Genomic DNA, 72,089 nt, shown 5'->3' with positions numbered 1-72,089 from the left:
TCTACGCTTAGCATTTTAATCTCAAACTCAGGATTCTGAACCTACTCATTTTTCTATGATTTATCATATTTTTTTATTATTTTTCGCAGCACATTTTCGGTACGCGCTTTTACATAGCCAATATCAGTTCTGGCACAAGTTCTCATTATTTTAACTTGAAACTTGAAATCACAGTCCTATATATTATTCTAGTAATATATACTCACTTTTCATAATTTTCTGGGATACTTCATCGGTACACACTTATACCGTGGAGTATAACCGGTATATGTACTTTTCGTGTGAAAGGCGACTTTCAACATTATTATTTACTTTCTATAATTATACAAGCCTTATCATAATTATTAGGGTCAATTATGAAATTATCTCATAATTATCTAATTAATTTCTTTAATTAGCGGTGCGGGTTCTTACAGAACCCAATTTCGAGCAGTCTACTTACCAAAAGAAGAAGAAAACACTGCAATAGAAGAATCGCAAGAAATCCTAGGGGTTGGGTGAGATTGTGAGAGAGGCATCCTATTTATATTTTTCACTAAAAAGTCTCGCGAAATCTATAACAATAGAAAATCCATTAAAATCGTCGGATTTTTGAATACCACGAGATTGTGATTCCATTGTTTAAAATCCTGATTGAATACCAACGGATTTGGACAGGTTCTAAAATAATCCTTTAAAATCCTAATCGAATACCATATGACTTTTTTTCAATCCATTAAAATCCTAATCGAATACCAACGGATTTTTTTGTCCAAAAAAAATCCATTAAAATCCTTTGAAATCTCAATCCAATACACCCCCTAATACAAATGGGGCTCAAAAAGCAAATAATGAAGCTAAATAGTTCCAATGAAAAAGACACCTAATTCGAATGGCTGATTATCGTAAGAACCCGCACCGTTAATTAAGGAAATTAAGTAATTAATTATGTTAAATTAGGAAATAATTCCATAATTGACCCTAATAATTATTAAGAGGCTTTAATAATTATGATAAGTGATTAAGAATACTGAAAGTCGCTTTTCGGAAGAAAAGTTCAGATATCGGTTCTGCTAGTCGGTATAAATGCGTACCGAAAAAGTATCCCGAAAAATTATAATAAGGGCATGATAATTACTAGACTAATATATAGGACTTGTAAAACGAGTTTCAAGTCAAAATAATGAGAACTGGTGCCAGAAACTGATACTGGCTATGAAAAGCGTGTACCGAAAAGGTGCTCCGAAAAATATAATAAAAATATGATAATTCTTGTAAAATTGAGTAGGTTAAGAATCCTGAGTTTGAGGTTAAAATGCTAAGCGTAGCAATTAAAGTTAATACTGTGTGTTTTAAGCTTAAGTGGCTATTTATATGATTGGCACATGATCCTAGGGCAATTCCTTTTGTCTTGAGCGTGAGTTTCTGGTCCTCCAGCAGCTGAGAGCTTCTCCTCTTGTCACCTTCACCTTCCCTCACTCTCTTGAACCAAAGGAGCCATTTTTACTCTTGGTTTCTCTAACTAAACACCTTGTGGTTTTGGGGAGTAGCCTTGTGAGTGAGTGAGACTCCTTTTTCTGAGTATCCAGCTGCTGTGAGGGAGTGTGGTTAGGCTGTGTTCCTTGTTGGTGAGGTAGGGGCCTTTACCTTGGCTTTGTGGAGCTTCGTGGAGCTTTCTTTGTGAAGAAAGAAACCACCTTGCTGTGCATTTTTGTGCACCCTTCCAAGTCAGAATCTTGGGAACTAGTTGTGAGCTCCAAGAGCCTTCCTTTGCTGAGTTTGAAGCCTTGAGTAAGTGTTGAACCTTTGGTCATGTGTTTTGATGATTAAAAGAGGTGACTTGGTATGTTTAATGAGTTAAACAAGTAACAACAGTTGTATGAACCTTAATGTGCCTAAAAATGCATGATTTAACGTGTGTAAGTGTTAAAAATGGAACCTTGGAAGGATATCTTCGCGAAATGCAGAAACTGCATTCTGTTGCGAAATATCCGGATATTCGCTCGTGAAATATCCGGATATTGATATCCGGATATGTGTATCCGGATATGGGAATCTGGATATCCGGATATTGATATCCAGATATTGATATCCAGATATTGCCAGATGGATATCCGGATATTGGATATCCGGATATGTCCCCGAGGAATATCCGTATATTCTGGGTTTTCGTAGAATAGTAGTTGTGTTGTGTGTATAGTAGGCTACTGGGGGTTTGTGGACCCTAAATTGATGAAGTTGAACTTCTGTAATTAATGAACTAAGTCAGAATCATGTGATTAAGGGCTTGTGGCTTTGTTAGGAGCCTTAAGACGTAAAACATAAAGGAAAGACGTTGTCCTTAAGTGTATGCATGTAGAGTTTGATTACTGATGTATTATTGGTCCATAACAGATTGTGATACTGCTGTGTTTGGGCTTTGAGATTGTGGACTCTTGGCTGGGATAGCTAGCTTGCAAGGTAAGCTTTTGTGTCCTCGGTTTAGCCATATTGTGGTTCCACCATATATCATGGGGGTATGGTTATATGCATGCTGTGTTACATGCTTTTGATGTTTTGGAAATGCTATTGAGCTGTTATATGCTAGTTCCTTTATGATATGCATGTGGTGTTCCACCTATACGGTAAGCCTGAGTATGTGGTACATACAACATGGTGAGGCTGTGGGTGAGGTGCAAGCGGTGTTCCTTGTACTACATGTGGTGATAGACGTATTCCTGCATTTCTCTGGCTAGTAGATTAGTTTAAACACACATGGCATGAATATCTGTTGCACTGCATAGTTTTGGAACTTATATTGATATAAATGCTTTTAGAACTTATATTGCACATGTAAGTGAGCTTGGGGTGGAAGATCCTTGAGTACCCCTTGTCTTACTGAGATTTCTAGTTTAGAGATCTCACCCCACGTTTGAGGAATGCTTATTTCAGGATCAGGTATTGTGGGGGTTGAGGCCCCAGGCGGCAGGAGGCCGGAGCTGAGTTAGATATTGATAATATTATATGCTGACATGTTGGATGTTGGATATACTTGCTGCTTTTATGCTTTCAGCTTCATGTTATGATTTTGGATTATCTTGTTGAGACTCTGTCGTTTATGCTGTTGATTTGGTGAGCATGGGGATTGTCCATGCCACGTAGACTTGTTATGTCTTGTTTTATTTAGAGTTGCATTAATGTATCAGGATATTGTCCGGATTACGTGATGTAATGCCGTGACTTAGATACTCACTTTATATTTTATATTGAGGTATTTCAATTAGTTGTCTTGCAATTTACATACAGGCATTGTTTTTATGAAATTGATTAAGTAATCAACTTGGCTAAGTATACTGACGTCATAATTGGAAAAGAAAAAGATATTTCACAATTTTTAATTAAGCGCAGCTTAATACGATAGTATGATAACATTACCGGGTATACACGAGGAGTTACAATTATCATGTTTACTTTCTAAACAAAAAGTTACTTTAATTAAAATTAATATTCAAATAAGCAAGTCGTGGGAAAACTTGTCGTATAAAATATTTTTCTTGTAGACGATGTTATAAATTAGCTATTTGTTGCCAAAAATAGTTTGATCTAGTCCCTTCAAAAATGCACCATGTACTTTGCATAGGAGAGTTAGGTGCACTTTTGTAGCAACTGATATAGACATCAAAGGTGGTAGTTTCCAAATGTTTGAATGGTCATTCACAGTAATAAGTCAAATTTGTAAAAGTTGAACATTTCATATGCTAGTCTGCAAGAAACAAAACCCAGTCATGTTTATATTCTTACCTTTGCTGAGGACAAAATTTAGTGAAACTTTAGTGTTGATTTTTGTTTAGGTTAAGCTTAAAATAATGAGGTATCTATCTTAGGAACATAATCCAACTTCAATGTTGCTTTGGCTTGTTGTTCTTAATATTTTTGAGTGTTGGAGCTTGTGTGTAAAGATGATAAGGAGATGCTTTAGTTGTGAGGCAAAGAAAGGTGGCATAAAAATATCTAGAGAGAATAGCCATGGAAGCGATCGTTGCAATGAAATGGTAAAATGTTTTCTGTTAGGGTTGAATGATCCGTTTTTGGGATTTAGAACACTCTGTAGGATTTTCTGCGGCAAAGCATCCTTCCTATCTAAAATATTTTTACATTGCTTAAGTTTTGTGATTTTCATATACCTTTGTAATTATTATTTTTTATATTTATTTTTTAATTACTATTTTATTCAATTAATTAATTGAATATTAATTTTTTAATTTAGTTATAAAATTTAATGTCAAAATGAGAAAAAAGATAAGAGAAAAAAAATAAAATTTAGGACTAAAATATGGTATTTTGGTAGTTTTCAATATCTGGCGCAATTAATTCTCAAATTTCAATTTTAAAGATAATTTAGTTTTTAATATTTTTTTATGTAATATTTTTAACCTGATAAAAAAACTAATAACAATGATATTCTTAAAAAAAATAAAAAATCAAGCATCCATTCGCTACAAGCATCTTGAAAGTTCTCTTTTTATTCCTTATTTTTCTACTTGATTCAGAAGCCTACGTGTTTCGCAAGCTAAATGGTAATTTAAATTTTTAGTCACTCGTATTTGTTAAGCCGTGAATTAAACGCACCGGTTTAACACAGTCTCTCTCTCTCTCTCTCTCTCTATATATATATATATATATATATATATATATATATTTATATAACAGTCTCTATATTCTCCAATACAAATGAAAGGTGAATTGTGGGGCTTTTTGACCCTTTTGTCCCTTATTAATTAATTAATAATCAATTGTCCTCTTACTCAGAACTATTTAACAATCTGTCCCTGTTTAATTGATTAATTTGAAGATTTAATCGATTAAATCTTCAAACATAATTATTCCAAACTGAAATCCATAGACCCGAGATTCAGTTCAGAGATAACGAATGGAAAGGAGAGAAATAACACTTGTATTTAAATGAAAATAAATTGATTACAACAAAATAAAAAGTGGAGAATATGGTTGTTGCTCGTGAGGAGTCTCAAGTGGGTGATACAAAATGAAGAAGAAGTGTTGTCACTTACCTAAAGTTAAAACTATACAACTTAAAATTACAAAATAAACTAAGTGATCTCTTCTTAAGGAATTCGATCATTGTCTTCGTGCTGGGACGTCCTATTTATAGCAGAAGAGTGGATGGCAAAGTCTGTAATTCTCTTGGATTTGTTTTCTTGACTGTGTGATAGAGGCGGTGTGAACAGTGCTTCGAAGGGTGCAAGTGGCTGGATGTGACAGTTATTGTTGAGATTTGTCTTTCCATCTGACCATCCCATGCCTTGCTTTCCTCTTTAGCCAATAGAAACCCTTTATTCTCTGCTGCGCACGTTTCCTCTTGCTTGATGGTTGCACCGCTTATGCTTTATGGAAACTTCTTTTCAACGTTTCCTGAAAAGTGGTCAGAGAGATTGAGTGAGTGAAGCAGGTGTATTTAATGTTCTCAATCCGTTCCCCTTTTTATGTATTTTCCAAAGGATTACGTCATCATCTGTTCTCCACTGTGTTTTTGTCATAAAGATATTAAACATGTGCTTTTAGTGCTAAAGTTGCTCATCAGTTGAGGGAACGGATGGCATTTTGCCATCAAAATGGGCTTAGATGGGAACGAATTTTCGTCCCATCACCATCCATGGCAATTTTCTAAACTTCCTACTTTGTACTCTCTATACATCATGATATCCCCACTTATGTCCACTCAGTATCAAATCATCATGGACTAAAATTCCATATTCCAACAATGAAGTACCTAACACATCATTATCATAGTCTTTCCAAGGTACTCACATTCCTCAACTCAGATTTCAAAGATTCAAATTATTTCTACATCCAAACATCTTAATTCATTCAAGTGTATGCCCTTCACAAGGGACTTATAACCTTCTTATCTAAGCTTAATGTATCTAAGCTTACATATAAGCATACCTATTCAAATTTTCAAGAATTCATCGGGGTTCCAAGTCACCCACCATGTCAAAGTTATACCACTAAATCCATATATACTCAATTATTTTAACTACTCCATACATATAGGGAATATTCACCAATAGTATCATCATAATATCAACTCATTTCAATCATACTTACTAACCATAAGACCACACATTCAACTATGGTAGCATTCTACCTAAAAGGGTTAGACATACCTGCAATTTGTTCTCACTAAGTCCTCAACTACATATCATTTACTTACAAACATCTCTATCCGTGGAGCAATGAACACTGCAGCCACAAAATCAGGCTAAGGACAGGCATTAGGTGCTCCAGGGTTGCCATGCAGGATTTTTATGATAACCACACATATAACACAAAGGAATGGGCTGATAAGACCCACACTAAGGAATCACATATGCAGCAATCAATAAGAGTCTATATAAAACTATACAACACTTAATCCAATCATACAATAATAAGAGTTCCCTAAGAAACTGTTCTGATACCATAAAAGGTAACAACCCGTTACGTACCGGTAATGTTATCATTGCATATGATATTAAGCGCAGTTACAATCACAGTAATTGAGTTAATTAAATTACAGGTAAACTTTTTCTTTTATTAAATCCTCATTGTTCAACAATTAACCATTTCCGTAACTAATTAAAACAACGCCGTAATTGTAAATGCAAAACTCGCGGAAGCATAAAGCATATTAATTTTCATCTCTCTAAGCAATACCATTGATTTTAGATTTCATAAAACACATTTTCAAAATTTTACACAGTAGTAATCGATTACCCAACAATGGTAATCGATTACCAAAGGCTCCAGAATGAGACATTAGCCAAATTTGGGCTCCCCTGTTTTGGGTAATCGATTACCTAGACATAGGTAATAGATTACTGAACTAGGTAATCGATTACCTATGTCAAGGTAATCGATTTCTTTGAACACAGTGGCTCAATTTTGCGTCCCCTGTTTCAGGTAATCGATTACCAAAGCAAGGTAATCGATTACCCTACTGTAAAAATGACAGATATCAGCATTTAAAACACAAAAAAGGTGATGTAACTTACTCCTAACACTCCATTACCCAAAATACAGTTCATACAAGATCTAATGTAGGCTCTAGGCCCTTCCATCATACATATTCCTTACCAGTGTATCATTTTACATCCTTCACCATATCCTTTGTCATTTACACATCATATGGCTCATATTACATCACAAGTAACCAAATACCTCTAAATGCAAAATATGTGGCCATGGACAACTCCCAAGCTCACCAATAAGTCATTGTAAACAATAGGCATGAAATGTAAAGCAATTACAAAAGACTTAGAATCTAATCATGAACACCACAAAAGCATGGAATCTCAACATGCAATATGTTCATGATCTAAGTGCAGAATGCTAAATATAATACTATGTGCATCAAATATGCTCCTCCAAAATGCCATGCTCTCGATATGCACATTATGCTAGAATCCTCCACTATGCGGGCTTCTTGCCCTAAGCTCCTCCATGCTCACTATAGCCTGAAATGATGTCCCCAAACGTGGGGTGAGATATACAAATATATCTCAGTAAACCAAGGGTACTAGAGGATCATTCCACCCCATGGCTCACTCAATGTGCAACAATAACATCATGTAAAATGCATAACATACAAAATCACAAACAACTGGGCACAAATCCTAGAACATCCATATAAGGATTCCGTTCAAGGACCCCATCATATAACTCTCGGGAATCTTCCTGGTGCCTCTCCCATGGATGAGACGACCCCATGGAAAAATCCAACAGGAACTCCTCATGAGCCTTATCCAACGGAAGTCCCACGTTTAGATCATCCTGGTACCGCTCCCAGAGTCGGCCCCACGGCAAAACCCGACCGAAATCCCCAAAGGATATCTCCAGCGGAAGTCCAAACCACACACATCTACTGGCCAGAGATCACAAAATTTCACACACAACATGCTCTAAGCATGTCACACAATCAAGCAATAATGCATGAACATACATATTCACACAATGTCAAAAGCACAAAATCCAACCACAACCTTCCACTAGGTGTGATGGAGCACACAAGGGATTAAAACCCAAGTTCCAAAGGTTTACCTCAACTCCGAAGACAATGCTCTACACGTAAGCTCCAAGCTTATTCCACTTCTCTAGGTCCCGTGAGAGGAAACCACCAATAGCTTCCAATGGTCCAAGGGAATGATCTCCAACCAATGTTTCAACACAAAAATCCCCAAAATTTCACCAAAATGTCATAAATTTCGTGGCTGATTTATGGACATATCTCCTCACACAATGATCCCCACAAGGTGCACTCTACCTGAAAGTCACTCACAATCTCAAGGGAACAACTTTGTAGTTGGGAGTTTCTCCTAAAAGTGTCTACAAAAAAAGTTAGAAATCAAAAGCTTCAATGGCCCTAACCATGGAGAAAGCTCACGGGAGAAGAAGGAGAAGAGGAGAGAGAAATTCAGAAATTTGTGACCTTTTGACACTTTAGTCACTTAAATCACTTAAGTGGGTCCCACACGTCACTTAACTTTCTTAAATTACCCAATTTAACCCACAAATTCATATCCTACGTATTTTTTTCGTTCACGTCATATTTTTACTTCCTAAAAATACTGATCATATTTTTACGCTTATCGGTACAATTATACCGCAGTATTTTACATCGGTAAAATCACTATTCATGAAATTTTCCGAAACTTGAATATATACTCGATTTTTCGTCCTGAATCCATTTCCGACATTATTTTTGCCATTTGAGACCTTCTACTCAATTTTTCTTGCCTAGGGTCACGTGTTTGGTAAATTACCATTTAGCCATTTTTACATATTTTGGCCTTAATTTCAGGATTTTCACTAATCCTACCCTTTTAATCAACATTATCATATATAATTACACATTTAGAAATATGAGGTGTTATACTGACCATTGAAATTCCTCTCACTCATAATAAGAAAAAGTTTAAAAAATGAGGAATAAAAAAAAATGGTAACCAGAAAAATCCTCAGCAAGTAATACAATGCATATCAGAATATAGCAAATAACAGGTGACTGGAAGAAAAGGACACAAGCTATGCGACAATACCAGAAGCATGCATGTTCACAACGAAAAATGAGAAGAGAAATTAAGAAAATGTGAAGAAGAAGAAGGGCAAATTAGAAAGAAAAGCACACTCAGGATTGTGATAAAAAACAGAGGCAAATCAAAATCTATAAAATATACCTGAAGTAAGTAAGCTTTGGAAGAATTGCAAAAGTAGAGCTTCGAAAATGGCAAGTGAAAAAGGAAGAACATGGAATTCATAAGAACGAGGTAAAGGCAAATGAAGAGATACGAAAGAAGTGTTGAAATGTGAAAATAAAAGAAGGAAAGTAAAGTTAAACGGACAAAGCCCACGAAATGAAAGGGCATGGGCATTAAAGTAAATTCATTAGCAGACAAGACAGTTGAAAGACGTTCAGACAGTTGCAAATTAATGTGAGGCGGCGTGGAGGGAGTAATGGCACACGTCCCACCTATCAGGAAAAGCCACGTAGAAAGCAGTTATCATTGCTTGGGAGAAGAAACATTTCTTGGAGCATGAAGGGTTGAGCAGGAATAACTCGTGCCGACCTATGTTATAAAGCACTTTGAGCGTATATGAAGAACTAGAAGAAGGCCAACGAAAAGGATCTCAGCTATTGATAAGCTATAACACCTTTATCATGGACCAGCTAGAGTATCCCGGCTATAACCTTTTTGGTCAGATAAAAGGAAGAACTTGGGGTAAGATCCGGGGTAAAGGTGAATTCGAGATATAACACTCGCATTGAAGCACAGAACTCAAACATCTCGGCACCCTGAGCTATCAGCCTATCAGGCTAGGGGGCAACTGTTATGGACTTGAGTAAGGCCCATATCCTTAGAAGGCCCAAATGACTTAAACCCTAAGGTAAACTCTATAAATAGGAGCTAAAGGCCATAGGTATGACTAATCTCTCTTTATTCTATTTTCTGCAATCACAGTGCACACACACCACCCCTCTCTGGCTAAGGTCCCAACATTGTGTGTCGTGATTTGCTACCCTCAAGATACTTAACTCATAGGTATCTAGAGAGAGTACTAGATCCAACATAAGTTCACTAGCCAACGGCTAAACATCTCTGCTACACAGGCAGAACACTAGGGTACCCTAAATAATATTTAATATTTAATTCAAAATATTAACTTTATACTAATTATAATTACTATTTCATAATTTCATTACTATTTAATTATTTTGCTAAATAGGTTTTGATCTTAGGGTTTAATATATTGTAATTACTATTTAATTAAAATACTAATTCTACATTAGGATTTTATTACATAGTTTTTAATTAAATAGTATTTTATTAAATAGTTTTTAAGTAAAATAGTTTTGTTATTCTACTAATTCTTGGTTTTATTAAATCTATAATAAGGTTTTTTATCCTAGGGTTTTTATATCTAAAAAAAATAACTAACTTAAATTAATAACAAAATATAAAACATAACTAAAGTAAGAACAATTAATATGGAGACGTAAAATCTTTATATTTATTGGTTGTTCTCAATCTTAAATATAATTGATCAACCTTTACACTTAAGCACATAAATCATTCCCAATCTCTACCTATTAATTGGTTGTTCTCAATCATGACGTAATTGATCTTTTTTTAAAAATCTTAAACCTCGTCAAGCAATAAAGTTTTAACATTTTTTAATAAAAACTTTATAGTTTCTGGACATTGTAAAATCTAAGACATAAAATGTATGCAATTTGTTTTTAATTTATTTAAAAATAATCTAATTAAACATAATGCATACATTAACAAACACATTGCATACATTTTATTAGGTCTTAGACCACTATTTGTAAGGTATGAGACTTGAAGTCCCACATTGGTTGTATGGGTAACTAATGTGAGATTTATAAGATTTTGGACACTCCTATTCTTTGAGCTAGCTTTCGGGATAATATATCTCAAGGTTCTTATCAAATAGTATCATAGTCTTCCACTATATCTCTAGCTCGCAATCGAGCGGCGCGGGTGGTGATGTCAGCATTGAAGTGTTCGCGCGAGTCTAGTAAAAGACTAGCTCAAAGTTAGCCTGTGTGGGCGCTGGGGCTGCAGAGCGTGGTGGAATGTTACGATCCCATTTGCAAGACATGGGACTTGAAGCCATACATTGGTTGTATAGGCAACTAATGTGAGATTTATAAAGTCTTGAACATTTCCAGAGCTATCTTTTGGGATGATGCATTCTAACGTTCTATCACAGAAACTATCAAAGTTTTTATAAAAAATGTTAAAACTTTATAGGTAGATGCGATTTAACATTTTTAATAAAAATTCAATTAACTACACTAATTAAGAAAAGCTACACCTTCACATGTACGGTACATATACATTTTGATTATTTATATACTTTTTTTCTTCTTAAACGTATGACACCAAAAAGGAGAATAAGAAATCATATAAGATCAAGCAATCTAGCTATTCTAAACAATTCTCTTAGTTGATTCCCACCCCCCCTCCTCCTCAGATCTAACATTTTCCCCTTCTGATGATCTTGTCCCTCCACGACTGAAATGCATGTGAGACACCCCATTTGCAGGAAAATCTAATGGTCGGTCTCTATTGGCAGCATGCATGTGAATACAAGCGGCTTTCGAGGAAGACCCCATGGCACTTTAATTTGCTTCGAATCTATATAAGTTGGATATCTTCGTTTTCCAGAAACAATTTAAGTAATCGTTAATTAAAGGTAGCCTTTGCTGGTCAAAATGTTAACTTTAATTATAAGTTTTTTGAATTGTAGATGTCAGTTTTTTACCAAATTTACCCATAAGTCTTGGAGGCTTTACGATGTCATATTAAAGTTGACCACATATTAACTACCAAAAATAAAAAAAATCGAGAACATATTTAGTCTAACTTAAGTGTAAAAGACCATCAAGCACGTCGATTAACTTGTATTGGGTTGTTCTAACTTTTTATTAAGAGGGTTATTCTAACTTCATTAGTGGTGTCGCGCGAGTTCGAATCCATTTGAACACAACTGCATTACAAACTTGATAGGTAGAGTTTCCACCTACCAAGCTCGAATCTAAATAATCCATGAACCAATAGATAACATAAAAAAAACCCGTAAAAATTAACTCTTGGGGTCATTTGCTTATTGCTCAATCTGTTGGATTTTATCATATGCAAAAGCAGTTTTTTTTATTTTATTTTATATAACTTACACAAAAAATGTTATTCTTAATTTTTTTAATTAATTTCTCCAAAGAAAAATTAACTAATTTTATCATTAATAAGAAAATTTATTATACATAAAATCGATTAGTGAATAATTTCAAACATACTCTTAATATATAAACTGTTTGAAATTGAGTTACAAAATCACCGACAATTGCGCTGCGTAGGCATCGTGCTTCCAACCAGTAACCACATTTGAGCAATTAATATATATTACGAATGAACATGAAGCATTTATTTTTCAAAGAGAAGAATAAACATGAGACTTGAGAAAAAAAACTGGTTAAATTGATTTGTTTCATTGAAATTTCATGTGCATGAGAGCAAGTTTTCTACTACACAATTGCAGAACAAAAAAATTTTACTTATATTTTTTATTTTTTTTTCATTCTCGGAATTAAAACTAGCACTAACCAATACATATACAAAGAGGAAAATGAGAAAAAGAATTACAAAACATCTCATAATTTGTGACCGATAATAGACACATATATATTTCACTTATTTTCTTAGAGTTAAGAATAGCATTATGCTTTATGAAACACTTGAAGACTGCAACTTTAATTACATTATAGACTATATAAGCTATAACTATACGTATTTTGTTTGAGGAACCACCACAAATGTGGTTTATACTTTATTGTATATATTTAATAAAATCACAAACCTCATATAATATAAGACACTGCTACAATTGGAGACTCAATCTTAGGCGTAATCGCACATTCCAAAGACACAATATTGACCAAGTTCACACCTATGATTGCACTCCCCACAATGCCTCTTGTCAAAGTTTGTATCAACGCATTGCCCTCTACAACATGTCTCAGTGTACTTGCATTTCTTCTTGCACGCACCACAGTTATGCATATCATAGCCCAAATCCATGCACTTGTTGTTGCAGCATGTGGAGTTATTATTGGCACCAATCAAGTTACAAACCTCGTTGTCCTTGTTACAATGATCAGCAGCATTAGGGTTTTGAGCTAGGAAGCGACTCACCCTCTTTGAAGGAAGAACTATTTTGTTCTTACGGATCAATGGTTGCTCTGATGATGGCAGATCATTGTGCACAAAAGCCGGTTTCACGGTTTCCTCTTTGTTGAGGCTTTTCATTGTGAGTGTGATTGACAAAGCCATGGTTATTGCTATGATGAATATCACTTTTAGGAACCCCATGGCTTTGCCAGTAGCAAGAGATAGTTGAAGGGACTCAGGAGAGTATATTTTTTCTTTGTTTGCTTCTTGGGAAAGTGGGAGGATGGTAGAAAATGAAGGGGGACCTAGGGTTTATAATAACACGACTACAGCGGGAGAAGTTAACGCCGCAAAAGTGGTTAAAGGTGAAGAGGTTGCATGCTGCATGAGGAAGAGTATTGTGGAATTCTAATATATTCTATTATTTGACCTTAAAAAGCTTCAGCTACTTATATAACTTGAGCACTCCAATATCTCTCCATTCAAACTTCAATTTTCTCCATATGGTCCGTTATACCCCTCGCTTCATGAGTTATATGATTCATACGTCAAGGATTTATAGAAACAAATAATAATGAAAAAAATACAAATTCACTTATTTGAATAAATTTATAAATCATTCTAAGTATAAACGTTATTAGGTTTTGTTTAGAATACTACGGCCTTAAGAGCAATGGAGCCTTCCATGGTAAAGGATGACTACGATGTCCAAGGAGAGAGCATGTTAATAATATATAATGGTAAATCAAGTCTAACACTATTTATAAATATTGGTACGAGTTTTATTAAAATTAAGTTAATAATATATAAATTTAGGGTATGTTATTCTTATATCAATATAAGAAAAATTCTTCTTACATTTATTGTTAGCTATTGATTCATTTGTATCTATGACTCACACAATTAAAAAAACTAGAAACTCTACGTATGAATAAGATTAATTATCAAAATTGAGAGTGTAACTTATAATTTGTGAAATGATCTGACTCTATAAATTAATTTATATAAAATAAAATTCTAACAATATTGGAAGCTCACATACTTGTGGAAGTCAAAGGGTACTAATGACATTCTAGCATTGCCAGACATCTGATGAAATTGCAGTGGATGGCCTGAGGAAATTTAGGCATGCTGCTAGGATAAGCAAAGGGCTTTGCCGTATATGTTGAACTTTGAACAAAGGCAGAATTCATAAATGCAGCTGCTACGCTTCGTGTTTAATTTGCAAAACATATTGAAACTTGGGTTCAAAGGCTGGTTTCCAAGGGATTAATCTGACCATTTTTGTTGGCCAATTAAGGGATGCATTGTGCAAGTTAACTAAGCTTGAAGAATTTAATCTACATGAATACACGTGGACTATGTAAACCGTACACAAATCTGTGCAATTAAGAATGAATGGGGTTTGCAACTACGAGCTCCAGATGTCGCCTTACAATACGTCGTTGATATTTGATAAGTTAAAATTCTATATTGCTCCAAATATTTTTTATTTTGACACTTGCGATTTCTTAGGTTTTTGCGCTTTAATTATTGCGATAGTTTGTACTATCAGTAAAGAAAAACGTAATATGTAAACAAGAATACAAGCATGAATCTGCGGACACGATACTCCTAATTTCCTTACATATATAAGAAATATTGTAATGCTAAACGCGTTTATTAGTTTATCACGGAAATCGATCATAACCCATATGTTTCATGTTATTATAAAAGTAAAAAGTTGTATTTATAAATTTTTTATTTATAAACTCTTATACATTTAATTATGCATTTTTCAAAATAAACTCGGGTAGGAATGCATTTTCAGGAATGTATAGAGTAATTTGTAAATAAAAAATTTGTAAATATAAATAAAATTCGTAATTCTAACATTTTTAAGTCTTTTTGAGGCTTCAATAAGCAAACGACAATAATCCTATTTGAATATGTTAGGAAATTATATTTCCTAATATGTTTGTGGGCTACATATTGTATTAATAATTATATTATGCTATTTCATATAAATATTGAGTAAATTAAAGTGATCAGATAAAGATGCCTAAATAGATTCCTAAGCAAGTGTGGGAGAAATGAGTGGAGATTAGAGTTGGGTCAACTAGGTATAATGTGAGCTTACTGGTCCAACAATAAAGAAAACACTATAAAGGATTATGGTCCCCAATATATCAAATAACAACCCTCTTTTCTTTTTCCCATCAAGAGAGACAACACACTAAAGAATAAGGATTAAGGCTATTTGCCTGAGGAAGACCTCATACCCTAAAGGAGAAGATCAAAGTTATTCTGCTGCTATAGAGACATATATTCCTCCATATTTCTGTTAATATTTCTTTGTGATTTAGTATAATGGATCTTGATTTGTAGGTGATGGTTATCACCATAAGTTTTGGAGGAATTAATATTCCAAAAATTGGTATCAGAGCAATCGTCATCTTAAATCATGAGGGAATTAAGTTTTGTGATTTTTTTTTATATATGATGAATCATGAAAAGTTTTGCTTTATTGTCTTTTGGCATAAATTTTGATTTTTTTGGGGTTTAATTTTTTTTCTTTATATAAAGTCTTATCTCTGGGTCTTTGGTTCAATCCTTATACATGACTTTGAATAGAGATAATGGTTGTGCATCAAGCCTCTTCTATGTAGTATTATTTTTGTTCCCTGATGGTGATTTTTGGTTTTGGGACAAAAGTTACAATCTTTAATTGGTTTTAAAGTAGTTGCATTATAATAGCTTTCTGAGCCTCGGTCGTATTGAATCATTGGGGTTTATTATTTAAACTTTTGAATTTGCATAAAGGTGGAATCTTTGGAAGAATTTGACTTCGTAATTGTAAGAATCTGCACTGTTAAATTAGGAAATTAATTAATTAAATATGATATTTGGAAATTATTCCATAATTGACCTAGAATAATTATGAGAGAGCTTAAATAATTATGGTAAGTGATTAATAATGTTGAAAGTCATTTTTCTGACGAAAAGTGCGGATACCGGCTCTGCCTCACGATATAAATGCGTACCGATGAAGTATCCCGAAAAATTATGAAAAGTGTGTATATATTACTAGAATAATATATAGGACTAGTATGTCAAGTTTCAAGTCAAAATAATGAGAATTGGTGTCAGAACTAATACTGGCTACGTAAAAGCACGTATCGACAAAGTGTTGCGAAAAATAAAATAAAAATATGAAAAATCTTAGAAAAATGGCTAGGTTCAGAATCCAAAGTTTGAGATTAAAATGCTAAGCGTAGATATTAGTGCTAATATAGTGCGATTAAAACTTAAATGACTATAAATAACGAAATGACACATAACCCTAGGCCATATTGTGCCTTCTACGTGGGAAAATTCTGAAGCTTGGAGTCAACCACCTTGCCACCCTTCCTTCCCCTCCATTGAAGCTCCAAGAGAGCACCTTTCCTCCTACTTTCTTCACCAAAGTTCCTTGTATGAGTGTGCTCTAGCCTTGGGTGGGTGAAAGTCTTGAAATTTATGAGTTTGGTAGCCTCTTTTCTTGAGTGTATGAGGGTTGTATTCTGAGTTGCAGGAGAGGAGACCTTTTACTTGGTATTTGAAGCTTCAAGGTGCCATTTTGGTTGAGAAAGGACCGAGCTTTGGTCACCATTTCGTGGCTTGTGTAATCTGACTTCTTGGGACAGATTGGTGAGCTCCAAGAGCACCCTTTTTTGAGTTTGAACCTTTGGGTAAGCTTCACCACCTTTGATCACGAGTTTTATTGGTTAAAAGTGAAGTCTTGGCATGTAAAATGAGTTGAATAGGTAACCAACAAGAACATGAACCTAATAGTGTATAAAATTGCATGCTTGGACGTATTAATGGGTTAAAAATCCAACCTTGAAGTGATATCTTCGCGAAATGCAGAAACTGCATTATATCGCGAAATATCTGAATATGATATACAGATATTGATATCTGGATATTGATATCCGGATATAGGGTTGGAGATATCCGGATATGGATATCCAGATATGGCCCCGACAAATATCCGGATATTCTGGGAATTTCGAGACAGTGACGGTTCTATTCAGACAAAACTATATTATGGGTTTATGGACCCATGATTGGTTAAGTTGAACCTCTGTAATAATTAACTAAGTCAGAATCAAAGTGATTAAGGGCTTATGGATTTGTGAGAAGCCTAAAGACATGAAACGAAGAAGAAAACGTTGTTGTTGTGTCTTGAATTATTAGATGATGAATGTTGATATGATTGCTGGTCTAAAATAGATTGTGATTCTGCTATTTGTGGACTTTGAGCTTGGTTGGACTCTTGGTTGGATAGTTAGCTTGCGAGGTAAGCTTTCGTGTCCTCGCTTTAGCCAGTCTTGGTTCCACCATACCCCATGGGGGAATGGTTTATATGCATGATGTGTTTTCATGTATTGATTTTGAAATGTTGTTGAGCTGTTATGTGCAAGTGCCTTATGATATACATGTGTTGTTCCACCTAGACGGTAAGCCTGTGTATGTAGGAGATATACCATAGGGTGATTCTGTGGGTGGGTGCAAGTGGTGTCTTGCACTGATGTAGGTAATTGACGTATGTAAATCCTGCATTTCTCTGACCAGTAGAATAGTTGAGACACATGACATGATTATTCTGCTGCATTGCACTGATTTTGGAACTTATACTGTTTTACCGCTTTTAGAACTTATATTGCACATGTAAGTGAGTTTGGGGTGGAAAAATCCTTGAGGACCCCTTGTCTTACTGAGATTTCTGTTTAGATATCTCACCCTATGTGTGGGGCACATTTTCAGGTTCAGGTAACTCGGGGGGTTGATACCTCAGGCGGCAGGAGGCCGAAGCTTAGTTGACTGATGCATGATGATGATTATACTGTTATGATTGGATGCCGCTTTACTTTTATTATCTTGTTATTTGATTTGAGACTCTGTTGGGCTTTGTTGCCTTATTTGGTGAGCATGGGGGTTGTCCATGCCACATTAATTGACTATGTTCTATTTTAACATTGAGTTTTATAATTGTATCAGGATTATGGTCCGGACTATGTGTTGTAGTTCCGTGATTTAGATACTCACAGTTATTTATATATTGAGATATTCCAATTAGTTGTTTTATTGCAATTTACATACAGGCAATGTTTTATGAAAAAGGATTAAGTAATCAACTTGGTTAATGTTAATGACATCATAATTGAAAAGAAAAAGTTAATTCCGCATTTCAATTAAGCGTAGCTTAATACGATGATATGATAACAAACCGGGTATACATGGGGTGTTACATTTTACGGTATCAGAGAACTTTATAGGGGAAAAGCTTGTATGTATTGCAATAACTTAGGATGTATTGCAGTGTGTCTTATCTTGTGTGTTTTTTCTGTTGGGTTTTGCTATGATGATGCATGTATGACCACATTGCGTGGGCCTGATCAACTCATTCTTTGTGTAACTTGTGCAGAGTCATGGTAATGCAAAGGAGAAACCGTGAGACGAATGGGGGTCAACCCGACCTGGTCCTGACTGCATTAGCTGAGATGCAGGCTGCTAGATTAGCCGATCAGGAGGCCGCTAGATTGCCAACCTGGCGATGATGGACGTCGTTCGAGAGGCGAACCAGAAGGCCATCAAAGATGTTCTTGAGGCAAACCGGCTGGCGAACATGACCATGATGAGGGTCATGTTGGAGGAGATGAGGGCTGGCCGCAATGCGGGTCAGTTCCCTCCGCCACCACCTCCACCCAGTCTTCAGGACGATAGTCAGAGTCACACTGAGGGTGTCAGTCATCTTACTGGGATGATGCAGATCTACCACGAGCCTGTTGAGAACCGTGACGCAATTGACCGCTGGCTGAATGCTTTCTGCAAGCATAAGCCACCTACTTTTAATGGGTCTTATGACCCTATTGCTGCGGCTAGATGGCTTCAGGCGCTGGATAAGATTTTCAGAGTTATGCAGTGCACGGATCCGCAGAAGCTGATGTTTGCCACCTACATGCTGGAGGGTGATGCACATGAGTGGTGGACGAACACCTCTCACGCCTATGAGATGCAGGGTCATGTCATGACATGGTCATTCTTTGAGGATTGTTTCCTAGGGAGGTATTTCCCATACGATGCCAGTTGACGAGTACTTGGCCAAGTTCAATGAACTGGTCAAGTTTGCACATTTTCGGATTGCTATGTCGACCCCTACATTCTTGGCCTCTAAGTTCCGCAGGGGACTTAATGAGGAGATAGTTGATCGTATTGCTGGTCCTGCATCTAAAGATTTTGGTACGTTGGTGCAGCAGTGTAGGGACATTAAGGATGTCTGTATTGTGAGCAAGGCCAAGAGGGCCAAAGTTGCTGAGGTCAAGGGAATCAGCAGTTCCACTTCTTGGAAGGACAGGAAGTTTGCGGGAAAAGGTAAAGGGAAGCAGTTGGCCGCTAGGCAGGCGCCTAGTCAGTTCAAGAGGACTTCTACTCAGGGGAGTTCAGTTAGACCTCGTACTCCCAGATGCTCGGGATGTGGGAAATTCCATGTGGGGCCGTGTGCTACCGGCCAGTTGATCTGTTTTTAGTGTGGCCAAGCGGGCCACTACTCCAGAGATTGTCCGTCGTCGACCGCGAGAGCTGCGACGGTTCAGGAAGTTCCACTTCAGATGCTTCCCCTTCCACCTACAGCGGAACCTGCGGTGCCACCTGCCACCGATCGTGTTTACACCTTGGATAGGCAGCAGTCGAATAGAGCTCTGAACCTTGTCAGAGGTACTGTTTCCGTTGGTGGATCTAATGTTGATGTATTATTTGGCTCCGGGGCTACGCATTCTTTTATTGCAACCTTGATTGCTGCGGGGCTTGAGTTGCCCAGTGATGTGCTTTCTCCACCGTTGCGGGTGACTACTGCCACCGGACAAAAGTGTGATACCTCCACTGTACATCGAGATGTCGTGTTTCAGTGGGATGGCCGTGAGTTCTTGGTGGATCTGACAGGATTGCCGATGGCTAATTTGGAGATCATCCTTGGCATGGATTGGTTGTCCAAGAATTGTGTGATGATTGATTGTTGTGCCAAGCGAGTGGTGATGTCTCCGTGTGATTCCACAACCAGTTCCTCGCCTTATATTTCAGTGCTGCAGGCTAGAGAGCCTTGAGAGCAGGGGCATTCAGATATGTCATGTTGGGAGGTTTGGTAAGTGGGACACAAGAGGACATTACCAGCATTTCTGTGGTGAAAGAATTCCTCGAGGTGTTTCCTGAGGACATTCCTGAGTTCCCGCCACAGCGGGAGATAGAGTTCTCAATTGATTTATTGCCTGGTGTGGGGCCTATTTCACTAGTGCCTTATTGGATGTCGCCACCAGAGTTGGCAGAGCTGAAGAAGCATATTGAGGATCTTTCAGCGAAAGATTTCATTCGACCGAGTGTGTCTCCATGGGGAGCATCAATCATTTTTGTGAAAAAGAAAGATGGGACTATACGGTTGTGCACCGACTACAGGTAGCTGAACAAGGTGACAATCAAGAACAAGTACCCCCTTCCTCGTATTGATGATTTGTTGGATCAACTGAAGGGTGCTTGCGTGTACTCGAAGATTGATCTCTGGTCCGGATACTATCAGATTCGGGTTAAGCCGGAGGATGTCCCTGAGACCGCGTTTCGCTTGAGATACGGTCATTATGAGTATTTGGTGATCCCGTTTGGACTCACCAATACACCCGCAGTCTTCATGGATTACATGAACCAGATTTTCCAGCTATATTTAGATCAGTTTGTGATCGTCTTCATTGACGATATTTTGATTTACTCCAAGACAGAGGAGAAGTATGCGGAGCACTTGAGGATTGTGTTGCAAGTGCTGAAGGAGAAAAAGCTTTATGTTAAGCCTTCGAAATGTGGGTTTTGGCTCAAGTCAGTGAAGTTCCTTGGGCATGTGATTTCTGCAGAAGGAGTTGCAGTTTACCCTAACAAGTTTGAGGCCGTGTTAGATTGGGAGAGGCCCAAGACGGTTATAGAAGTTAGGAGTTTCTTGGGTTTGGTTGGTTACTACAGGAGGTTCATCAAGGGATTCTCCATGTTAGTTCTACCATTGACTCGCCTTACCCGAAAGGAGACTCCGTTTGTGTGGACTCATGAGTGTGAGTAGTGCTTTCAGGAGTTAAAGGAGAGACTGATGACTGCACCTGTGTTGGTCCTTCCTGATCCTGCTGAGGAGGTCGGGTTATATTGTGACGCCTCCAGAAAAGGGGCTGGGTTGTGTGTTGATGCAGTTGGGAAAATTGATTGCTTATGCTTCGAGGCAATTGAAGCCTCATGAGGAGAACTACCCGACTCATGATTTGGAGTTGGCTGCTATTGTTTTTGCTTTCAAGATTTGGAGGCATTATCTCTATGGCATGAAGTTTGCCGTGTTTAGTGACCACAAGAGTCTGAAGTATCTATTTAATCAGAAGGAGTTGAACGTGAGACAAAGGAGATGGATGGAATTCCTGAAGGATTACGACTTTGAGTTGAAGTACCATCCTGGAAAGGCCAATGTGGTAGCTGATGCTTTGAGTCAGAAATCTGTGAGTCTATCCAGTTTGACGATGGGAGACTATGAGATAATTGAAAAGTTTTGAGATCTGACGGTGACCTCTTTGTTTGGGGGTGCACTTCTCAAAATGGAAACTGTGCAAGTTGAAAATGAGCTAATGGAAAAGATTAAAGAGGCGCAGGTGCAAAGAGAGTTCCTTGACTATGTGTCTTGGAACGAGGATGGTTTGTTGACTTTCCAGAAAAGGATTGTGGTTCCTCGAGGTCCTTTGACTGAGGAGGTGATGACAGAGGCTCATAAGGGCCAGTTTACTGTCCACCCTGGTGCTACAAAGATGTACCAGGACTTGAAAAGAAATTACTGGTGGCCAGGAATGAAGAAGGACATAGTTGTTTTTGTGTCCAAGTGTTTGATTTTCCAAAAGGTGAAGATTGAACACCAGAAGCCGTTTGGTAAGCTTTAACCCCTTGAGATACCACAATGGAAGTGGAAGAACATTTCCATGGACTTCGTGGTGGGATTGCCTAAGACTTAGGCTGGTTGTGACTCTATCTGGGTCATTGTGGACAGATTGACAAAGTCTGCCCATTTTCTTCCGGTGAAGGTGAGCTTCACTACAGAGCAGTTGGCCAAGCTTTATGTTCGCGAGATCGTGATGCTTCACGGGGTGCCCGAGAGTATCATCAGTGATAGGGACCCAAAGTTCACATCTTGGTTCTAGGAGGCACTGCAAGGAGCTTTTGGTACTCAGTTGAGATTAAGTACAACCTATCACCCTCAGACTGACGGACAGACTGAGCGGACCATCCAGACCTTGGAGGACATGTTGAGGGATTGCACTTTGGAGCAGGGTTCAACATAGGATAGGTACCTGCCATTGGTTGAGTTTTCTTACAACAACAGTTTTCATGCTAGCCTGGGCATAGCACCCTACGAGGCGTTGTATGGTAGGGGGTGTCGGACTCCTACCTGTTGGTCTCAGGTTAGAGATCGCGAGTTGTTTGGCTTGGACTTTGTCCAAGATACCATCCTGCAGATCCAGTTGATCAGAGAAAAGCTGAAGCAGGCGCAGAATCGCCAGTAGAGTTACTATGATGTTAAGCAACGACCACTAGAGTTCAGTGAGGGTGAGCTCGTGTTTGTGAGACTCTCACCTGTCATCGGTGTTGGTTGGGCCCTCGGAGTGAGGAAGCTTAGCCTGCGATTCATTGGGCCATACCAGATCCTTGGTAGAGTAGGACCTGTTGCCTACCGGCTTGCCTTGCCTCTAAACTTGGCCAACATCAACGACGTGTTTCACGTGTCTCAACTTCGGAAGTACATTGCGGATCCTTCGCACGTGGTGCAACCGGATGATGTGGAGGTTCGGGAGAACCTAAAGACTCCTGTCGGACCACTCAAGATTCTCGATCGTGGCGAGAAGAAGCTAAGGAGCAAGATCATCCCGATGGTCAAAGTGCAATGGGCAGGAAGAACTGCTGAGGAGTGTACTTGGAAGCGAGAAGACGAGCTTCTCCGGAAATACCCCGAGTTTCGGGACAGGACATAATTCTTTAAAGGTAGGGTGAATGTAAGAACCCGCACCGTTAAATTAGAAAATTAATTAATTAAATATGATATTAGGAAATTATTCCATAATTGACCTAGAATAATTATGAGAGAGCTTAAACAATTATAGTAAGTGATTAATAATGTTGAAAGTCGTTTTTCTGACGAAAAGTGCGAATACCGGTTCTGCCTCACGGTATCAATGCGTACCGATGAAGTATCCCGAAAAATTATGAAAAGTGTGTATATATTACTAAAATAATATATAGGACTAGTATGTCAAGTTTCAAGTCAAAATAATGAGAATTGGTGTCAGAACTGATACTGGCTACATAAAAGCGCGTACCGGCAAAGTGCTGCGAAAAATAAAATAAAAATATGACAAATCTTAGAAAAATGGCTAGGTTCAGAATCCAAAGTTTGGGATTAAAATACTAAGCGTAGCTATTAGTGCTAATACAGTGCGATTAAAACTTAAACGGTTATAAATAGTGAAATGGCACATAACCCTAGGCCATATTGTTGTGACTCGTCAAGTGCACCGGTCGTAAAGTAATAAAGTGTACCGGAGTACGAGATCGTTTCCACGAGGATCGGATTTTCAAGCACTAGTTCGCTAATCGCGTTTTAGTTGGACAATCAAGAATTGGATGAAGAGAATTGTATGTGGAGAAATTGAAAAGTAAAAACAAGTAATAACATGCAATTAAAGGAAATTCAGAATTAAAAAAAAAAACAATTGGAAAAGATGATGATTGATTACGAATTAAAACAAGTGTAGTTAGGGTTTCGACTTCCCACAATCTCCTCAATATGTTATGAATTAAATAGTTAAGAACCTTTTCTTAATATATTGTCAATCAATTCTATCTAAGTTAATTAGGGCTCAATTCCTTGTTACCCTAAATCTATGTGATCTTGAAAGAACTCTAGTCTCCTGATTATTCCCCAAGAAAACATGCATTAAGATCAAGAATTTCAAGATTGCATAATTACCCTATGTCTATCCCTAGATAACAAGGATTATGATAAATTTATCAAGTAAGGGTTCATGCACCAACATCCCTATTGTCATACAATTCCCCAAAATCATTCTATAAGGAGCAAACTCATAGAAAGCATTAAAAACAGATAAATTTATTCAATTATAAAAAGAAAAGAATTCGGAGACAATTTAATTCATAAACATAAATATTCAATTGGGTTCCATCTACCCCTAACTACATAAAAATCTAGCCTAGCATACTGAATTCAAAAATAATAGTAAAGAAAAGAGAACCCCAAGCCTCCATTGGTGTGATGTTGACTTGGTTCGTCAGTGTTCCAGCACTCCGCAACAGGATTCCTCCTTTAAGTCTCTATGTAATTCTCTGGACTTGTGAATTGGTGTATTGGTCTGACCCTCAGCTCCCTATTTATAATCTTCAAAGCCACATCCTTCATTGCATCTCCCACTGTATCCGTATCAGATTTGTAATTGATTTCATAATTGTTTCCTTTTGTGTTTAAGATCTTGTAGATTGGTGACAGATTTAAGACTTTGAATCCTGCTTCAATCTTCCATGAATCTCTTTAAATCAGGTTTGATACGCTTCCGCTTTAATTCCGAATATCAAAATCTGATATCCATTGGAAAATTTCAGCAAATCTTGGTAAATCTTTGTTGTCTGGAACGTGCTTGGGCGCTCAAGCGCGTTGTTGGCCGCTTGAGCGTGCTTTAGTGCCTGTAATTTGCAATTCTGCCTGCTCTCAAGCGCTCGAGCGTGCTCCTCGTGATAAATTCTTGTCATCTTGGGTGCTTGAGCGTGCATATGTGCGCTTGAGCGTCCTAACTTGCCCAGTTTGGCTGTTTTTCCTGCCATGAAGCGCTCGAGCGTCCTCTTGTGCACTTGAGCGTGCTCTTCTAGCTCTTAACTTGTAAGATTTTGGCTTCCCTTGGTCCATATTAAGTTGCTACTTCTTCATCATGATTTCTTTAGCACTTTTTAGCACCAATATTTGTGGTTTTACCTTCAAAATGCAAATAACATCAAAACGTCAGCTCAATTTCCTATCTTATGACTTATATGTTGTAGATCCTTGAATTCCATGCATTCTACTACATAACTCTTGTATAATTTAGCCTCAAAACATGGCAAACCAAAGGTTTATCAAACATTCCCAGATTTGAATATTGTTGTCCTCAGCAATCAATCAGAATAAACTAAGGGAATAGGGAGTAGGAATCCTCAAAAGCATGGAATTTGATAGAAATAATTCAACAGAGATATGATGACAGAGCATTCAGACTCAAAAGATTAATGCATCAATCAAATAAATTCACAATTCATCAGAAAAGAAATTCTTAAGATCAAGAACAAGAGAGATTTCCCTTAGCACCCTCTCACTAGGATTTCAATTCACTCACGCTCCATTATTTAGAGGGTTGGTGTTTCACTCGAATCCCACTGAATCAGACTACCATAGGCTTGCTCATATTCTAGCTCTCCACAGTAATAGTAAAGTATTCAACAGATCAAGAGGTCTTTATTCAGGTTGTAACTTGGCCTGGCTGAAGGGGAAGGAAAATTTGGAGAAAGGCTTCCAAGATTAAAATCCAGATTTTGAAGAGGAATGGATGTAATTTTTTCCAGTCGGTCAACAACTTTCTTTTTCTTGTCGTTCGTTCTTCTTCACCTCTTTCTTCCTTCGGACTTTTTCTCTTATTTGTCTTTCTCTTTTCTTAGAATACTTTTCTTTTATCATACTTATTTTATTTTTCTAAGATTTATCATATTTTTATTTGGTCAACAAACTTAGGATTCTGAACCTACTCATTTTTCTAAGATTTATCATATTTTTATTTTATTTTTCGCAGCACCTTTCCGGTACGCGCTTTTCCATAGCCAGTATCAGTTCTGGCACCAGTTCTCATTATTTTAACTTGAAACTTGAAATCAAAGTCCTACATATTATTCTAGGAATATTCATGCATTTATTTTAATTTTCCGGGATACTTCGTCGGTACGCATTTATACCGAGTAGTAGAACCGGTATCTGCACTTTTCGTCAGAAAAGCGACTTTCAACATTATTACTCACTTACCATAATTATTTAAGCCTCATAATAATTACTAGGGTCAATTATGGAATTATTTCCTAATTTCACATAATTAATTAATTAACTTCCTTAATTAACGGTGCGGGTTTTTACACCTTGCCCCCACAGTTGTCGAATCTGCACGACGTTTTTCATGTATCGCAGCTGCGGCGTTATATTCCGGATGAATCACATGTGGTGATACCAGATGATATTGAGATTCGGGAGAATTTGAAGACTCCTGTAGGGCCTATTGATGTCCTCGACCGCAGTGAAAGAGGCTAAGAAGCAAAAATATTCCGATGCTAAAGATTCAATGGGAAGGACGTACACTTGAGGAGGCTACTTGGGAGCGGGAGGATGAGATTCTCCGGCTGTATCCTGAGTTAGCAGACATGTATGATTTAATTTTGCGGACAAAATTTCAAAAGGAGGGGTGAATATAACACCTCGCATTTCTAAATTATATATTAATATATTAAACATGGATTAAAGGGAAGGATTAGTGAAAATCTTGAAAATCAGGTCAAAATACAAAGGAAGGGTAAAACGGTAATTAACCAAACACGCAACCCTAGGAAGGTAAAATTGAGTAGGAAGTCTCAAATGATAAAAATAACCCTGGAAATGGATTCAGAACAAAAAATTGAGTGGTTAGGCAAGTTTCAGAAAATTTAGTGAATAATGCTTTTACTCGGGTAAAAGTACCGCAGTACAGTTGAACCGTAAAGCGTGTCGATTGAGTTTTGAGCTCTAGGTTTTGAATACAAGTTATAAATGGTATATAGGATTAGTAAATATGATTTTTGATGGAAATTAGTAAGTTTGGGGAAACGTGCCCACGACGCGTGTAACAGCTTAAAACAGCAATTTCTCCGAACGACCGGAAAACTCCGGATTCATCTGATCAAGGGTAATTAAAGGACAATGGTTAATGTTAGAAGTTAGAGTTTCTAAATAGGTTATGAAATTACGGATGTTTAGTGGAATCAGAGGAAAATTCGAATTAGTTTGAAATCGCGTGAGGTGGCGGTGGGCCCCACCTCACTTAAGTCACCTAAGCTAAGTCACTATTCATCATCCCTCGCACTCACACCCTTTCTCTAAACCCGCGGCCCTTCCCCTCTCCCACCCCTATTTTCATTTCAATTTTCTTTCTCTTCTAACTTCATCAAATCATCATCAAATCAAGTGAAATTTGTCATGAAATTTATTGGAAATCACCTTCCAAACACATTGGTGGTAGTCTTGAGCCTTGAAACCAACTAAATTTTGAGAAATCCCTCCCCCAAAACTGCGACCTAGGTGTGAAGATTTGCACTCATGGAAGAGCCCTAGACCAACCTTTTGAGTAAGTTTCATCACATTTTATTGGTTGGATTAATTGATTTGATTTCATGAACCCTAGAGTGATTTTGCACGAATTGATTTAGTTAGAGAGCTCAAATTGAAAATGCGTATTAGATAAATATGTCTTAGAATGATGTTTTGGAGTGTTGTATGTCATAAAATTTATTGGCGAAAATTTATGATAACTTCAGAAAATTTGGATGAAATGCCATGACTTTGTGTTGGGGATTGTTGTTAGGATTGTGTAATTGAATTGTTGGATGTGTATATGAGTTAATAGTGGGATGATAGAATGTATTGCATTCCTAAATTGAATTGAATGGTCAATGGTATTGGCCAATGTGGTTTTTGGCCTTGAGAGGGAAAAATGGAATTGGAGGTTGTGAAATCGTGTAATCGATATGTTGTGTTGTTAATGGTAATTAGAAGGGTTGTATGATGGTTGAATGTTTGGAAATCAAAGGAAAAAGTAGTTGGTTGGGTGAAATTGAAAATTGAACTAGAGTGAAAATTAATGAAAAAAAGAGGTTGTGGTGATGTAGGATTCAAATTGGCACTCAAAATGACATTGGGGTAGCCTTAGAATGCTTAAGAAAAATAGAAAAAAAATAAAGAAAAATAATTGGCATTTTTACACTAATATGGCCGAACCTCACTTGTGGGGGGAGGAAAAATTGTCATTTTGTGACTTTGGTGGATTCACCGTATATTAATGATCCGTATATGATCAATGTAGGTTGCCTCCCGCAGATTTGAACCTTGAACCGTGAGCTCGGTTGGTTGCCCTTGGTTTCGGACCAAAAGGGATTGAGGTAAGTCTTTTGGAACCATGCATATGTACTTGATGATTGCATGTGTGGTGAATGGAAAATTAATTGGAAATGTCCTCTGTGTAGGCATTTCTATTTGTGTACCTAGCTCGAGAAATATATTACGTTGGAGCTGTGGGAGAGGATTACACAGGTAACCTCTTGGTACTGGGGTTTGATCCCCGTGTGTGTTCCACCAGGCCCGTTGAGGGTGATGGTAGGAAATGTATGTAAATAATATAGGATAACATGTTCATGCATATTGTATGTGTGTTAGTACATAGGATGTACTGTGTCTCTGGCCAGTAGACTGTTTGCCTTCGGGCGTTACGGACTTCCACTGGATAGGTCTCCGTGAGGGAGTTCCAGTTGACCTGGGGTGGTGGTGTATGATCTGGATAGGACCACACTAGAAAGTCTCGGGTGGATATGGATGAAGGGTGTAACACCCCGTATATATCCGATAATGTTATCATAATATCGTATTAAGCTGCGCTTAATTAAAAATGCGGAATATCTTTTTCTTTTCAATTATGATGTCATTATGATGTACATTGCAATAAACAGCTAACTGAAATACCTCATTAATTAATTAACATAAGTATGTCTCTAGACACGGATCTACAACACGTAGACCGGTCGAACTAGCAGTTTATACAATTCAACTCAAAAGTACTAACAACATAGTGGCATGGACAACCCCCATGCTCACCCAAATAAGGCAACAAAGCCCAACATAAGTCTCAACTCAATAATCATAAATGACAGAAAATATAAACAACATCCAATCTAGTCATGCCAGCATAATATGAACAGCACTAAACATCAACTAAGCTCGGCCTCCTGCCGCCAGAGACATCAGTCCCCATACTACCTGAACCTGAACTAAGCATTCCCCAAACGTGGGGTGAGATCTCTAAACAAAAAATCTCAGTAAGGCAAGGGGTCCTTAAGGATCTTCATCCCCAAGCTCACTTACATGTGCAATATAAGTTCAAAAGCAGTTTATCATCATCAGTTCTAAATAGTGCAATGCAACAGATAATCATGTCATGTGTGTCAATAGTATTCTACTGGCCAGAGAAATGCAGGATTTATATACGCCAAATACCCATACATAGTGCAAGACGCTACTTGCATCCACCCCGGATCACTGTCTTGTATGACGCCAAATACTCAGGCTTACCGTCAAGATGGAACAACACATGCATATTAAAAGGCATTACACATAAAGCTCAACAGCATTTCAAATATCCAAAGCATGTAACACAGCATGCATATAACCACACCCCAATGGGACATGGTGGAACCACAACATGGCTAAACCGATGACACGAAAGCTTACCTCTTAAGCAGTCAATCCAAGTCAAGTCCACACAAGCTCAATGTCTAAACACAGCAGATCACAATCTGATTTAGGACCAGCAAGCATATCAACATTCATAGCTCCAAAACATAAACATAAAGACTACGTTTTCCTTTTACGTTTTACGTCTTAAGGTTTCCCACAAAGCCATAAGCCCTTAATCCCTTGATTCTGACTTAGTTAAGTATTTACAGAAGTTCAATCCCATCACAATAGGGTCCACAAACCCATAGCTCATTTCTGTATGAACAGTACCTTACTGTTCCTCGAAATCCCAGAATATCCGAATATATGTCGGGGGCATATCCGGATATCAATATCCGGATATCTCACAGGCAATATCCGAATATCAGTATCCGGATATCCAGATCCCCATATTCGGATATCCATATCCGGATATCAATATCCGGATATTTCGCGACAGAATGCAGTTTCTGCATTTCGCGAAGATATCCACCAAAGGTCCAACTTTTACCAAATAAAAGCGTTCAAGACTCCATTTTTAGGTCTATACAGGTTCATACACATGTTAGTTACTTGCTTAACCCATTTACATGCAAAGACACCACCTTTAAATCATTTACACTCAAGATCAAGGTTAGGCAACTCACCAAAGCTTCAAACTCCGAAATGGAAGGCTCTTGGAGCTCAACACCAACTCCAAAGGTTCTGACTTGGTCCCAAAACGAAAATGCTCCACCAAAGGTTGGTTCTTTCAACTCAAAGGTCACTACTTGGACCTCCAAATGCCATGACCAAGGCTTCTCAACACCCAAACCTCACAAGGTCAGCACCCTCACCAACACACAGTGGCTGGAACTCAGAATGTACACTCACACTCCCCCACCATGCAAGCTCTCACAAGCCCAAGGTATTTTGGAGAAGAAACCAAGAAGAAAGGAAGCTCCTTGTCTCACAACAATGGAGGAGAAGGTGGCAAAGGGTGACTGGAGGTGTTTCAGCAAAAAGAGGCACGTAGGGTGGCAATTCAGACCTAGGATCATGTGCCTTTTAAGTATATATAGCCACTTAAGAATAAAATACACAGTATTAACTTTAATTGTTACGCTTAGTATTTTAATCCCAAACTCAGGATTCTTAACCTACTCAACTTTACAAGAATTATTTTATTTTTCTTATATTTTTCGGAGCACCTTTCCGGTACGCACTTTTCATAGCCAGTACCAGTTTCTGGCACCAGTTCTCATTATTTTAACTTTAAAATCGTTCTACAAGTCCTACATATTATTCTAGTAATTATCATGTACTTATTATAATTTTTCGGGATACTTTTTCGGTATGCATTTATACCGACTAGCAGAACCGATATTTGCACTTTTCGTCAGAAAAGCGACTTTCAGCATTATTACTCACGTACTATAATTATTAGATTCTCAATATAATTATTGGGGTCAATTATGGAATTATTTCCTAGTTTCACATAATTAAATAATAACTTCCTTAATTAACGGTGCGGGTTCTTACATTCACCCCACCTTTTTAGGATTTTGTCCTCAAAATCAGAATATACATGTCTCGGAAATTGGTATACTGCTGGAGAAGCTCTTCCTCTCGCTCCCAGGTACACTCCTCAGGAGTCCTCCCTGACCATTGCACTTTGACCGTCGGAATGATCTTGCTCCTCAGCTGCTTCTCGCCACGATCGAGAAACTTGAGTGGTCCGACGGGAATTTTCATGTTCTCCCGAACCTCCACATCATCAGGTTGCACCACGTGCGAAGGATCCGCTACATACTTGCGAAGCTGAGAGACGTGAAACACGTCGTGGATGTTGGCTAGGTTCGGAGGTAAGGCAAGCTGATAGGCAACAGGTCCTACTCTACTAAGAATCTGGTATGACCCAATAAATCGCGGGCTCAGCTTCCTCACTCTGAGTGCCCGTCCAACACCGGTGACAGGTGAAAGTCTCACAAACACGTGCTCACCCTCACTGAACTCCAGTGGACGATGCTTGACATTGTAGTAACTTTTCTGGCGATTCTGCGCTTGCTTCAGCTTTTTCCTAATCATCTGGATTTGCAGGGTGGTATCTTGGACAAAGTCCAAGCCAAAAACTTCACGATCTCCAACCTTAGACCAGCAGGTAGGTGTACGTCACCTCCTACCGTAGAGCGCCTCGTAGGGTGCCATGCCCAGGCTAGCATGGAAACTGTTGTTATACGAAAACTCAACCAACGGAAGGTACCTATCCCATGCCGAGCCCTGCTCCAACGTGCAAGCCCGCAACATGTCCTCCAAGGTCTGGATAGTTCGCTCAGTCTGTCCATCAGTCTGAGGGTGATAGGCTGTACTTAGTACCAAAAGCTCCCTGCAGCGCCTCCCAGAACCGAGATGTGAACTTCGGGTCCCTATCACTGATGATACTCTCGGGCACCTCGTGAAGCCTCACGATCTCGCGAACATACAGTTTGGGCAACTGCTCAGTAGTGAAGCTCACCTTCACTGGAAGAAAATGGGCAGACTTCGTCAGTCTGTCCATAATGACCCATATCGAGTCATGGCCAACCTGAGTCTTCGGCAAACCCACAACGAAGTCCGTGGAATTGCTCTCCCATTTCCATTCTGGAATCTCAACAGGTTGAAGTTTACCATACGGCTTCTGATGTTCAATTTTCACCTTATGGCAGATCAAACACTTGGACACATACATAGCTATGTCCTTCTTTATTCCTGGCCACCAGAAATTCCTCTTCAGGTCTTGGTATATCTTTGTAGCACCAGGGTGAAAAGTAAACTGTCCCTTATGGGCCTCCGACATAACCTCTTCGGTCAAAGGACCTTGAGGAATCACAACACGCTTTTGAAACAACAGAAGTTCATCCTCACTCCAAGACACACTGTCTTGGTTCTTCACGAAGTCGAGACACTCTCTCTGCACTTGCACCTCATGGATCTTCTCCATAAGCTCATTCCTGACTTTCACAGTCTTCATCTCGAGAAGTGCACCCCCAAACAAGGAAGTCACCTTCAAGTCTCGAAACTTCTCTATGATGTCGAAGTCACCCATCGTCAAATTGGATAGACTCACGAATTTCTGACTCAAAGCATCAGCTACCACATTGGCCTTGCCAGGATGGTACTTCAACTCAAAGTCGTAGTCCTTCAGAAATTCCATCCATCTCCTCTGCCTCATGTTCAGCTCCTTCTGATCAAACAGATACTTCAAGCTCTTGTGGTCACAAACACCACAAACTGCATACCGAACAGATAATGCCTCCAAATCTTGAAAGCAAAAACAATCGCAGCCAACTCCAAATCATGAGTCGGGTAGTTCTCCTCATGAGGCTTCAACTGCCTCAAAGCGAAAGCAACAGCTCTACCAGACTGCATCAACACACAGCCCAACCCTTTTCCAGAAGCATCACAGTAAAGCTCAAACTGCTCCTCAGGATCAGGAAGGATCAACACATGTGAAGTAGTCAATCTCTCCTTCAACTCTTGAAAGCACGCCTCACACTCGTGAGTCCACACGAATGGAGTCTCCTTTCGGGTAAGGCGAGTCAAAGGGAGAACCATCATGGTGAAACCCTTGATGAACCTCCGATAGTAACCTGCCAAACCTAAGAAGCTCCTCACCTCCGTAACTGTCTTGGGCCTCTCCCAATCCAGCACAGCCTCAATCTTGTTGGGATCCACTGCAACTCCATCCGCTGAAATCACATGCCCCAGAAACTTGACTGATTTGAGCCAAAACTCACACTTAGAAGGCTTAGCATAAAGCTTTTTCTCCTTCAGCACTCGCAGAACAATCCTCAGATGCTCTGCATGCTCCTCCTCAGTCTTGGAGTAAATCAGAATGTCATCAATAAAGACGATCACAAACTGATCCAGATACGGCTGGAAAATCCTGTTCATGTAATTCATGAACACTGTCGGCACATTGGTGAGTCCAAACGGGATCACCAAATACTCAAAGTGACTGTATCTTGAACGAAACGCGGTCTTAAGGTCATCCTCCGACTTCACCCGAATTGATGGTATCTGGACCGGAGATTAATCTTGGAATACACGCAAGCACCCCTGAGCTGATCCAACAGATCATCAATCTGAGGAAGGGGATACTTGTACTTGATCGTCACCTTGTTCAACTGCCTGAAGTCGGTGCACAATCGCATTGTCCCGTCCTTCTTCTTCACAAAGATGACCGGTGCTCCCCAAGGAGACACACTCGGTCGAATAAAATCTTTCGCTGAAAGATCTTCAATATGCTTCTTCAGCTCAGCCAAATCCGGTGGCGACATCCGATATGGAGCTAATGAAATCGGCCCACACCAGGCAACAAATCAATGGAGAACTCTATCTCCCGCTGTGGCGGAAACTCAGGAAACACCTCGAGGAACTCCCCCACCACAGGAATGCTAGTGATATCCTCCTGTGTCCCACTCACCAAACCTCCCAACATGACATAACCAAATGCCCCTGCTCTCAAGGCCTTCCTAGCCTCCAGCAAAGAAATATATGGCGAGGAACTAGCTGTGGAATCACACGGAGACATCTCCACGCGCTTTGCACAGCAATCAATCAGTGCACAGTTTCTAGACAACCAATCCATGCCCAGAATAATCTCCAAGTTGGCCATCAACAATCTTATCAGATCCACCGAGAACTCACGACCGTCCCACTGAAACGCTACATCGCGATGTACAGTGGTAGAATCACAAATTTCTCCGATGGCGGTAGTCACCCGCAACGGTGGAGAAAGCACAGACATGGACAACTCAAGCCCCAAAGCAATCGGGGTAGCAACAAACAAATGCGTAGCCCCGGAATCAAACAATGCATCAACAGCAAAACCACCAATAGACACAATACCTTTAACAAGGTTCGGAGCGCGGTCTGACTGCTGCCTATCCAAGGTGTACACACGCCCAACAGAAGATGGCACCGCAGGTGCCGAAGTAGAAGCCATCGGAACCATCTGCAAAGGAACTGTCTGAACAGCTACAGCTCTCGCCGTCGACGACAGACAATCTCTAGAGAAGTGGCCCTCCTGGCCACACTGGAAACAGATCAGCTGACACGAAGCACAACGACCAGCATGCTCCTTTCCGCACCCCGCATATCTTGGAGTGGAAGGAGGCCTAGCAAAACTCCCCTGCTGTGAAGCAGCCCTCTTAAACTGACCAGGCGCCTGCCTAGTCGCCAACTGTTTACCTTTACCCTTCCCAGCAAACTTCATGTCCTTCCAAGAAGTAGGAGCAGGAGTGAAACCAACAGTCCCCTTGGTCTCATCGATCTTGGCCCTCTTGGCCTTGCTCGCTATACAGACATCCTCAATGTCCTCATCTCCTCCAACATTACTCTCATCATCGTCATGTTCTCCATCCTGTTCGCCTCGAGGACATCCTCAGTGGTCCTCCGGTTCGCTTCACGAACCTCTTCTGCGGCTATCCGGTTCGGCTCGTGAACAGCGTCCATCATTGTCGCGTTGGCCAATCTAGTGGCCTCCTGATCGGCTAACCTAGCCGCCTGCATCTCAGCCAATGCAGACAGGATAGGATCGAGTTGATCCTCAGAAGTCCCTCGTGTTCTCCCGGACCTTACCATGACTCTGCACAAGTTACACACATTATGAGTTGATCAGGCCCACGCAATGTGATTACATATGCATTATCATTATAAAATTCGACGGAGCAAACACACAAGACAGACGCATCCAAACATCCTAGCTATTGCAATACATACAGTCTTTTCCCTCGAACCATTGCTCTGATACCATAAATGTAACACCCCGTATATATCCGGTAATGTTATAATACTATCGTATTAAGCTGTGCTTAATTAAAAATGCGGAATATCTTTTTCAATTATGATTCATTAATCATTACCAACTTGATTACTTAACCAATTATGATGTCATTATGATGTACATTGCAATAAACAGCTAACTGAAATACCTCTTTAATTAATTAACATAAGTATGTCTCTAGACACGGAACTACAACACGTAGACCGGTCGAACTAGCAGTTTATACAATTCAACTCAAAAGTACTAACAACATAGTGGCATGGACAACTCCCATGCTCACCCAAATAAGGCAACAAAGCCCAACATAAGTCTTAACTCAATAATCATAAATGACAGAAAACATAAACAACATCCAATCCAGTCATGCCAGCATAATATGAACAGCACTAAACATCAACTAAGCTCTGCCCTCCTGCCGCCAGAGACATCAGTCCCCATACTACCTGAACCTGAAATAAGCATTCCCCAAACGTGGGGTGAGATCTCTAAACAAGAAATCTCAGTAAGGCAAGGGATCCTCAAGGATCTTCCACCCCAAGCTCACTTACATGTGCAATATAAGTTCAAAAGCAGTTTATCATCATCAGTTCTAAAATAGTGCAATGCAGCAAATAATCATGTCATGTGTGTCAATACTATTCTACTGGCCAGAGAAATGCAGGATTTATATACGCCAAATACCCACACATAGTGCAAGATGCTACTTGCATCCACCCCGGATCACCGTCTTGTATGACGCCACATACTCAGGCTTACCGTCAAGATGGAACAACACATGCATATTAAAAGGCATTACACATAAAGCTCAACAACATTTCAAATATCCAAAGCATGTAACACAGCATGCATATAACCATACCCCCATGGGACATGGTGGAACCACAACATGGCTAAACCGAGGACACGAAAGCTTACCTCTTAAGCAATCAATCCAAGTCAAGTCCACACAAGCTCAATGTCCAAACACAGCAGATCACAATCTGATTTAGGACCAGCAAGCATATCAACATTCATAGCTCCAAAGCATAAACATAAAGACTACGTTTTCCTTTTACGTTTTACGTCTTAAGGCTTCCCAGAAAGCCATAAGCCCTTAATCCCTTGATTCTGACTTAGTTAAGTATTTACAGAAGTTCAATCCCATCACAATAGGGTTCACAAACCCATAACTCAGTTCTGTATGAAAAGGTACCTTACTGTTCCTCGAAATCCCAGAATATCCGGATATATGTCGGGGGCATATCCGGATATCAATATCCGGATATCTCGCTGGCAATATCCTGATATCAATATCCGGATATCCAGATCCCCATATCCGGATATCAATATCCGGATATCCATATCCTGATATCAATATCCGGATATTTATCGACCAAATATCCGGATATTTCGCGACAGAATGCTGTTTCTGCATTTCGCGAAGATATCCACTAAAGGTCCAACTTTTACCAAATAAAAGCGTTCAAGACTCCATTTTTAGGTCTATACAGGTTCATACACATGTTAGTTACTTGCTTAACCCATTTACATGCAAAGACACCACCTTTAAATCATTTACACTCAAGATCAAGGTTAGGCAACTCACCAAAGCTTCAAACTCCGAAATGGAAGGCTCTTGGATCTCTCCACCAACTCCAAAGGTTCTGACTTGGTCCCAAAACGAAAATGCTCCACCAAAGGTTGGTCCTTTCAACTCAAAGGTCACTACTTGGACCTCCAAATGCCATGACCAAGGCTTCTCAACACCCAAACCTCACAAGGTCAGCACCCTCACCAACACACAGTGGCTGGAACTCAGAATGTACACTCACACTCCCCCACCATGCAAGCTCTCACAAGCCCAAGGTATTTTGGAGAAGAAACCAAGAAGAAAGGAAGCTCCTTGTCTCACAACAATGGAGGAGAAGGTGGAAAAGGGTGGCTGGAGGTGTTTCAGCAAAAAGAGGCACGTAGGGTGGCAATTCAGACCTAGGATCATGTGCCTTTTAAGTATATATAGCCACTTAAGAATAAAATACACAGTATTAACTTTACTTGCTACGCTTAGCATTTTATTCCCAAACTCAGGATTCTTAACCTACTCAATTTTACAAGAATTATCATATTTTTCTTATATTTTTCGGAGCACCTTTCCGGTACGCGCTTTTCATAGCCAGTACCAGTTTCTGGCACCAGTTCTCATTATTTTAACTTGAAAATCGTTCTACAAGTCCTACATATTATTCTAGTAATTATCATGAACTTATTATAATTTTCCGGGATACTTTTTCGGTATGCATTTATACCGACTAGCAGAACCGGTATCTGCATTTTTCGTCAGAAAAGCGACTTTCAGCATTATTACTCACTTACTATAATTATTAGAGCCTCAATATAATTATTAGGGTTAATTATAGAATTATTTCCTAATTTCACATAATTAAATAATTAACTTCCTTAATTAACGGTGCGGGTTCTTACAGAGGGTGCCTTGGTCGATGTTCTGGGAACACGCCTTGGTTTGAAACCCGTAGGCTTATATGCCGAGCCAATAGGCTAGACGTTGCGTGATTTTGGCATTGACCATTCCAGTCGTATTTTGTATCCCTATGCTCCCCTCTTTCACTAAATCCCTTACTTTATCCCGTTTTCAGATATTATGTTGTATTATTTATATGCATCGAAGTGAGCCATTGAGCGGAGTATTCTCCAGAACCTCTGGGTTACTGAGATATATTCGTATATCTTACCCCGCTTTAGGGGCTTTATTTCAGGAGGTAATAGTGGTGTTGGAGCGACAGGCAAGAAGCCCGTAGGATGATTTGGACGTAGGACTTTTACGTATTTTGCATTTTGGCGGCCATTGAGCCTAGGCTAAACTTAGGGCATGAACATTGCCTATGGATTTAGGATGATTTATATTGTCATATTTGTTCATGCCATCTTTTGCCTAAGTCTAGTGGCATATGTATTATGTTTCATTTTGAGGTTTGTTTATTTATGTTGTATTTGGAGACTTTATGGTTTATGATGTAAATTGGAGAATTGTAATTATTACATTTGGATCTTGTGTAATATTGAAGCATATGTAATATGATGAAAGGGCAATAGGCCTATTTTAGGATTATGATTATGTGTATGTTTAAATAATGCATGCAAATGGATCTAGGTGATTGAAATATGTTAAGTTTTAATAATGTAAGTAATGTGATATGAATTGAGTAATTGGATATAAATTGTGAAGGGTTGTAAGAGCACCAAGGCATTGCTGGTCCTTGTGTGCCATCCAATGATTTATTAGGTACAATTGAGGTTGTAGAACACATTTGTAAATTTGGGATTTTTGGAAAAACAAAAGAAACTCTGGCAAATTTTCTAGAAATTGGCAGAATTTAGGTGAACTTTGGGAGAGCATATCTCCCTCCAAAGAGGTCCGATAGGGACGTTCCATACGCTGTTTTGAAGCTTGAGATGTCCCTTATCTCGTGTCAAAATTTGAGGAAATTCTGGGTTGGAAGCCGGCCTGTAAAAGGCAGAGAGAACGGACTTCCCATGTTGCCACTGCACATGTGGCAGATCTGGTGCGTGATTGAGAAAGTTATTCCCGCTTCGTTTCTTGGTAAAATTAGGTGTATGATATATCAAATTGAAGATTAAGGTGTCTAGTTTGTTGTATAAATATTTTAGAGCAATTGGTTGAGTGGACTTTCCACAATAATTGATTGAGTGAAGGATGTTGGAGCTGTTTTGGGTTGGCTGGCAGAATTGCTTGTCCAACTTCAAACGGCAATATCCGAAGCAAACGAGAACTTTATGACTCGTGTGATAACTTCCTAGAAAGGTAATTAAGTCTAGAATAACATACTAAAAGATGGGAGGCTTGTAGAATGCGGTGTCTCCGCAGAAATTTAAAGACCGAACCATGTTCGGATAGATAGAAAACGTACAAGTGATATTTTAGCTAAGTGGGTTTATGGGAACCCCTTAGTGACTTGAGAGATATAATATGTGTTACAAAAATAGTTTAAATAATAATTCCGCAAAGAGTTTACAGTTACGGTCACAAATTTTATTTATTACACTTTTTATTGTTTTAAATGCTCGCGTAATAAACAGAAAAAGTTTACTCGCATTTTTATAAATGAATTGCTGTGATTGTAACTGCGCTTAATATCATAATTAATGTTAATAATACTGGTACAGTTAGACCCTTAGTAACTGAGAGGTAGCTTATACATAACCCAGGAAAGTTTGGGAATAGTTGTGAAGGTTGCCAAATACCCATAAATTTGGTGGAAGTTTTTGTGATTGTAGCGGTTTATCAAGCACCCATTAAAGTTTGGTGGAATAGTGGAAAACTATTGAGCAAATTCAATCTGGACGTAGGTCACAAGTTGTGGTAACTAAACTAGGATAAATCTTATTTGCATTCTTCTTATCCTTTAACTATTTAATTTTAGCACTTTAAATACTTATTGAATATTTTGTTTGTGCTAGTATTAATTGTATATTTGTGATAGATTGTATGAGTGTGTCATCCTTATTTATCCTTTATCTCTTCTTATATCAAAGTTTGCATGGAGTTATAATTTAAAAACAAGAAGAGGACTTTTGCAAAAATCATGTCATACCCAATTCATCCCCGCTCGAGTATGGAACATATTCTTAACAGCTTCGCTGTCGTTTTGATTAACTAACATTATTGTTATTCGATATCGATTTTGACGTCATTTTTTATGTTGTATGGAGTTCTTTTATTCGTCATTTTTTTCTATAAGGGGAATTACGTGTCAATTTTAAGGATGTTTCACGTAAGATTAGAATGAAATAGTAAGATAGTAGTTAATTTTTTTTTTTGAATAAATTTAGGTAATTAACATATGATCCAAAATGTTCCTCTGTAATCGATAAGTTCAATATTTATAATCATGTTTCCCTTCCCTGGTTTAAAATTGTACAAACACATCAACATTCCACAAGATAATTTTTTATATGAAATTATCCTCTATTTATATTTATTTTATATGATAGACATGAATATAGTACCAAAGTATTATGGGAAAGGAAAGGTGATTGTCCTATTGCCCTAGATGAGTGAACATTATTTTGTTAAAGGGTTTAGCTTTTCTTATGTTGTAGGATTGTAGGATAGAAAAAAAGTAGAGAGAAGTTAAATGTGGGTCCCATATTTTATATTAAAAAAGAAAAGAAAAATTATTTGGCACGGAAAACGAATTTGTGTAGGAAAATGAGAGTATCTCATGTGGCATGAGAGTATTATTTCCCTTTGTTAAATATATAAAATGATATTTGAGAATGGAGTGGTTAAATAGTAATTAAGGTATCTATACGTTATGGTGGACCAATTTTGTCTTATCTTATTGACTCTTCGGAGGCTTGTGTAGGATATGATCAAGTGGACCGCATTTTTTTGAAAATATATAATCGCAAATTGGATGAGTTGCAATGCAACCTAATGAGCAAATAACGAGAACTATAATAAGTGAGAATTGACAACATATAAGAAGTTTGAGAGCTTAAAGTAAAAGGTTGAGAGTATGAGAAAAATATAAAGAAAAACTATTGCAGTAAAAGACTCCAACACCTTTCTGATCCCCACCTTTTAATCTTGATTAATATTTATATTTAATTACCCAATTGATCAAACAATTCACCATCTATAATTAATTAGTTAAGCCCTAATCCCTTAGTGATCTTAACCTTATTAACCCTATTAGAATCCTAATCCCTTAGAAATCCTTTTTCAAGTTAATCTTTTAGCCCAGTGAATTTTCCACATTTGCAGTTCCTGTAGCCTATTCCTAGTGCATACATGAACAGTTATCTTATCATTTGTCAGAAATTAGAATCCCAATATTCCTATTGAAAACTCTAACCCTCGCAATCCTACTAGAGTCGCGAATTCTAAAAGAATTATAGATGAAGAACAGTGTAAAATAAATTCAATTGAATAATTAACCATAAACTTAACCAAAATACAAGGGGTTCACATCAAGGGTTGTGACTCTTACCACAATATAAAAAAACTAGCCAGACATATTCATGTCTGACAATTCAAAGTATTGAAAAGAATTCATAAATAAATAAAAACCAGAAAATTGGAGAAGAAGCTTGCTCTGCGTTCTGCCTCCGTCAATCTCTCTATGTGCAAAAGTTTTCTTCTCTTGAGGTCTGAGTCTCTATTTATAGAGTCTTTGACCTGGTGTAGAATCTTGGTTAAATCCTTGTCGTAATCTCAGTGTGATCTGTCTCTAATTTAAAATAGATTTAATGCTGATAGACGCACCTCTCACGCCACTAGCGTGGTTCCCACGCTATGAGCGTGGGAGTTTTTCTTCAGAATCTTGGAGCTCCACGCAACTAGCGTGGTTTCCACGCTGCAAGCGTGGACTAATTGAGAGTCTGGCGCTACTAGCGTCAATGCCACGCTAGTAGCGTGGTAGCTTCTGCCTATTTTTGATCTCTGGCGCTACTAGCGTGACTCCCACGCTAGTAGCGTGGATGCCTCTGGCTGAAAAACTCCTTTCATGCTTTGAGCGTCATACCCACGCTGTGAGCGTGGGCCTTCAGTTTAGCTTTTTACTTTTTAGCTCTAGTTTGTTTGTTTTTCCTACGAAATCAACATAAAATCAGTATGCAATCTCTGATTAAGATTTTGACAGATCAACAGTGACTATTGCCCTTTTTGCTTAAGATTTAATCAACATTCTTTCTCTTTTTGGCTTAGATTTCCTTATATGCTGAATGCATATCATCTAAACCTGAACTGCAATCTAAGAACAACTTGCATTTTCCATGAAGATCCAAATACTATATCATATTTACAATATGCTATATCAAAAAGTTTACCCTTTCCTTGAAAACACACACAAACAGAGAGAAAGACGTAATCATAGAGACATTAGAAATGATTTAACACATGAAAGCCTGTTGAGTATCTTATACCAAAAGTGAGACAAAGTTTTATCCCAAACAAAGTCCAAGATGCATTGACATGATTCAATAGAGATAAAATACTTTGTTGCTGCTGTATTCATAACATGTTCTAACAAATATTTTGCAGCATCAGGCATTTTCCTGTGAGATCTCAGATATGCAACACTTTTCGGAGTAACCATTCCATGATTATGGTTGTCGATGAAATATGTAATTCTCCACATATTTGTTTTTTTATTCTTGGAAGCCTTGACACAAGCTTCACATCCTATACGTGACGATGATGATCTCCTTGACTTGACCTGACACAATTCACCCACATTTTCTTCCTTTTTAGGTAGTGGATAACCATCTCTAACACGTGTTAACTTCATGTAGTCCTCCCTGGATGTTCGTCTCCGAATTCCAAATCCTCTTATCCTACCATATGCTATCTATAAGTATACTATATCCTTCCATTCGAGAAATTCCATTCCTACCTCAATGGAACCATTAATATTCTCTGTCGGTGATAATGGAATGACACTTGACATATTGATAGGCAAGTCATTCAATAGGTCATCTTCCATTTCATCAAGTATATCGTTTCCTAGTCCATCGTATTCCATTTCATTTGACACACAATCATAATTGAAGTCAATATAATTAATTATATCATTTTCCATGCTGACCTTCATTGAAATAAACAAGTGATTATTATATAGACAACATCAATGGGATATAAAAAAATATAGCAGAAAGGGTACAACAATTATAAATGGTAATATATTAAGTCTAAGCATACAGTGCAATGATAAGGAACTTGTAGTCGAAAGTCACGACAATGATAAATGGTAGCAAAATAAAATTATCATCGAAATGATCTAATTATGCACCGGATGATAAGGTTGATGATTGAGAAAAGGTGAAAAATTAAGATCGGAATATGAAGGGGTAATCGCAGAACACTGGGGTTCAAAATTTTTGTTATGTTTTGGTTCAGGTTTATACTTAGAAACAATAAAATTTACTTTTTAAATCAAAATTAATGTAACTTGCATATATAATTATTTGATAAGGACGATGTTGCCTTGAGTAAGAAAAAAAAAGTAAGCTTAGAAATAAATTAATTGTATTCATGGACTCCTGCACTACTAGTCTGCAACTAGTTTCGTTAGGATGTAGAATTTCTTCTTATTTTATAATCCATTGTTCTAAAAAATAATATGTTAAGAATCTTTCTTTTATTTACTTGTCTCTTCCATGGTTTTATATTAGTTAAGAATCATATAATTACATAATAAATGATGGAAAATACAAGTCTCTGTAGTAGACTTGTTATCTCATGCTATAGACACAAAGCATGTGGGACTCACTCTTTAAAAAAAAAGTAAAAAAATAAATAAATGCTAGCACAACTTTTGATGTATGAGTAGGAAGGGTATGTTATCTCATGTAACATGGGAAAAACATACCCCATAAATGATTGAGATGAGATGGACAAGAAGTGTGTGTACCTTGGAAAGTTGAAGTTCAGAAGTAAACGCCAACTCTGATGTTAGGGTTCACATTCATGAAGAAGGAAAACAATGGAGGAACATCCGTATAGAATAATGGTGACAAAGGAAACTTAAAAATAAAAAAGCAACAATGTGTGGAAGCATAAGAGAAAAAAGATGAACATAGGAAAGGAATTTAGAGAGAGAGAGGTGAGTGTCGATTTGTGTAGTTGGCAGACCTAGAGAGAGAAGATGAGAGAGGATCAGGTATGAAAAAATTAGGATTATATTGAGGGATTATGAGCCATTAGATTTAAAATTAATCTAATGGTGATTAAGTTAGTAGTAACAGTAGTAAACATTTTGAGTAGTAACTATAACTCCTCCCTTAAACCAAATAGTAAAATTGATAAATCTTTATTGACATGATCTATACTAAATTAATTTATATATATAATGATAACTAATATTTTATCAAAATAATAACCGTAAGAGATCGAGTTGTAAATGTGAGAAATAAACTTTCAATTTCCAATTCAATTCATATGAACAAATCATAAATCAATAATTTGCTAAAATAATAGGGATATATTTTTCTTATGTTGTAGGAAAAAAATTACCTCATGTTGTAGAAATAAAAGTATAAATGGGACCCACAGGTAAGAGGAGAGAGAAAAAAGAATGGTGGGACTCAATCTCTTTTTGTGTGCGTAAGAAAGTTGTTTATCTCATGTAAAATGAGATAAACATAACCCAAAATAATATACACATATTAGTGGGGTAAGCTCACTCAGAATTGCAACATATCAATTCCAAGCTCTCCGCCTATAATATAGTGTGAACACAATATATAATCAAAACAATGTCATGTTCCTCAAGTCAATATACACCAAGGCTAACATTTATTATTGTTAGCTTACAGTATTTTTGACAAGTCGTTCCCCTAAAACTGATTTCAAAAACATAAACCGTAGTATATAGATTTGTTAAGGAAAAATTAATCATAGAAATATTCTCTTACATGATACATTAAATCATTTAACTCGTGTCATATCAACCATGTAAGTTATCATCTAGTGGTGTTGAATATAACTTTATTGATTTTTTTTTGCCGATGGAGTAATTCTAAGCAAAACAAGGGAAAATAATAGTAACAACAATAATAATATAAACAAATTTTTCAGTTTCAGCTATTGTTCCATATCATAACCATTTGTATGAGTTGCCATGTAGTGGTAGCGGGAGCTAGACTACATTAGCTACGTGTCCACACTAAGATGGAAAATGACAATAGAGGATTAGAGAGAGATGTTATTTCATTTGGACCACGAATGAGATCTCTAAATGAGGTTATTTCGTTTGCTATGTCTCATGTAGTTCAAATGCCAATATTTTTATGATAGGTTAGTGCTTTTGATTCAGGCAAATTAAGGGTAAAATGAACAAGTTAGTTCAAATTTTAATAGTATTACAGGTGGAGTTGGATAAGAAAAATCATAAGGGAAGTAAGTGATAAGAAAAACAATTATAGGGAGATAAGTGATAAAATAATAAATCATATAGGATTTTTTGAATTTTTCCCATCAAAATTTGATGGGGGATATAGTATATGCATAAAAAGCACGATTGTTGATTGGTTTATGAGATTATCAAATGGATAGAGTAATAAGATTATCAAATGTTTGCACATTTATGTTGTCCAATTCTATTTGGCAGTTTCTTCTATAGGCTATATTTATATCTTTATATTCTTATTGTAAGACACGAGGGATGTTACACAACAAACCCTTAAATAGTAATAAATAAGGGGAAATATATGTATTACCACTACAACAAAATTTCTGTTTAGCCACAACAAAAATCGTGGCAAAATATGATAAAAACCGTGGCTAAATGAGTTGTCCACTGTTTCAAAAACCGTGGCTAAAACAGGCGTTGCATTATTTTAACCACGGCATTTTTTGCATGTAAGCACGGGCAGTATGAGTGTGGTAACATTGAGTTAGCCACGGTTTATGTTATAATAGCCACGTTATATTCGTGGCTAAACGATTTTGATCCCAATGATGAAAATGCTTTATTTTTGCCACATACAGAACCGTGGCTAATTATGAGAAATTTTAAAAAAAAAAAAATTAAAATATTACAAATTTTTCCAATCATATAAAAAGCAAATAATAAAAATTGCATTTGATACAAGAAGCAAAAATCAAATTAAGGGAGATAATCAAGTAAAATGGAGTACACAACTTAACAGAATACATTTTTTTTTCTATTCATATGAGTAAATAAAGATAATCAAATAAGAAGCATGACGGATGGAATTGACCAGCAGTCAAGCAGCATCACACTTGTAAGTGTTGTGTATTGATACGCCTTCGGAACTATTCATTAATGAGAATTAGTTTGCAAATCATTGAAAGTAAGATCATTCAAATCTTCATTTTAATACATAGGAAGAGTCCAATGATAAATATAAAAGAAAGGAGAGTTACTCTTCAAGTAATTTAGACATGGATATTTAAATGTACTAATTTCACTAATGCTTTCTTTACTTAATACTATGTCTCTACCATCGTGAAACACTTACCAAGAAAATTTTCCTCCACATCAACCAACCGAAGAAGTATATAATAATACCATTTTGCCTGCGTTAGAACCATATATAGTTAATAAATTGTCTTTAAATATTTGACATTGAGGGAAAACAGAGTAAAAAAATAGAATAGTTGATCTTTTTGCAAGGCATCACTCCCACACTCTCTTCTTGAAGCAGAACTAAAATTATATAATCTCTTATGCTCAAAAAAACCAAAAAAATATATTATAAAATACATGACCAATGTTTTTATGGTTGAAAAAATATTAATGATTAAAATAAAATAAAAAATACCAGTTCATTTTGTTCAAAGGCAGTCCTTCCTGCTTTGCTGAGATCTCTCAGAGTTCCCTTCAAATCAATGAAGCAAAAAAATAAAGATCAGTCATTGGATATTATAAATAAGATTACCATAGGCAAGAAGGGAAGTGGGAACATGAAAATTTTTAAATTGATAATAAACTATTTCTGCATGGCCACAATAATTCATGTATGAAAAATAACCACCTTTCACACAATTCCAGGACAATAGTAATGAGTCGATAAGTAACCACTATAGATAAGATGTTTAACGGAAGAAACATTTCATTCTTCAGGTTGAAGCACAATGACAGTGCATACCATAAATAATATTCATCAAGTTGACACAAAAGCCCTATGTTGAAATCATAAACAGCTGAAGATACATATCACTTGTCTAGTTTGCCAACAGTTACACCGTAATACCTCTTATCAGTTTCCTGTCTTATATTCTTCATCTATGGTACAACATATAATGTAGTATTTATCATGAGTTACGATCTTAAAGACCCATCAAATGAGTCACAAATTTGGAATAGAAAGACATGAATAACGAACCACTAAAGAGAAATAACTTGGCAATATGAGCAGACATTCAAGGACAAAAAGGTTAAAAATATATATATTCTTTTTTTTACTAAAGTTTGATGACATTGCAGGGTACAACAGCTCCTGCGTTTCAACCATGTGTTCTAGTCGGTACAAAATAAAGCTACAAAAGAAATTATACAAAATTGGGACATGATTATACCGCATCGGATTCTGGAGGACAACACTTGCAACAATCAATAACAAGAAACATCATTCCACATTAAGCCAAAAAACTGATATCAATTACCTTATTTGCCCACATAAGCCCGCAGGCATTGCACAAAGATCTTGGACCAGCCGGACCTTGACGCATAGCTGGAGTAGACTTCTCACTAATTCCACAATGCTGGCATCTCCGTTCACTTAACAATGGCTGTGAATGGAGATGTTTGTAGAAAATGATATTATCTTCATAGTAACATCCTAAGACAACAAAAAGACAAGTAGTTGATAACTATAGTAATATAGAAAATGAATATAATTAGGAAATTTTAGTTAAAGTCGTGCTTCTACCTATTAAAAATATCAGATGTATGTGCTGCCACCAATAATCTTGGCATTTAACCAGGGGCGGATTCAGTGGGGGCTAGGGTGGGCTGCCCCCCTCCCCCCACCACACACACACACAAAACAAAAAATTTGAAGAAAAAAAATAGGTGGAAGGAGAATATAAAGAAAATGGTGTTATCCAAGAGGCATATGGTGGAAGACCATAGAAGTAACAGAAATCATTCTCTCTGTCTAAGAAACGTTAAACTTCATATGGGTTAAGGTCCAAGAACATTTTCTGTAAATATGACACACCCCCTTGAGTAAAAAACCACTTGACTTGAAATAGGAAAAACTGAAAAAAGTAAACTCATCCAATTCCCTGGCACTGAAGCTAAAACGCAGCCTTACCCTGAAAATTTAATAATAAAGGCGGCAAGGCACATTCCAATCCAATTCCCTAGCACTCAATGCTACATAATATACTATAATTCACTAAAGGGAACACCCAAAAAAAAAAAAAATAGAAAACAGAAAATCACTTACTTGAGATCATTCCAACCCACCACCAGGGTTCATAAAGGTATGCATGCCCTCCAGAGGTTGTTCAAATTGAATCAAAACAAATATAATAATTAAACAAATGACAATTCAATGCATTGTAATCTTTAAGTTCAAGACTTTTCAATAACCTAAATAAAAAGCATGTCAAAAACCAAAAACAAAAGAGGGGGTGAAGGGGGCAAAAAAGGGAAGAAGCATATAAGAGGAGATAAACCTGCACTTTTCCCAGTGGCACCAGCTTTTTTTAGCCCCATCTTTTTAATTATAAAGCTAGAGCCAATAAAAACGCTGGAAGAGACAGCCAGAACAAGCCCAGTTACATTGTCAGAGGAAATCCCCATATATCACAAGAATAAATATGATACCAAAAACTATTCTTCCGGTAAAACGAATCAATTCCAGGGCCAAGATGTCGAATCCAATGCCTTGACCTTAATTCATGGATTCAACAAAACATAAAAAGAAAGTCACATACATATCTCATAAACAAAAATTGGGTAAAAAGAAAAATTGAAGCGGAATAGAATGATTGCACAACCAGAAAGATATATATTATACAAATTCGTAGCTATATAAAGGAATGAATCCATGAAGGAATGTTTTATATAAAGCTATGATTTTACACTAGTTATTCTCTCCATTTTATGATTAGTCCAGGAATGTGGAAGCAAAAGAAAAGGAATGAATCCATGAAGGAAAAATATTGTAGTATGAGAAAATGATGGAAAATTAGCAGGGAGCTTATAGTGTTTGATTTTATCATAAATTTTTAAATTGTTAATGTTTTATATATAGTGTTTGATTTTATCATAACTGAGGAGTCTTCGCATTGCCTTAAAATATAGCCTTACTCACAATCAATGCCAGAATGCCTAAAAGGCATCCACAAATCTTCTCTGGTAAGATCTAACCTATGAAGGCAAAAGTGTTCTCTGGTATTTTACAAGCCTGCATAGAGTCTTAACTAATACAACTTATTTTTTAATTTTCATTTTTTATTCGATGATTTTTAATCTTTTTTACTTTGCATTCTTAGCAACAAACTGAAGTCATTTTTCTTGGAACTGTCATGACTTAAGAAACTTGTTAGTAAATAAGAGAGAGTAGCACTTATCAGGGGACAAAATATCCTCCGCTTAAGAAGAATAGTTGGTAATTAAGGGCAAAAAAAATGAAAAAGAAACCCAAACTGCCCTCCAATCATATTAAGCATCTGTAAAAGAGAAGCCTACTAAAGTAGCATTTGTATATTACCACAAAGATACCCTATAAACTGTCCAACCCAAAGCAAAGTTGGTGGTAACAAGTGCGAGTGAACAACACAAGCCTTTGAAAATCTCGTCTCTTTCATAATCAAGACATGGAGGGCCATTCTGCAAAGCCATAAGCATAGCTTCCATTCAGAAAAATAAGGACAAGAATTTAATTGAACTTATAAAAAAATGTAGAGAAGTGCTACCAATTGAAAAATAAAAATAGTAAAAGATAGAAACTCAGTAAAGACTAAGATACAAAAATTATGAAGATAAAAAAATTCACATAGCACCAAGCCCTTTTGTCACTTTTTCATAAACAACAAAAATAAGAAACTATATGTTTTTCCAGCTAAGAAATTTATTTATTTTTTACAAACACTTCCAAGCAAATATGCGTAAAAAAAAACATGACAGAAAAAAACAGAAAAATCATCAAATAAATTATACAGCCCTCACAAAACAGAATGGCAACAAAATTATCAGGTGAATAAACACATAAAAATTAACCTATGAAAATCATGTCAAACAAATAAAAAGTTCTTCACCTGCTTTGCCTTATAACCCAAGCGGCGAGCCTTGTGTGGGCGAGTAGGCCTTGTCAAATGAACAATAGAAGGTTGTTGACGATACTCCCAACACCTCACACGCTGCAAGAATCTCATCACATCAGATTGCTTCTTGCGCGAGAGCTCCGAAACATACTTGTAAGCTCCTATTGCAACATTAATCGACACAATAAGAACCATACTTCAGTGTTAAACTACAAAAATTCAAACCATAAAATAAAATAGGAAACATATTATGAAAATGATAAGGCATGGAATTGGAAACCATACCAAATGCTACCTTTATACTTGAGCGTGTAGGGACCACTCTCGTTTATAATTGAAAACATCAAAATGGCTATGAACTTCGTGCTTACACTGGCCACTCTGATCCACAAGCATGAGCTCAAACAACGCCCTCACATCGGTGCCTTCGGAATGCAAAATTCATGTGATGAGGAATGGGAAATGAATTCCTCGATCGGAATTGAAAACGAAATCTAAATCAAACAGTTAAGAGTTTGAAAGCCCAAACTTACTCATGATTGGTAAAATACTTGCAAATGGCGAAGAAGAGAAAGAGAGATAATGAGGCATGGTCACCATTTTGGCCAATGAAACATAGATCCAAACCCTAATAAAGAAAGAGAGAAATGAAGAAATTAGAATGAAATATAAATTAGAATCCGAGAGAAATTTATTAAATTGGCGAATGTGTGTCATAAGTAGAGTCTGAGACAGAGAAATTGAGAACGAAGAAAGAAAGCCGAGAGTTTGAGAGAAAAGAGCGAGACAAAAGGTGCTGTGGTGTTTGGAGATGCTACTTAAAATTTATTATTTTTAAGTTTTTTATAGCATATTAATTGACCGTGGTTAAAAAGTCCTGGTTAAAAGCCGTTTTTCTTGTAGTGTACCCTGCAACACAGTTTCTTAATTATATACTAAATATAGCACATAATTAAATTATTAAAGTTACTAATGTGAAGAAAAAAGAAAATATAACTTTAATATTATAACTATATACTATTGTTAATACATATATAAAAATAGTTACAGGATGTATGTACATGACATCTAACGGACCCATAAATAAGTCCATACAAAAAACATATGTGAAATACTGTCTCGAGGCATGGATTGCTGCCATAGTATCACTGGTCATATAAAAAAGTTAGAGTAGAGTTATATTGACAAATTTTTTTTTATAAATTTATAAATTATAGTATGTCTGATCCGTAATACTCTACTCAAGAATATATTACTGGTGAGATATAATATAATTTGTAAACAAAAAAAAATTATAAATATAATATTCCTCAAAAAGTAAAAGGATAATTCCATATCCACTTGACTCCATCACATGCTTTGACGCGATTGCTCATCAAGGGTCTTTTTCCTATTGATTGCTAACTTTATTAGTAAAATTACTTGGATATCCAAGACACATGTTCATCACATTTTCAATTTTTTTATATACCCAATTAAATAATTAGAGATAAACATAAACAATTGCGAGATATTTTATTATATTTAAATGTAGTATATTTTAATGGATTTTGAATTTAAATTTGAATCATGAGAATAGTTAAATTCATTTTAGGATTATGTTTTCCTCCTTTCACATGACACAAAGAATTTTTCTACATATATATAAAAGTGAGCCCATCAACTTTTTTAATTTTCTTTTGTTTAAAAAATGGTGAACCCCATGATTGATTGTCTTTATGACATGACCTAAGAATTTTTTCTACAACATGATATTTGTTTTTCTCTTTATTTTATTATGAAATGCGAGTCATTGCCACTTGTCAAAGGCCTCGTAATATAATATCCAATTGTTTTGGACCACATACCATTTTAAAAGGCCCATTCTAATTTTTTTTTTTACTTATGGGTCTCACACTCTTGTGAGAGCGTTTGACCCAGACCAAAACTTGAAGGGCATTCCCGCTGAATAATACATATTGCCATGACTATGACTAGGGGTGATAAGGGCTTTTTAGAGATCTTTCACTCAACTCGTAAATGCCTGAGCTTAAATGCCTTGGAATCAGACTTGGACTTGAATAAAAGCTCGTTTAATAAAAAAAGCATTAGGCTCCAGTTAAAAAGCTCGGTCTTAGAGCCTCTCAGGCTGGTCTAGTATATTAATTTTTATTTTTATTTTATATTTTTTTATACTACTTGTAATAACTTTCTCTCTCTTCTCACTCTATTTCATCTGATTTTATTAGTTAATCAATTTTTTTAAATGATTTAGTTCTATATTATGTTGTTTGAATATACATTGAATTTGTAAAATTACTAGTGTTGTTAAATATATATTCTGTTTAGATAAATTTTTGTTGTCTTATTTTTTTTAAACAAGCTAACAGGTTAAATCAGACTTTTATTTTTTTATAAATAAGTCAAGCCACAGGCCGATAATTATATTCATAACAGATAACAAACTTGATCAGATTGACACATTTAAACACACAGACTTAACCTTTTAAGACCAAAGTTCGGCTCGGCTCGATCCGTTAACACCCATGACTATGTGGCACGGTAACATTCATAAAGAGATATTCTTGCATAAACTTTAGTGCATATTTAGATTTGCTTAATTTTTAAGTAAAACTCTGTTTTTTTTTTTTTTCAAAATCTCTCTTATTAAAAATTTTTTGGCTTTGTTTTTCTCTTTTCACACGAGAAAATTTTTTCCTCCACACACATGTTTAAGATAAGTCTCACTATTAAGAAATTAAAATAAAAACAAAAAAATAAAGTGCACATATCAATATCGATGTATGAATGACATAAGAAATACTTTTCCGGAACAACGTAAGAAAATATTTTTCCATTTTTTTTTTATATAATTCTGTGTTAAAAGGGTTTGGACGATCATAAATACATATAAGTATGAGTTATTATTGTGGAGTAAATTTTTAAGCTCTCGATAAAGCGAAAAGAAAAAACAATTTAAAGAATATATAGAAATTTGTCTTTGGAATTGGAAGTAATTTGCTAGTTGGAAAAATTGTTGACAACTGATTAAGGAATTCCGCGCTGTGTATGTACTGAGAGGATCCACGGAGTAGAATTCTCAATTTTCCCATCCTTTCATTCTTTCTTTCTTTCTTTCATTCCTTCTATATATTTACCGAATGTACTGTGGAACACTTATTGGTAAAATGTTTCATCAGGCGGTTGGCCACCAGGCGCTTCTATATATTCTCGAGGAAGACCTTGATCGCCCCGCGCTATCTCTCACGAACAAGAACAAGGTAATTACACCAAAGTGCCTCTTTGTTTTTGTTCCTTCTGCTGTTTCTTCTTCGTCTTCTATTAGATTTCTTTATGTTTAAACTTGGTTATGGTTTTATCGAATGGTTTATTTAGTTCTATTTGGAATTGCATAATGGCATTTTCTCAGTTCGAAGACTTTGGGATGGGAAGTTTGGCCCATAATATTTGTGTTTGGAGCTTGTGAAACCGTAATTGTAAGAGAAAAATCATACTGGATATTCTGACTCTATCTTATTTGAATGAAAATGTTCTGCTTCTTAATTTCTTATACATAACATGCCAGAGGAATCAGAAATTTTATGAATTTTGTACTTTGTTTGGGGAAACTTGGAGAAATTGAAGATGGTAATGGAGTTTATTTTTATGTTGTATTTTAATTATGAAAAATTGGCACTTGTGAAAGCTTTGGAGTGAAATTATTTGTATTGGAAGAAAAAGTTTGTTCTTTCCAAGACAAGTTTCTAGTCAATGTTTTTAATTTCATTCCAAACAACAAACCTTCACTCTTTGTCACTAATTTTTTTGGTACCATATTATGTGTATTGAGTGAAGGCTTTTAATGGATCACAGTGTCACTAGTAGTTCTCTAGTATTGGTCTCCAAAATAAACTTTACACTAATAAGGTTAACTAAATTTGTTTCATTTATTGTTACCGTTATGAAACAACTCTTCAAGAAGGCAAATGATTGGTTTTATACTTGGATAATATCTCTAACACACCCCCTTATGTCCCCTTAGGAAAGAGTCAGCTAGGCTTAAAGTGTGGAAATGCATAGGCCTACTTGTTTAGTGTTTTTTTTCTTGTTTCATCAACAATTTATCTAAATTTGCGGGGTGTACTGTGAATTGCATCAGTTCCTCTGTCAGAATACAAGTTTGGATGTTTTCACCTGACTTCACTTGCCTCTATTTTGTTTGGTCCTAGTGCATTAATTGTTTGTGGTGTTTTATATTGTTTCTGTTGAGAATTATGTGTCATTCTCAGGCTTTTTGACTATTATGCCCCTGATTGTGTTAATATTATCACTATCCCCGTTTTTAAACTATTTAAGAAATTTAACCCTTTCCCTTAAACATAACACCAATTTCCTCTTGTTTGACCGTTGACTGGACATCATACTCAAGTACGTAACCAACATACTCAAGTAAACTTCGTGGGATGAGGCTGAATGTATACATCATGTGTTTCTACTCGAGTATGTGACCAGATACTCGAGTATGTCAATAGATACTCGAGTACCCGCGTCTTTGTTTAGATAATGGTTCAGATTCAGTGAGTTTAGGTGGCTTTCATGCTGTTGCATTATTATATAGAAATCCTGATTTGTCCAGTGAGACAGAGAACAATGATACTAAGTTGGGTTTTTGTCCTTGCTTCTTTGTACTAGAAAGCATACTGCATAACCTGGTGAGTAATCTTAGTCTAACATTTATGTTCATTGTTTGATTTCATATGATAAGAATTAGACCTATTTTTTTTTAGCAAAGGTTATTAGTTGATAATTGCATTGGCTACATACGTTATTCATAGTTACATACTGTCTAAGTTTCAGATGCTCAGAGCACATAGGCATTCACAATCACCTTTTTTTTTCCGTTTGATGTCATGAGAAGGGACGGTGCTGGTGGGATTAAGATAATAGAAATTTGTTGATTCTTTAAATCTCAAGAGAAAATGGGATGAATCTTATGGTTATCCAAGCGTGTGAGGTTATCTTGCGTTTGTTTAGTAAGATCTTTCTCTATGTATTCTTCAGCCTTTGTTTAGTAAGATCTGTACCCTATGTAACCCCTTTTTAAATTTGGAGTTATGCTAATTTTGTAATTCACAATTATCTAAGTGCATCCTTTTTTGCTTGTTTATCCATCCTTGTACATCAGATTATTGCAAGGACTGCAATGTTTGTCAGCAAACATTAGGCCCATCTGAAATTGTTGGGGGTGAAACAAGAAACAATCCAACATTTGGGTTCTTGATGCCTGATCATCATCTTCATGCTTACTTTAGGATTCTTCTTGTTCCTCAAGAAATTCTAAAAGCTGGCATTGATGATGGTAATACATCTGTGGACAAGAATAAAAGGCAGATGCTTGATCAAAACGGGTGGTGCATTGTCTTTCCTTGGATCTGTCTATAGATCTGGAGAGGATGAGGATGGTACTGTTGAGATATATAGTCCCACATTAGTTGTATGAGCCAACTAATGTGGAGTTTATAAGGCCTTGGGCACTCCCACCCTTTGAGCTAGCTTTTGAGGTGGTGTATCCCAAGGTTCTTTACATGGTATCAGAGCCTTGCCGCCCCCCACTTTCTCTTGTGGTGTTTCTTAGCACAGGTAGGCTGGGCCTGTTGCATTGTCCACCCTTCAAGTCCAATGGACTCTTGTGTGAGGGGGCGTGTTGAGATATATAGTCCCACATTGGTTGTATGAGCCAACTAATGTGGAGTTTATAAGGCCTTGGGCACTTCCACTCTTTGAGCTAGCTTTTGGGGTGGTGTATCCCAAGGTTCTTTACAGGTACCACTGAGACTACTAATGACAAGGAGAAAAATGAATGTTAGTAAACTGTTGATCCTGTTAATACTTGCACTTTGCTGTGAATAGAACAGGCTGAATCTTCTTGAGATACATCCAAGAAAGATGGAGTCATTTCTAAAATACAAAATCATTCTTTGAGTACTGTTAACACAACAACCGTTTGATGCCTTGAATTCAGTAATCAATATGGTGGACAAGCCTCAGATTCCTATGCGTAGTACAACTAAGATTGAACAGCCAGTTTTGGAATCTCCATCTGACTTTAAGAGAGTTAATGAGAAGATAGTTGAGTTCATCTTAAAAACTGGGAAACAATTTGAGGCTGTTCTTGCTGAACAGAATCGTGCTAATGGAACGTTCCCGTTTCTTATGTAACCATGTATGTCCCTATATCTTTATATTTTCCCTATTGCATGTTTGTTGTCTTGCTATGTAATTGTTTTATGTTATGATTCAAAGCATTCATGGTTAATTCTATTTGTTTTTGGTTTCCAAAGAGTTGCCTCCTGTATTAAATTTAAATTTAAGTAATGACGTTATATTTGGATTCCATAGGCATTTTGTGCACTGAGTACATTCAATGAAATTTATTGAACACTCTCGTTTGATGGACTTTTAAGATATTCATGCATATGACTTTGAGCTATTGGATAAAGCTACAACTTACTAATATTTCCAATTGCTTACAGTCTTACAAGGCAAGGGCTTCCTCCTTGAGAAGCATAAATGTAAAGCATAAGATCGTAGACATGCTGAAAGAGAAACAGACCTGAAAGAGGGGGAGATAATGAACCCAGATCGTACAAGTCATATTTCCATGTAAGTCAATTCTCTGAAGCCACTGAAGTTTCTGACAAGCTTAAGAGTCAAATTATGAGCCATTTTGATGTTGATGGCTACATTGTAAAAGCTATATGAACTGACAGTTGTTCTTACCAATAGCATATTTCCATTGTTCCATCAGGCTAAAATTATTTTGTTTCTTCTTGTCCGTTTCATCTAATTTTACTTTCAGTATTGTCCCCAATATTGGCTCATAGATGCATCTGAATTGGTTTTGTTTTGTTCAAATTCTAAAATGGTAAATATGGAAACCGTAATATAGATGCATCATTGATTTACGGATATAATATATATTGCGATGTGTCGAAAATCATGATCTGTTTGTTTTCAACTTATTTACTATTTGGTGTCCTGTTGGTAAAAAAATGTTTCCACCCTAAGTTGTCAACTAATGGGAGATAAAATATTGGTTGTCATATTCATCCCAATGAAGGTCCAAATGGGTTTAGGCTTCGGTCCTCTTGAGTTGTCTACGATGCATTCAAACAATGAGCAAGAACCAAAGGCTATAAAAGTACCTAGGCTAGCTTTCTCGTTTCTTCTTCTTCTTCTTCTGTTTTTTTTTTAAGTCCAGCCGTCACTTTGTGGTAATTTTCAAAGTGTAAGCTATATCTTCCTTCTGAAGTTTTCAACCCAACAGTTACCCTCAAATTTCAACCATTTGCGTTGGCATATACTAGAGAACCTTGCCCCTTTGAGATACAGAATGTCAACAAAATGCAAAAATAGTTTACGTGATTGTAAGCAAATGAGAACGGTTCTCCAAAAACGGCAGTGATTAAGCTACATGGTTTTCAGTTTTCACATCATGAAATTTCCCAGTGACGTTCGTGCAACAGTGATTCAGACTTCAGAGCTGCAGGGTGTTAGCTAGTATAGTAGCTGCAAGGTTGGACTATGCGTTTTTATCTTTTCTTTACAAATATTTTTATGCCAAAGCTTGGAAGAATATGAACCCATATATAATTAAGGATGTGTTTTTCTTTATTTTTTTCTTTTTTATTTATATTAGACTCTGACGGGGCTTAGGGATGACACAGTCAATAGTTTAGAGCTTGGGAGATTCCGACTTGGCTGGAAGAGTAAGAAGGAAGAAGGAAGGATAATTTTCTATGTATAGGCTTATTTGTCATAACTAAGAAAGGATATACTAATCCTCTTGGGACAAAGTTGTATTTTAAACACCAATGAGAATTTGTTAGTTTTTTTTTTTTTTTTTTCGAGTTAACTGAACCTTAATTATCTCTTTGAGACGAGCTGACTCCTTCGATATCCCCACAAGCTTTGACTTTTTGAGCTGGCTATGAGACTAATCTTGAGTGCGGGACGGGTCAGAGATGAAGATATTTAAATCTTTACCAAAGGTGGCATGTAGGGATCGAACCGAGACCCTTTTTATTTTCACTTACTCAGTTCCCCTTGCTACCAATTAAGCTATCACCATTTGATAACACCAAGAAGAGTTAACACTAATACTATTAAACTCGAACCAATCATCGATCCAATCGAGATACTGAATCAATAAATCATTTGTTTAATCTGTTAAATTAAATTTATATTAAATTATTTAATAAATATATAAATTGATGCATCTTTTGTTGATTTCTGATTGATTCTGTTTGCTGATTCTTTATGGTGGGTTTTGATTCTTCAGGTACCCTTATGGCTAGCTCATCAACTCCGCGTCAGACTCGCTCCAAGTCTGTCCCTGATCTTCCTACTGCTGAAGCCTCTGATTTTACCCGTTATTTTCCTGGTAACAGTGATCAGCAAAAGAAATATTCCTCTTACTATCTGCGTCGGCGCATCATTAAGCCGAAGTACCTTGATTCTGCTTTCTTTGAGGAGCAAGGATTTGAGATCACTACTATTCTTCAGAGGGTGCATCTGTTGGGATTTGTGGAGCTTAATTGCCACTATGTTGAGCCCATGGTTCGGGCTTTCTATCAAAATATGAACTACAACAATCATGTGTAACATCCATGGTCAAGGGAGTCCCCATTAAGATATATCTGTAAGATTGGACTAACTTGATTGGCTTCGTTCGCTTCGGAGACTTAGAGTTTGATGGCTCTGATTACCGAGGCTATGAAGAGTATCACAGAGAGGACTTCATTCAGTCTATTGTTAGAGAGGGGGTTTACAAACTCGGTATGACCAAGTTTTCTCCTCTATGTCTGTCGGTGCCTCACCGGATCTTGCATTATCTTGTCAACCATACCATCTCACCCCGTAGAGGCAACCATGCTTTGGTTCTCAACACTGATCTATTTTTTATATGGGCTATTCTTCACAAGGCGGCAATTATTTTGCAATTTTTAATCAATTAAATTTTCCACACAAATACGCAAGTGCACGTGTCACAAGTAATAAAGGGATGTGTGAGTCCAAGTATCGTTCCCACGAAGATAAGTGTAAAGTAATGATTATTTAAGTAAAGAAAGTAGGTAAAAGATTGATTTTGATGATTGAATTTATAAAAGACAATTAAAACTAAGAAAACAGTAAACTAAAATAATAGGTATTAAGATGATGGATGAGATATAGGTCAGGTTTAATTTCCCTGATACAGCAATACTGAAACTATGCTTTAACGATGCGATATCAATGTTTAACTAATATCTGAACAATAAGGTATGCTGAGGCTTTTGGCCAACCTAACATATATACCTAATAACTAATTCCCACATCTCTATGGCCAAACTAATCACTGAATTGTTCAAGTTCAAGTTTAAGGCTATGTGGTGTGAATGATCTCTCTACCCACAACTTAATCAAGTTATAATTAACCTAATTAATCAACACAATTCAACAAGGGTCTGGATTCAGAAACCTCTCAGCCCCAACCTCCTCAATATCAATATGTATCTCTCGACATGCACACATGAATAAGATTTAAGCAAACTCGTTGAATAACTAATCAAACATTAACATAAACAAAGTTTAGGCATACATCTCAATGTTACAACATATATACTTTATCACCTAACCTATAGAGCAAATTAGCTCATGATGGAATTAAATAAAACAGAGAAAAGGAAGAAGGAATTCATTGGAAAACAGAAAAGAAGATGAAAATGAATGGTGTAGGAAAACGTCGTCACTGCCTTGCTCCAGCACTGCTCCAGCAGCTCTTCATCCTCCAAGAACCTTACTTTCTCTCTCTAAAACGTCCCCACTTGCTTCTGACTTCTCAAACCTTGAACCTCTCTGAACTCTCCTTGAAACCGTTGTAAACTGTCGTGAACTACTCTATTTAATCCGTGGGGGACTCCTCTTTAAATAGGAAAAAATGGTTGGATGATTGGGCTTTAGGGTTAGGAGTGAGATTCCCTGAATCATGTTGCTGCAGCCTTATCGTATCCCTAGATTCTTGGACGTTGGAAATTGCTTGGATAAGATCTTGATCTTTTTGGATTTCTTGTGCCAATATTGTTGTTGACCGAATATGAGTTTGTTATCCTTGTTCCTTGGGATATTGGGATAAGAATACATCTTTGAAACCGTCCTTGATCCTTGTTTGCTGGTGTCTTATCCGTTTGTTGGGAATTAACTAACTTTTGAATTTCAAAAGTTCGGTTATTCCCTTGTCCACGCTGTCATGCTGTAGCACTTGCTATGTCATTGCTTCGTCAGCTTCTCTGCTACAGCATTTCTACGTCAATTTTTCCTGCAAAGACAAACACTTAACAAGTCATCTTTTCTTACACAAAATCAAGGGATATTGTCTTATTTTCCATACTTAGTCATCTCAAAGCATTCAATCATAAATATGCAACATTTAACTCATTTATCATGCAAAGAAGTTAACTTATATGGAATTTATGCAACAAATTCATCATAAAAATAACAAATTAACCCTCATTTGGGAGAGTTATCAGCAATCTATTAGCCTGACACTATTTGCCGCATCATGCTCTCTGCTCACCATCATAGGACTTCTCCACTTCCATTTCCTATGCTTGTCCAAGCTATCATAGAGTACCGCCAGGTTCCTATGAATAGGGAGGTAAAGACCCCCTTGAAGGATAATCATAAAATTGCAGGCACACAGCTAAAAAAGTGTGGCCTTCGTCAGGTAGTCGACGAGTGGGTCTACTCCTCCACTGCTCCTACTGCTGATCCCATGGATGAGGATTCTCCTACTCATGATGCTGATATGCCTGTAGCTGCTGATGCTCCTGCTACTGAGGCTCCTTCTATTCCTCAGGTTCCTACCACTCGGCGTGACAACCGTACCTACAATGCGACCGATGTGATGAACTATCTAGTTGACATGAACTACATCATTGGTCGGCGTCTCACACACATAGAGGAACATCTTGGCATGCTTAACTCTGATGACGGTGTTGAGGGCCATCCCACTCATGGCTCACCTTAGATATGACATCAACAGTCACTCCTATTATGCATCTTTATCTTTTTGCTGACGCTGATCTATGATGCTGACTTTTTCTTTTTGGGTTTATTTATTTTTATTTGGTTGGATGTTGATATTTTCCTAGATGACTGTGACTTTATCTACTTTAGGGTGATTTGCACTTCATTTGTTCTACTTGTTTTGCTTTGAATTGTCCTATGTTTTTTTTTATGTTGCCAAAGGGGGAGAAGCATTTGTAAATTGAGAAAAACATGTACAACTTACTCTCTACTTCAAAAAGAGTACAAACTAAGGTAAAAGGGGGGAGCATAATCATAAAAGGTAAAAACAAGGTAAATGTTGATCTAGAACTCCGTTTTTTCAATTCTTTCAACTATCCACATATTAAGGGGGAGTCCTAGTACCACCTTGTCAAAATTTACATTACGCTAATCCTTCTTCTCAATCTGAGTTTGTCATCATCAAAAAGGGGGAGATTGTGAAACCAATGCACTTGAAATGAAGAGTTCATTTATACTAGAGTTTTGATGATAACAAACAAGCTTAGAAACGACGTCAAAGATAATACAACTTGCAACAATCAAAAGTCCAAGGAAGCAATTCAACAAGACAACAAGAGCAAATCATTCAAGACACATGATCAAGATCAAAGATCAAGATTGCAACATATCCTTGAGAGCTTATATCTAAATGTAAAGGTAATTGATTAATGATGCATAAATGAGCTCAAAGAATATTTTACTCTATGCATGCATTATACATGACACCAATCACTTGAAAGCTTTAATACGTATGAAAAAGACCCTTGACATATTTCGTAACCTCAAAACATTTTCAACAAGTCAAGGAATTACATTAAAAATGATTAGAGGCAAGTAGGAACGCTTTACAACTCAAAAACTGCAGTATTTATGTTCTGTCAAGAAAGTATTCGAATACTTTCTTGACTGTATTCGAATACTTGTGTTTAGAACAAAGTATTAGAATACCTTAAGAAAAGTATTCGAATACCTGATGAAGTATTCGAATACTTCACGAAAAGTATTCGAATACTTACTGGGCAGTAAGCTTTCTAACGGCTATAAACGGCTAGTTTCGTGCCAACACCTATATAAACTTATTTATTACTATTCAGAAAGCCAAGATTTACTGTTCCATTGATTTTACAATCATTATTGATCATTCTCATTGAATCAAACTCATTCATTACTTGTTCTTACTCATATTGATCATAAAACTCCTTTGAGCTTTATTCTTGTGTCATTGATCAAGTTGAACGAACGGCTTCAATCTGGACGTAGGTCACGGTGGTGGTGACCGAATCAGGATATATCTTGTTTGCAATCTCTCTAACTCTATCTCTTTAAATAAGCATTGTTTGAATACTTGAGCTTATTTAAATTTATACTTTGCATACAACTTGCTTGTATTAATTTCTATTCTTTAAGCTTTGCTTGTGTCAAAATCATAGTAACTCAAGAAAATCGTTTTCAAGAAAGAAAGTGAAGCATTTTGCGAAAATATTTTTAAAACTCAATTCACCCCCCCTCCCCCCTCCCCCTCTTGAGTTTGAGGTCACTTGTTCAACACGGATGAGAGAGGAGAGAGGAGAGAGAAGGGAGAAAAATATTTTTTTTCTCCAAATGTCACTCTTTTAGTGGAAGGCCCACCATGAACCAGGACCACTTTAAATTTTCCCCTCATAGATTAGTTTTTAGAGTGAAACTCTCCTAAAATTCGTAATAGGTTTGAATCCCAGAGGTGGCAGAACTCTCAATATTTTATGTCTCCATAATATAAACTTTTTTTCTTTCCCAAAAACAAAATTGTATTTTAAACATAAGTATTTATGTATGCATGCATGTGACTATGGTCAAAGTTGTAAAATACGACCATAGAGAAATGTCTGGAGAGTGGAGACGTAACTTTTAGTTGGGACAATGTTCAAGTACACACACATTCATTATTATTCACGAGGAGTCGACTTTTCAGTAGCCAAAATTTGATCACCTAATTTTTGACACATAGAGAGCAGCTTATATGTGGGTTGACTTTAATATTATCCTCAACTCTTGTCCTCTTTTAATCGCAATATTTTTGTCGCTGAAATTATTTAAAAAACTTGTTGTTCTAAAGCACTTAAAAGAAAATAGTAATAATGAAATAAGTGTGAATATTATGAGAATCCAACTAACATGTTAGGTAATTTTCATTCAACTTATATTTAAAGCAATTAGATTATGCATTTCGCTTAATTATGATTTCAATTTTCATTAGGTCAGACGTTAATTTATTTATTTTTTATTTTTTAACAATATTGTGATATTATCACCAGGATTATCGGAAATATATAGAAAGCTCAGAGGATATATGATTTCTTTCAGAATAAGTCTAACAGATGATTAATTTGCTAAGAGCATTGGGTTGGGATCAATAATAAGCAGATAGGTCCCTTTGTGGTTTAAGTCATTGCCTCATTGGAGGGCTATATGCCCAATTTATACAGGCCCAGCTATAGAATTCTAAGAAGAGGCACTACTCTAAGAATTAATCTCATAATAATACATGTGGAAATATCATGACCAAAGTCTAAAAATTACATATTAAGTTTTAATTGAACTAACGCAGTAAATAAAAATATTTTATTTATAAGATAAAATTATACTTTTGGTGTTAAAGGTGAAGAATAGCACATATTAGTGGATTTTAGTTTGATTGTTTTGTTTGTTTTTTTATTTTTATTTTTGGGGCTTTGCCATCCCTGTCTTAACAAAAGAAAAAGAAAAAAAAAAGAATAGCACATATATTGTTCTGGATAATTTCGAATATATAGTTCGAGGGAAAAATTATATTTACAAATTTTTTGTTTACAAACTCATACAAATTACACTATATCTGACCGGTCATACTTTAACCAAGAGTGTATGACCGGCCATACTTAGTATAATTTGTAAAAAAAATTTGTAAACGGATCATTCCCTGTAGTCTGAATCTCCTAAAATTATATTTAAACTCACTTGATTATTATTACAACTACGTATCAATCCTTTAAAATGATTTCTCTATTTTAATCATTGAAACGCTGTGCGTGTGTTAACATATAGCATGAGGGAAAAAAATTCTTGATGTCAAAATTTTCAACTCAATTAGTAACTAACTTTGATGCTTTCATTTCTGCAGGTTGGATTTTTCTAAAATTTTAGCAGCATATCATTGCATTACTCTACATTCAAATGTAGTCAAAGACTCAAAGGCCTCTCTTATATATGAAAATGAATCCCAAACACTTGAGTCGAAAACTTTGATAGGGTCATATTTGGGTCACGATCAAGCATCTTCACAACTACTAATTACGTTAACAGATATTTTTCCCAAATTAAAACTTCTAAATTTGATCAGATACAAATATCGACAGATTTTAGCTTATTAATTGCATCTCGCTATTATCTACTTCAACATTGTATGATGATTTGACGACCATAAATATCATAAAATGATAGTGTTATTTGACCAAAACAAAAAATAAAGCTATTAAATTTCAAGTGTATACAGGAAAGTTTAAAAATAAATCTGAAGATAAAAGTAATTTTAATTTTGTATAATAAAAAAAAGGGAGAGATGATTATTACAATTTAGATATTAACCATCAGAGGGAGAAAGGCAGCAATGATCATTAAGTCAAAAGCACAAAATGGAAGTAACCAAACCTAAAAGTGAAAGTAATTAAACCTCCGTTATCTTAATTATATATTAGTCAAAGACTTCTCATAAGTCATAGCTCTCACTTTTCTAAGCTCACAATGTTCAGTTCTCACGGAAAAGTAAAATATTCGCCGGTCCTAATCAACCTTCACTTCAAGCATGAGCGAAGACATGCGAAGCAAGTGATCACAGAGAAGTAAAAAACATAGATTACATGCAAATCCTAAGCTAACAGAGTGATCAGTAGCGTACGAATCACATTCATATACCTCTCTAAATACATGATTTTTCTTGATTTAAAAGAAAGAAATGCTCAAATAAAACTGAAAAGTATTACTTTCTATGCATCATTCACACTTCTATATTTTTAAACAATTGATTTATATAAAAAATATTGTAAATAAAATATTTTAATTATTAATTAATAACTTGATACATTTGATAAATATATACAATATTATATTAAATAAAACAAAATTCAATTTATAAAAACATTGTATACCATATAAAGTGTGGATAACATGAGGAAAGTATACTTTACAAATAACTTCCAACGGTAATTTTTTAAAAATTCTTTTTATAATAAAAGCTTTTGCAAAATTATATTTAGTTAAATTTCTGTATGAGAAAAAAAAAGTTAAAAATAAAAGCTCAGAAAAAAGACATTAACTACACTCTAGTTCACTTTATCTGTCTTACATCTTGGTATGCTCTCTTTTTAAGACAGGATTATGGCTCTAAAGAAGAAAAGTATCCAAATATCCATACGTAATTTGTACTACTTATTTATTACTCAAAGTAAAATGTACTTCCATCATATATATAAATATCGTACAAAGTATATGGTCAAAGAATCCTTTTAAAGAAAATATATACTACTAAAACTGTCCGATGCTATTATACTGGATGATCTTTGTGTTAATTAAGCTTGACTAATGTTTTGTAGGTGACCCAATTAAGCAGCTGAATATTGTTTAGGTTTTGGATTCAAATGTCGTCAGAAGAATATGAGGTGATTTAATTTACATAAACACCATAGGTTATACTTATTGTGTAGTCTTTAGACCCCGGAAAATTAAAACTTCAATTAGTGCTATCATCTACCAAGTAATTTATATCTAGCTACATAGGAAACATAAGATGTACAAATTAAAGTCTCAAGTTACAATAGCACATGCATGCCACTCAGCTTAGTGGGAGACTAAACTCAGTTTTGTCCTTTAGTTGGATAGCAAGCTCTTGCTACTCAAAATAGTATATTCTACATGACATTTTTTACTTTCATCAACTATAACAAAGTTTTTCAAAACCATTAGTAACATTTATGTAAACTTGTTGGTTAAAAATACAAAATTCTATAATGATATGACTGGAAAAAGTCAATAGTCTCGAATCGGCCTTAATAACAACTAAATTGTTCTTTAAAAAAAGAAATAAATTTGCAACAACTGTGCACATTGCTGAGACGAAGTTGGCATGTCTTTAGTTAGAGTTGTGAAGTTTGTTCATATATAATATTCAGACCATAAAAAATTAAAAAAAATGGTAGAGACTTAAGAAAAAATATATTGAGAAAGCTCTCAAAAGGGACGGTGGAAGCTTTTGACTATTCCCTCTCAAACGTGTTCAAAATTAGATAAAAAAAATAAAAGACCAAAAAAATATCTTCAATTAACTTATAATATCTTCATATGTCATATATCTTGTGTCTACACCCTACCGTACATGAGAAATGACGGCAAGGAACTCCAGTTAAATAAATGTTTTGATTTAGTGCAAATATATGTATTATACAGGAAATTATTTTTTTGACTTCAATATAAGAATAAGAAGTTTTATTTTTCAACTCGATTGTTGATCTCCGTATATCTTATGGGTTACGGCTATACTATATTAGGGATTAGTAATAAAAAATAAGATTTTTTATTCTTACATCGGAGTCAAATTAAAAATTATATATATGATATCAATCTCGGGTTTGCTTGTGATAATTATCATAAAAATTATTTCTAAGATTCAAAGTTGCTCTTTTGACAATTTGTCCATCCTGAATTTTGTTGTCACCTAAACCAACCTTGAAATTAACATATATGTTTTAGATGGATTGACTTATCCAAGAAATTCAGGGACAGTGATCAAAGTGTCATGCTTGGACAAAAAAATTACCAGACTGCCACGCTAACAGTAAATTTTGTCAAAATGTCACGCGGCATAATTCGCTACACAGTGTAGCGAAATATGCCACGTCAGAATGCACAGAACCAAAAATGCCACTCTATGTAGCGAATTTCTCAAGATTTGACATGTGGCATTTTTTGTTCTGATGTGACATATTTCGCTACACTGTGTAGCGAATTACTTGCATGCATAATTCGCTACACTGTGTAGCGAATTATGCCGCGTGATATTTTGACAAAATTTATTGTTAACGTGGCAGTCTGATAATTTTTTTATCCAAACGTGACAAAATGGTCACTGTTCTAGAAATTCAAGTATTTCTTGAAATTAAATTGTAAGATACATCCCTGGCATCCTTAAAGGAGATTGTATGGCGTCCTTAAAGGAGATTGTAAAACCATTAAGGTAAGTCAATTTAATAAAGGCTTTTATAAGAGTTACGATATAAGAAAAATGATTGTGTTATGTTATAGAGATTCATTTTATATATTATAATATATTTTTTTTCAAAACATGTGGGTCTCATAATATATTGTGTGTTTTGTGATTATGTTAAATGACGAATGTAAACAACTTTAATGAATTGAAGTGATTATAAACTAAGATAAAAGTCAGGACAACAGAAGATGAAAACACATGTTGGTGATGTTTGTGTTGACGTTGGATGCTGCTGACTATTTAGAAGTCAGATTCTCTCTCTAGATCTATATTTATATATTAGTTGTTAATTACTACAAGACTGTCTCAAAAAACGAACACCTGCCCTTCTAACTAATGATTTTCTCCATATATTTCTCCTTATAGTCCAATGGGAAATTGCCATGTGGCTAACATTACGCACCATCTTACCTCATTTCTCAAATCTTTATCAATATTCAAGTTCCTTCTTTTCTCACATTATATTTGGTCTTAGTCCAAACCCTTTTTGTTGCCGAGTCCATTGCATCTCTTCCTATCTCTGACTTCAACGTATCATCAGAATCAGACCCTTCTCTCTCTTCGTTCCTTTTTCCTTAATTAAGAAAACTTTTGTTCAGAACTAGAGGACTCTTCTTTGATATTGATCCAACCACTTTCTTTGTCCCCAAGCACCTTTCTTGTGATTCCTTAGCCAAAGACAACACAAAACTCTTCTTATAAAGTGCACATATATACAAGCTTAATAATATAAATTAAATATTATGGAAGCCACCTGCAATGATGCCATGGGTAACTCTACAGTTGCACATTCTTCTCCGGTCATGTCGTTTAACGGGAAACGACTTGTCGTGGATGAAATGGATTTCTTTGCAGAGAAGAAAAGTAGTGCAGTAGTTGATCATGATCAAGTGATGCATGAAATGGAGCTTCATCATGTTGATGTAAGCAAACCCATGAATATTTCTTTAGTTTTTTTCTTTCTGATTTTTACCGTTTTAAAATAAATCTTATTTTTCTTCTTCTTGTTATTATTATGTAGACTAATTTAGATCTCCAATCAAAGAATTCAACTGTGGAAGATGGGGCATTGGAGATCAGGGGAGATAAGAGAAATAAGGTACCTTTTCTTTCTATCCTTCTGACGGATATAATATAAAATTATTGAAGACTCGTTACTTAGTAGCTTAAATTTTTAGATTAAGATGATTGTTTATTTTATACTTTTAATTTTATCAAATAGATAATTTTTAAGATGGATAGATTTATATTAAAATATATATTTTTTTCCCTTTTCTGGGTATAGTATGTAGCTTTGCTAGCTGAATTGCACCACATGAATGCTGAAAATCAACGCTTGAGAGAGCTGGTTGATCAGGTGAACAATGAATACAATGCCCTACACAAGCATCTTATGAAGCAGATGCAGAAACAGCATAAAAATGAGGTAATATATATATATATATATTTTTTTTTGTACTTATTGGAAATCAAAGAAATCTAATCAATATATTATAATTTCCATTTAATGACTAAAGTAATCCAAAGGCTGAAAAAATAAGTAGTGGTTTTATTTTCATTTTTCTTGGTTTTATGTAGATTCATGGAGCAATAGATAAGGAGGTAAAGAAAGATGATATGATTCCAAGGCCATTTTTGGACATTGGTTTGGCTAAAAAGGATGAGCCTTCACTGCAAGAAAGAAAAAACATGATTGACTTGATGGAGTGCAAGGCTCAGAAGATTTGCACTAGTAGAGATAATATTATTCAGTTTGACACAGACAAGCATGATTCTGAAGGCAGGGATAGTACAAAACCTAGAAGGGATCATGAGAGTCAAGCTGAACAAGCATTTCCAGGGTGGCTCTCTGATGAAGGCAAGAGATTGAGTTCTTTTAGGGATGTTGATCAAGCATCAGAAACCATGTCAATGATCAAGAAAGCTCGTGTATCCGTTCGAGCAAAATCAGAATCTTCTATGGTCAGTATAAAATAAATCATATATACAAGTTTTAAAGTTTGCAAATAGAAACCACCAAAACATGTGGATCAACTTGCACGTGGTTATTTCAGCTTAATTAATAGTTTCGAGTTTGAGTCCTGAACACGTAGCTATATTAAAAACTTGATATAAAGAGATGAACTGGTGGAGAAATATATTAAATTTTTTTTTTGCAATTAGAAGTCTAATTAATGATTTTCATTAGGATGATGCTCTTATGTCTACTAACAAATTCAACTTAGCTGGCTAGTTGGTGAATTTTAATAGAAAGGGAAAATTTATATGTGATATTGCATACATATCTTTAATGAAAGTGCAACAACAATTTATATGTGCTATAAGTGCTGCTACATTATAATTTTCGTTTTGATCAATTCATCACTGAATCACAGATTTCAGATGGATGTCAATGGCGAAAGTATGGGCAGAAGATGGCTAAAGGGAATCCATGTCCGCGAGCTTATTATCGTTGCACAATGGGAACTGGTTGTCCAGTTCGGAAGCAAGTATACATTTTCTCTTCTTATGAAAATTTACTATCTTTTGGGTTAAGATTAGTTCTAAAATGCACGTAATTAACCCACTCCAATTAATTACAGGTTATCTTCACAAAATCCCTTGAGGTTCAAAATTCTTTAATTTGATTTCTTGAAGTTATCAATCTACATATAAAGAGTTACATTTGAAACCCTAACTTGCCACCAATGGGGTGCGGATAAATCCTTGTTAACGGTCCTCCTCCTTAAAAAAGTAACCGATTCCTGGATTTCAACCCGTACCTTATTTGTAAGTATAAAAAAACTTGTAGGAAGTCAATATTCGGTTTGATACATTTAAAGAATGGAGTTGTTTATATTATATACTAAACGGAATACCACGAGAGCTAAGTGAGTAGGGGTGAGAACATATATTCGATCCTCCTAGTACCATTGTTTAGAGGAGTTTAAAATCTTAATCTTGAACCCCAAACAGGGTTATCTCCGGTGAGAATTTATGTGGTTTATATATAAAAAAAAAAAAAGGAGAGGGGAATACTATGGAAGGGATTTCGTAAAACAAAACCTGCATTCTTGCACCAATTAATTACTCCCTCGCCTTTTCTTATTACACGTAATCTACTCCCTCACACAGCTTCCGAACCAATAGTATTAGATAGTACCGGTGGCATAAGCCTAATAATAGAAATGAACAAATTCAAGAATAAACTTAATCCAGTTATATAAAAATGGTTCAAGTATAAATGTTACAAGGGTGGCAAATAGCCAACCTTACCTTGAATTAGAAAGAGGTTGATTACGGTAATGAACCTATGTCCTCCATGTCACACGATGGCAACAGTACCAACTTTTGTGTCAAGATTCATATAATTCTTTTAAAAAAAAAAAAAATTTAATTTGTGCCACTTGACTTTAACGCCATTAATTGAAAAAATAAAATAAGAGTTTTATCCCTAACATGAAGTTGCACCAACTAGTGAACTTATATTTCTTTACAGGTACAAAGGTGTGCTGAAGATCGAAGTGTGTTAATCACAACATATGAAGGGCAGCATAATCATCCACTACCTCCCACTGCTAAGGCAATGGCATCCACAACATCTGCAGCTGCATCAATGCTTCTTTCAGGATCAATGCCAAGTGCAGATGGCTTAATGAATCCAAACATATTAGAAAGTGCAGCACTCCCTTGCTCACAGAACATGGCAACACTCTCAGCTTCAGCTCCATTTCCAACAATCACATTGGATCTTACTCAAAGTGCTACTAGTTCCTCACAACCACAAGGCCAACTTAGCCTCCTTCCCCCACTTTTGGCTCAAAATATGTCAGTTCCAAACATTTTTGGACATGCCCTTTTTGACCAAACTAAGCTTTCTAGCTTACATGGATCTCAGGGAATGGAAACAACTCAATTTGCAGATTCAGTAAATGCGGCAACAGCTGCTATCACTGCAGACCCAAAATTCACTGCAGCTCTTGTGGCTGCCATTACTTCTATCATTGGAACTTCACATCCTAACAATAATGGTACAAGTGAAGACCAGCAAAGCAATAAAACATAAGGCTAATTTTAATTGTTATTTAGTGTCACTTGCTTTAGAAGAGTGGACTTTGAAAGAGTGGAAAAGTTATTTTTTTATAATTGGAAGATCACGGATTTGAATCCGATAAACAGACTCTTCACAATTATACATGAGTAAAGCTGCGTACAAAGATTTTCTTCATTCCTACTCTCCTTTGTTGGGGTTTAATGCACAGTGTTTTTTTTTTTTAAGTGTCACTTGCTTTGAGAATGGATGTTTGATCATTTTTCCTTTCCGGTGGGTAGATATTGAATTGTTT

General features: G+C 36.3%; 4 protein-coding genes across 5 annotated transcripts; 1 reads left to right on the top strand and 3 right to left on the bottom strand.

The window, feature by feature from the left end:
- Positions 1 to 12,938: 12,938 nt before the first annotated feature.
- On the bottom strand, positions 12,939 to 13,409 carry LOC133307415 (stigma-specific STIG1-like protein 1). The gene has a single exon (XM_061507923.1). The coding sequence runs from the start codon at positions 13,407 to 13,409 to the stop codon at positions 12,939 to 12,941; it is 471 nt and encodes a 156-aa protein (XP_061363907.1).
- A 29,596-nt stretch (positions 13,410 to 43,005) lies between these two features.
- LOC133307421 (uncharacterized) lies at positions 43,006 to 48,645 on the bottom strand. Its single transcript, XM_061507930.1, has 6 exons — positions 48,575 to 48,645; positions 47,787 to 47,962; positions 46,943 to 46,999; positions 46,640 to 46,697; positions 46,366 to 46,433; positions 43,006 to 43,242 (listed from the first exon to the last, which is right to left on the bottom strand). The coding sequence occupies exons 1-6, from the start codon at positions 48,582 to 48,584 to the stop codon at positions 43,006 to 43,008; spliced, it is 606 nt and encodes a 201-aa protein (XP_061363914.1). The 5' UTR covers positions 48,585 to 48,645.
- Positions 48,646 to 48,701: 56 nt separating this feature from the next.
- LOC133307428 (uncharacterized) lies at positions 48,702 to 51,123 on the bottom strand. Of its 2 annotated transcripts, XM_061507939.1 has the most exons (5): positions 50,933 to 51,123; positions 50,695 to 50,824; positions 50,394 to 50,560; positions 49,847 to 49,965; positions 48,702 to 49,023 (listed from the first exon to the last, which is right to left on the bottom strand). In XM_061507939.1, exons 2-5 carry the CDS (start codon positions 50,741 to 50,743, stop codon positions 48,909 to 48,911), a joined length of 450 nt encoding a protein of 149 aa, XP_061363923.1. In that variant the 5' UTR covers positions 50,744 to 50,824; positions 50,933 to 51,123; the 3' UTR covers positions 48,702 to 48,908. The 2 variants fall into 2 exon arrangements, 1 of the variants encoding a protein (XP_061363923.1); XR_009751034.1 differs by lacking the exon at positions 48,702 to 49,023 and having other exon boundaries at positions 49,858 to 49,965; positions 50,685 to 50,824.
- A 17,384-nt stretch (positions 51,124 to 68,507) lies between these two features.
- Positions 68,508 to 71,809, top strand: LOC133307420 (WRKY transcription factor 6-like). The gene is made up of 6 exons (XM_061507928.1): positions 68,508 to 68,687; positions 68,786 to 68,863; positions 69,050 to 69,190; positions 69,343 to 69,726; positions 70,140 to 70,253; positions 71,243 to 71,809. Exons 1-6 carry the CDS (start codon positions 68,508 to 68,510, stop codon positions 71,807 to 71,809), a joined length of 1,464 nt encoding a protein of 487 aa, XP_061363912.1.
- Positions 71,810 to 72,089: the final 280 nt, after the last annotated feature.

This window comes from Gastrolobium bilobum, unplaced genomic scaffold, assembly GCF_033153095.1.
Source record: "Gastrolobium bilobum isolate Gb01-03AN ecotype WA unplaced genomic scaffold, APGP_CSIRO_Gbil_v1 utg13508, whole genome shotgun sequence".
NCBI lineage: Eukaryota > Viridiplantae > Streptophyta > Magnoliopsida > Fabales > Fabaceae > Gastrolobium > Gastrolobium bilobum.
Note: the sequence above shows the minus strand (reverse complement) of the source record. Positions and strands in the feature narration are given on the sequence as shown.

Bases quoted from the DNA above. Each gene is read 5' to 3' on its own strand.
- LOC133307421 (XM_061507930.1), bottom strand. The intron at 47,000-47,786 runs GTAATTGATATC...ATTGATTTGAAG, and splicing joins GGCTTATGTGGGCAAATAAG to GGAACTCTGAGAGATCTCAG. The intron at 46,434-46,639 runs GTAAGTGTTTCA...ATTAATGAATAG, and splicing joins TGTGGAGGAAAATTTTCTTG to TTCCGAAGGCGTATCAATAC.
- LOC133307420 (XM_061507928.1), top strand. From the start codon at position 68,508: ATGGAAGCCACCTGCAATGATGCCATGGGTAACTCTACAGTTGCACAT. The intron at 68,688-68,785 runs GTAAGCAAACCC...ATTATTATGTAG, and splicing joins TGGAGCTTCATCATGTTGAT to ACTAATTTAGATCTCCAATC. The intron at 70,254-71,242 runs GTATACATTTTC...ATTTCTTTACAG, and splicing joins GTTGTCCAGTTCGGAAGCAA to GTACAAAGGTGTGCTGAAGA.
- LOC133307415 (XM_061507923.1), bottom strand. From the start codon at position 13,409: ATGGGGTTCCTAAAAGTGATATTCATCATAGCAATAACCATGGCTTTG.
- LOC133307428 (XM_061507939.1), bottom strand. From the start codon at position 50,743: ATGTTTTCAATTATAAACGAGAGTGGTCCCTACACGCTCAAGTATAAA. The intron at 49,966-50,393 runs GTGAAGAACTTT...ATGGCTTTGCAG, and splicing joins TGGGTTATAAGGCAAAGCAG to AATGGCCCTCCATGTCTTGA. The intron at 49,024-49,846 runs GTAATATACAAA...CCATGAATTAAG, and splicing joins GTTTATAGGGTATCTTTGTG to GTCAAGGCATTGGATTCGAC.